This window comes from Pseudophryne corroboree, chromosome 6, assembly GCF_028390025.1.
Source record: "Pseudophryne corroboree isolate aPseCor3 chromosome 6, aPseCor3.hap2, whole genome shotgun sequence".
Lineage (NCBI taxonomy): Eukaryota > Metazoa > Chordata > Amphibia > Anura > Myobatrachidae > Pseudophryne > Pseudophryne corroboree.
In genome coordinates, this window is record NC_086449.1 from 788134396 (window position 1) to 788206484 (window position 72089).

The 72089-nt window shown below is 46.0% G+C and overlaps 1 protein-coding gene and 1 long non-coding RNA gene across 2 annotated transcripts; one reads left to right on the forward strand and one right to left on the reverse strand.

Annotated features, from left to right (window-relative positions):
- Positions 1–7134: 7134 nt before the first annotated feature.
- Positions 7135–19609, reverse strand: LOC134935734 (uncharacterized). The gene is made up of 5 exons (XM_063930587.1): positions 19489–19609; positions 15548–15784; positions 11677–11982; positions 10550–10891; positions 7135–7291 (listed from the first exon to the last, which is right to left on the reverse strand). Exons 1-5 carry the CDS (start codon positions 19574–19576, stop codon positions 7179–7181), a joined length of 1086 nt encoding a protein of 361 aa, XP_063786657.1. The 5' UTR covers positions 19577–19609; the 3' UTR covers positions 7135–7178.
- An 11798-nt stretch (positions 19610–31407) lies between these two features.
- LOC134935736 (uncharacterized) lies at positions 31408–35058 on the forward strand. Its single transcript, XR_010180377.1, has 3 exons — positions 31408–31737; positions 34731–34851; positions 34925–35058. It is a non-coding gene; the product is annotated as an uncharacterized LOC134935736 (long non-coding RNA).
- The last annotated feature ends 37031 nt before the right edge of the window (positions 35059–72089 follow it).

The following is a 72089-nucleotide window of genomic DNA, read 5'->3' on the forward strand; positions in this document are numbered from 1 at the left end:
GCTTGTTGGTAGGGCCGTGCTCCCAGTGCCACATATGCCCCCAGTGCCAGATATTCCCCCACAGTGCCAGGTACATGCCCCCAGTGCCAAATATACCCCCCCCCCCAGTGCCACATATGCCCGCAGTGCCAGATATTCCCCCACAGTGCCAGGTATATGCCCCCAGTGCCAGATATTCCCCCACAGTGCCACATATGCCCCCTCAGTGCCAGATATTCCCCCCCAGTGCCAGATATTCCCCCACAGTGCCAGGTATATGCCCCCAGTGCCAGATATTCCCCCACAGTGCCAGGTATATGCCCCCAGTGCCAGATATTCCCCCCCAGTGTCACATAAGCCCCCTCAGTGCCAGATATGCCCCACAGTGCCAGGTATATGCCCCCAGTGCTAGATATTCCTCCACACAGTGCCAGGTATATGCCCCCAGTGCCAGATATTCCCCCACAGTGCCGGCCAGGTACATGCCCTCAGTGCCAGATATTCCCCCACAGTGCCTACTCCCCTATTCCCCCCCCCGCCGCCGCTGCCGCCGCTCCTTTGTGTTGGAGGGACACGGAGCGCACAGCGCGCGCCTCACACGTTTCCTTCCTGGCTCTCCTACGGGTCTAATAAAGGAAGTGCCGGTTCGTGAGCCAATCAGAGCTCACGAACGGCACTTCCTTTATTACACCGGCCGGAGAGCCAGGGGGACACTGGAGAGGCGCGCGCGGTGCCCTCCGTGTCCGTCCAACACAGCAGCGGAGGGAAGGAGACCGCAGATTGACATGCGGACACTCGTCCGCATGTCAATCTGTTCTAAGTCAGTGGCGCACCCGCAGCCCCTCGCCCCCAAGCCACCGCGAGGACTGCGGGGGCAGTAGTTACGCCACTGGGACTGGGGCATGGAGGGACCACCGGGGAGATGCAGTGGTAGGGGCCCATGTTTAACCCCTTCAGTGGCAGGTTTTTAATTTTTTTACCTGCATGTTGCCAGGGGTTTCATGCGCGTTGCCAGGGGTTTCACGCATTGTGTCATGCTTTTTGCCAGGGGTTTTATGCTCTGGGATCCATGCTCATTGCCACGGGGAATGCTCGTTGCCTAGCGAATGCTCATTGCCTAGGGAATGCTCGTTGCCTAGGGGTAACTAGGGATGGCCATCGACCATTCAAAATCATCGATGGTCTATGACCGATGTTGAATACTTTACCATTGATGGGGGAGAACCAGATGGTTTCCCGCCATTGATGGTTCAGTGCTACCGAATTGTTTATTTTTTTTCCCTCAAAGTGTCAGGGCTTAGCTTCGCCTCCTGACACCCACTAAGCCATGCCCCTTGGTTCTAATTTGTACAGTAGTGCAGGGATGACCATAGATGGGTAAAACCATCGATGGATCCATTCCAGATGGTTTTACACCATAGAGGTTATCCACCAATGGCCATCCCCCGGGTAGCATTTGCTGGTGGGCACAAGCCCGCCAGCACTGAAATCCTCTCCCCCTCCTTCTCCCTTGTACTCCATTTAGCTCTCTGAGTTTTGCGGAATGACGCGATTGCGTCATGACGCGATCACGTCTGTGAGGATATTGGGTTCCAAATCACTCAGTCACGGTGGTAGATGAAAAACCAACAGTGGTTTATTAACAGAATAGGTTATAACACAGTTCAGCACACTTCTGTGATCCAATTCTACGCGACAATCCCTCCTGGAGCTCCTGACAGAACATTACTTCTTAGTCAGTCTCCTGCCACTCTCTCTCTTTCTGTCCAACCTCTAGTTCCCTGTCCTGCGCTCGTTGGTTATAGTACCGGCACTGTCTTTCCTGCGCGCCCAGGGTGTGGTCATGCACAAGCTGCATCAGCCTGTGCAGTTTCTCCTTCATTTGGACTACATATTCCAAGATGGGAACCTCAGGTTCCTGAAATGACCCTTCCCAGCTTTCCCTGACTAGGTCAAGTGGTCCCCTTACCCTTCGGGCATATAGTAACTCAAAAGGAGAGAATCCGGTTGAATCCTGCGGCACTTCGCGGTACGCGAATAATAGCTGTTGCAAGGACTTCTCCCAGTCTCCCCCCTCCGATTCAGCAAATGCCCGCAGCAACTGCTTTAGGGTCGAATTGAATCTCTCACAGAGACCATTAGTCTGGGGGTGATAAGGGGTGGTGCGTAAGGGATGGACCCCAAAGTTGTCCCATACTGTCTGCAGCAATTCCCCTTGAAATTGCGTACCCTGATCAGTAACTACTTCTTGGGGAAATCCTACGCGACTAAAAATATCCATAAGAGCCTGGGCGATATGTTCAGCATCTATGGATGCCAGTGCCACTGCCTCAGGGTATCTAGTCGCGTAATCAACTACAGTCAGTATGTATCTCTTTCCTGTTCGGCTCGGTTTCTTAAAAGGCCCCACAATGTCCATGGCCACTCTCTTAAATGGCTCACTTATGACAGGCATGGGTTGTAGGGGAACCCGGCGTGGGGGTCCCCCGAGGCGTTGGCAGACCTCACATGACTCTCTATACTGTTTTACCTCCTGGTTAACCCCAGACCAGAAGAAATGTCGCAGCAGCCGGGCACGGGTTTTCCGAACCCCTAAGTGGCCTGCTAAGGGAATGTCATGGGCAAGGGCCAGCAACCGGGCACGGTACTGCTGTGGAACAATCAACTGTTTTCTTAGGACCCCGGGCTCTAATGGGCCTGCTTTTGCTGGCACCCGGTACAGTCTCCCCTCCTCCCACATAATGCGATCCTCCTGAGGCCCCAAATCTGTTCGTCCCGCTGCCCTGCGGAGGCTAGCTAGGGAGGGGTCGGTCCGTTGGGCTTCCCTAAAGGCTATCCTATCTACTTCCCCCAGATTCTCATCACAGTCAGGCAAGTCCGGGGCAGGGTTACTTACCGCCAACGGTTCACGGTTTGTGGCTGTCACTTCCACAGGGACTCCTGGTGCTGGCATGAGAGGGTCCTCATGCACTGTCTCCAATGCCTGTGCTTGGCTTCGGGTGATAGCTCCCACAAAGTAACTAGCCAATCCAGCACTCAGATCGTTGCCCAGAATGACGTGAGTGGGTAATCCATCCAAAAGTCCCACATTTACCTCTCCAGAGTCCAGGCCCCAGTCCAGGTGTACCCTTGCCATAGGTATTACAGTGATCTGCCCTCCTGCCATGGAAATTTTAACTTTCCTTTTCTTCAGTATCTGGCAGGGGGGAATTAATTCTGGCCGTATAAGGGTGATAGAAGCTCCAGAGTCTCTCAACCCTTGCAGCTCCTTCCCATTAACTTTTACAGGTTGTAGGTGGGTCTTCATATTATCCGGGGTGGATTTCCCAATAGCTGCTACCACCTCTACTTGGTATGCTACTTCCTCCGCCTCTGGCGCATCAGGGAAGTAGTCCACCTCGCCCGTTCCAAATGATTCGTGGCACACAGCCACCCGCGACATGGCAGATTGGGTACCTGGGAATGGCCGTCTTACCCGTGTACAGTCACGAAGTAAATGCCCCACCTGGTCACAGTTGTAGCAGCGTCGGCTTGCAGGTGACGCTGGTCCCCGAGACCTTGAATTTCTGGCTAGGGAAGCTGGGGTATGTATTGGGGCCGGCCGGTGGGGGAGCAATGGTAGATCACGATCCTGCTGGGGCCGTCGGAGGGTTGTCCTCTCCTCTGTATTGGCACCTCTCCACCGAGGCCTGTTAGCTGTGAACTCATCTGCTAGGTGTGCTGCTTTTTCCGGAGTGGTAGGGTTCCGGTCTGCCACCCACTCCCTGATCTCTGGAGGCATCTTGTTTAGCAGCTGCTCCAAAATAAAAGCATTTTTAATGTCTGCTACAGTAAGGGCCTTCTTCACAGCCAGCCACTTATCACAGTTCCTCCGCAGCAAGTTATTGAACTCTATAAATGAGACATCTCCTTTCCGCGCCATAGACCGGAACTTTATGCGATACGATTCAGCGGTCACCGCATATCTGGCAAGCAGCACACTCCGTACCTCCTCATATACCAGGATCTGCTCTGGACTCAGGGCATGGAATGCCTCCAGTGCCCGCCCTCTCAGACTGGGTACCAAATATCGAGGCCACTCTGTTGCCTCAATTCCATGCATTATCATAACAGATTCAAACATCTGCAAATGAGTATCAATATCCGAACTGACCTCATCAAAAGGTCGGACCTCATTATACCTCAGCCGGGAGGTCGGCCTTACCGCCACTGCCGGGGTGGTTATACCGGTCTGCGCCCCCAATGCGGCTCCCAGTACTGATGCTCCTTGCCCTAGTGCTGCCAGCAACTCCCGCAACTGATCTGTACTTCCAACGACCAGTGCAGGGCCTGTTGTAGCGGTTCCAGTGGTTCCTTGACCCTCGGCCTGCTCTGGGATGCAGTCCTCATCATCCTCCTGCCCAGGGTGTTCTTGGTCCCATTCAGCTAGCTTTGCCATTAAGACTGCTCTGGTGTCCGATGCATTAAACTCAATCCGTCTTGTTCGACAGAGGTCCTGTAGTTGATCCTTCTTGCTGTATCGGTAGCATAGCGGGGCAGAATCCATTGCCTGCTGTGGTTTATACCTTTCTGCTGGTGTCTTGAGTGATCCCATCACTGCCACCAAATGTGAGGATATTGGGTTCAAAATCACTCAGTCACGGTGGTAGATGAAAAACCAACAGTGGTTTATTAACAGAATAGGTTATAACACAGTTCAGCACACTTCTGTGATCCAATTCTACACGACAATTCCCTCCTGGAGCTCCTGACAGAACATTACTTCTTAGTCAGTCTCCTGCCTCTCTCTCACACTCTGTCTCACGTCCCCTCTTTGCTATTATCAAACCTTTGTCTTTCCTACAATAAGGCGACACCCCCAGACAGTTTCAGAGCAAACCTAGTTTCACATGTACAGGCATGTCCCCTAGGCCACAATAGATGTTAATTAAAGTAACCTTGCTTAATCTGATTGTGTGGCCTGGAATCCATTGTGTGGGGAAGAATGAGGGGGGTGTATGGCCTGACATCTGAGACTGGCTGTATCTACACAACAGCAAACACACAGGTTATCTGCGCAGTCATATGGGGGGAAACATTATTTTACAAACTATAACACAATAACCAATACATTCATATATATACATCGAAAACATAACTGTACCCTTGTAACAATAACATCATACAATATAATACAATATTGCCTAATACATAGCCAAATACAGAACAACAATCAGTGTAGTCCATGGGTCAGACCAGGGCTAGGGAAGTAGCTGCGTGTCTTTTACCACTGTGCGACACAACGCGCCGGCTGTGTTGTCACAACGTCATTCTTCAAAGTTCACTGGCCGAGCGGAGTGTAAGGTGGAGGGAGGGGAGCAGTGGCATGCCCTGGAAAATTTCCGGGGTTGCCAGTCTCCACAGCGCAGCTGGCCCAGGAAATTTTTCGGGTATACCAGTGAAGCGGTTAAAGGGTGCTGTCAGTTACCATGCGGTGAGACCAGCTCCCACAGAGGCTCGCACAGCCATTAGAGAACATGTAACTGACCCTCTAATAGAGTAACACTGTTTAATTTGAGTGTACTGTCTGGAACCTGACATTAGAGGAAGGGGTGGGGCCCTTGGGCAGTAGGGGTCCCCGGGATTTCCCTCTGTGGCCCAGTTTGACCCTGCTCGTTGCCACCCTGAAACACCCAATTTCCCGAAAAACAGATCTGACTAAGTTCCAAAAACTTTACACTGGGTGCGGTAAAGAGTGTGTGCATTTAAAAAAGGGGTATGGCTTCCCAGACAGGGGGTGTGGCCTCGCACGACCCACACTGGAGTCAAGGACGGGGGCATGGCCATGAGGGCTGCCCATAGTTGCCGACTATCTGGATGCCCCCTCCAGTAGGGGGCAGCCAGGTGAGCACAGACATCGGAGATGTGGGGGGGAGTTACCTGGTATAGTGGGCAGGGCGGGGCGTGACATAACGGGCAGGCTGTTAATAGGGGCGTGACTTCACGATCGCGTCATTATAGCCAAGACCCCGCTATGCACTGCCGAGATTACTGGCATTGTACAGCAGGGGGCATGGCTACAATGATGCAACTCAACACAAATCACATCATCGGCCACCCGAGTGGGTGGCAGGGTACTTGTAAATCCTGGAGGCTTGCCTACTTCCCCGGGAAGGGAGGGGGGGCGGGAGTGTTACCTAATTTTCGGGAGCCTCCCGGCATTTCCGGAAGAGTAGGTAAGCATGGGGCTGCCCCTGATAACTTCTAGCACTTCCGGCTACTTCTCAGTGACAGGAGCCTAGTGCTGCAAGAGAATGTCACACTACCATACCTGGCTCCTGTCACTCCGGAGGAGTCTGCATTTTGGTGTCACCCCCTGAAAGGGTGACAGCCGGGTGCGTCCGACCCTAACCCCCCTTGTGACACCCCTGCCAAAGGAATACGTAGCACTGCTACTGGCAAGTGTGTACCCCTACAGCTGAAGCCATCTTGCCAGTGACATCTTCAGAAAGATGGCACCACAAGTTGAAAGCACGTTATGTAGGAAATGTACATGCAGGCACGCTGATTGTCACAAATATACTTTATACGTTATAATAATATAGTACTTACGTTACAGTATGTCCACAAATACTACCAGATAATTTATACTTTTATACCATGTACCTATGCACTTCTGACTCTGTTCACAATCACATATTATTATTATTATTATTATATTATTATTATTATTATTATTATTATTATTAGAATTATTATTATTATTAATTTCTTTTTTATTACATATATTTGCACTTGAAACAATTGAAACATTATATAGTTATATAATAAACAAAATAAACTTTATTTAAATATTTGTTTATACCATGTACCTATGCACTTCTGACTCTGTTCACAATTACATATTATTATTATTATTAGAATTATTATTATTATTATTATTATTATTATTATTAATTTCTTTTTTATTACATATATTTGCACTTGAAACAATTGAAACATTATATAGTTATATAATAAACAAAATAAACTTTATTTAAATATTTGTTTATACCATGTACCTATGCACTTCTGACTCTGTTCACAATCACATATTATTATTATTATTATTATTATTATTATTATTAGAATTATTATTATTATTAATTTCTTTTTTATTACATATTTTGCACTTGAAACAATTGAAACGTTATATAGTTATATAATAAACAAAATAAACTTTATTTAAATATTCTGTATATGATTAGAAGAGTTACAGCAAAGGCAGGAACCAAACAGATATTTCTAGCATAAAATACACTGTTCCGTAGGATATTCTCATTCTCAGCAGCACCTGTAACATGTAAGGAGAGAGTAATGTTATCAGGCAGTGATAAAAAATCATAATGTAGATTTAGCATGTTTGGTCATAATGGTCAAGCACAGAGCCGTAGAGTGCTGCAGGGACCTGGAACTGCATGGGGGCGTGGCCTAAAAAGGGGATGTGTCCAAGAAACAAATACAAATAAAAAATGTGATCCACAGGAGGGCGCTGTTCAGAAGTGGAGGACACCTGTGCGGGGGAGGCATCTTACCTTGCTTGATCTGGGATGCAAGCGAGTCCCTCCTCCTTGGCCAGCGCTTTTTGGGTAGATGGCACATGTGCACTAGAGAGCAGTGCCAGAGTCTTTGCTTTCACTGTGCACCGCCATCTTTCCGAAGTTGTCATTGGGAAGATGACACTGCAGAGGAGGAGGGACCTGTTTCCCAGATCAATCTAAGTACATTCAGGAGGAGGGAGCGGCGGACCTGGGTAATTAGTACCCGCCCCACTCACACACCCCCTCTTGGAGTCAGTGGTCAAGCATAAAATAAAATAATGACAGCACCAGTAATGTACATAACATTGCTAGGTGTATCATTACTTTTATTACTTTGTAAAAGACTTCTTGTGTTTTTATTGGGATTGAGCTGCATTTGGTACTATGTTACAGTAGAAGCTACATTTGTGAATGCAAAATCTCGGCATTATAATGATTAAACTTAGAGACATGCTGAAAGAGGTAGATAGACAGACAGACAGACAGACAGACAGATAGATAGATAGACAGACAGACAGACAGACAGACAGACAGTCAGACAGACAGTCAGACAGAGTTTCGGCTCCGGTCCTACACCCTGAGCGATATCCCACCCCAATATGTGTCTGTGGCGTGGTGTTATTTGCGTGCACTCCTGCAAAAGTGGGCCTGGCCTCACAACAAGGGCGTGCTCTTACAAAAAGAAGCGTGGCCTCAAACAGACTGCTGTATACGTATGACGGCGAGAGGGTGATGCCTTGGACAGGCAGAGGGTGACAGGAGAGAGGGTGATAGGGAGATAACTATGCAGGGGAGAGGCAGAGGGTGAGACAGGGGGTTGCCCCTTACACATTACACCCATGCAGTGTCCTTTACACATTACACCCACAAAGTAGTAGTGCCCCTTACACATTACACCCACAGTGCCCTTTACACATTACGCCCACTAGTAGTGCCCCTTACACATTACGCCCACACAGTAGTAGTGCCCCTTACACATTACACCCACATAGTGCCCCTTACACATTATGCCCACACAGTAGTAGTGCCCCCTACACATTACACAAACACACACATAGTGCACCTTACATATTACACCCACACAGCGCCCCTTACGCTATACACCCACACATAGTAGTAGCATCACTTACACATTACAACCACACAGTGCTCCTTACAAATTACACTCAAACAGTAATAGTGTCCCTTATACGTTACGCCCATACAGTAGTAGTGCTACTTACACGTTGCACGCACACAGTGCCCCTTACACATTACATCCACACAGTGGCCCTTATACTATACGCCCACACAGTAGCCCTTACACTATACGCCCAAACAGTAGTAATGCCTCTTACACATTGCACCCACACCGTGCCCCTTACACATTACACCCACACAGTGCCTGTTACACATTATGCCCACAAAGTAATAGCACCCTTCACACATTACGCTGCTCTCAGAGCAGGGCAATAATGGGAGGGTATGGTGGTATAGGGGGCATTTGTACACCAGGGTCTCAAGAAAGTGAAAATCTGCAATATAACATTTTTAAATCTAAAAAATAGCCTTGGAGTAATGGCAATACTTGGAAGCTGCATATATTGTAGCAGTGTGCAGAGCCGTAACTAGGGTGGTGCAGATGGTGTTTTTCACACCGCGCACTTTCTGTGCAGATGCACCATCCGCATCCACCCTGACTGACCGGCTGTGCCTGCATAGTGAACGGGAGCGCTGTCTGCTGTGTATAGTAGAGCGGGCAGTGCTTGGGAGATAGCATGTGATCCCCTGTGTGTTCCACCTGTTTCGTCCTCTTTGACTAGGAGTTCTGGGCACAGGGGCCCGCCAGAGGCTGTTGCAGCACTGTTGATGCGGAGATGGACTATAAGGTACAGGTGGTGAGCAGTGGTGTAACTCCCGATGGCAATGGAAGCATTTGCCTCCGGCACCAGCTGTCAGGGGGGCACAGAGAACTCATCTCCTCCATCCGTGCCCATTCTGTACTGTATCACCAGAGACAGAGCACTGGGGTGGGGTCGGAGACTGATGACTGCTCGAATCCAGTAATCCGAGGAGTATTTATATGTTATCCTTAGGTTCAATTGTGCACTGAGGGATAGGATGCACTTCTGTTAGTCCACATATTCTGTGATTGGCAGCCACTAGCATGTGTTTTGCCTATTACATTGACCATAACTAATCTGAATTGTTCCTGGACCACCAACCCCAAAGGTACCCCAGGATGCCATGGCACACATTATGAGAACCACTAGTATAAGGGAAGGAGACAAAGGGGGTAATTCAGACCTGACCGCAGCAGCAAATTTGTTAGCAGTTGGACAAAACTAATGTGCATTGCAGGTGGGGCAGATGTAACATGTGCAGAGAGAGTTAGATTGGGTGGGTTATTTTGTTTCTGTGCAGGGTAAATACTGGCTGCTTTATTTTTACACTGCAATTTAGATTTCAGTTTGAACACACCCCACCCAAATCTAACTCTCTCTGCACATGTTATATCTGCCCCCACCCCACCCCCCCTGCAGTGCACATGGTTTTGCCCAACTGCTAACAAATTTGCTGCTACGATCAGGTCTGAATTACCCCCCAAGTGCAGTAGTGGTATACAGCAGGCAGCAGTCTCCCACCCTTGATAAACTTTGGTGCGCTGATAAGCTCATCATTCTCCATCCCCAGCTCACAGGAAGATCACTCCTGCTCCATGCCACCCCCTTCAGCCGCTGTCCCGTCAAACACTCAGGGTCCTCCCCACGGCCCATTTTAAATGTAGTGCAGGCTCGAAAGCCAATGGAAGCTTGCAGTCCGGCAGCCAATCAGAATCCGCAGCTGTGGAGTCACATTTGAAATGCTGTGCCCTTATGGTGTGGTGCCCCGTTCAACTAGATAGATAGATAGATAGATAGATAGATAGATAGATAGATAGATAGATAGATAGATAGATAGATAGATAGATAGATAGATAGATATGCCCCAGTATGACACTGTGGAAAGCAGCAGTGGAGAAAGAGACCTACCTTTGATGATGCGGGTATAGGCTGCTGATGTCTGATATATGTTTGTAGCCAGCTCTGCCGGAGTACCTCTATATAGCAGTTGCAGTTGTATGAATGCTGCTAACTCACTGTGATGGAAAACAAGGCACGTCCAGTGTAAGTCTTCCTCACTGACATCCTTAATGAAAACAATGTTCTCTTTCATTGTAATATTTAGTATTTGAGTCTTTACAGGAACTAATCCTGTTTCAGTCATTTTTGCCCAGACTAGCGAATTATACTTCATGGGGCTGAGATGGGGGAGGGAGCAGGTCAGAGACACATTGCTTCCACGGACAACCTCAGAGGACGGAGAAGCTGACACTGCAAACCAGGAGGGGGGAGACAGGGGAGGATGTTACATTTATTCATGTGCAAGTTAAAGTAACTGTAATGGCAATGACATACACCTATACTGTATATACTGTATACTGCATGAAGGCACCTGATATAAAGTATCCAATAACAACCAGAAACCCTGCCAGGAGAGTTAGTCCTATGTGATGTTCCTCTGTCACATTACCTAGTCACGTTCACTCCTGTGTAGTCACAGACTATCCCCCTCGTTGTCTAACAAACCTCCATGTACTGTTACACAGTCCAAAATCCACTTTCTATATATTATAGATATATGTTTGTACTGTATGTCTGCAAATATACGAGGGTGGTTCATTACGTAAGGTAACAAGACCTCTCACGTGTGTAATGTTCTCTATGTCATTCTAGTTTCCCGCCAGGCCAGAGCTGGTAGACCGCTGCTTCCCCTCACACCCATCAGACTGCGCCTCATGTCAATCATAATGTCCCAGCATCAGGTGTAAGGTGGCAGGGCTGGCGGTGCATTTAGGTACATAGGTGATCGGAGCTCTGTGTCTGAAGGGCACATCAGCAGCGGGAATTAATAATCGCCAACTTGTTAGGGTACGGTGATAACGTCAAGTCACGGAAACAGGTTTGGGTTGGGTGCACTGTACCCAATGCATAGTACATCCCACCTCTTGTCTTCTTTAGAAGCTTTGATAAATCCCCCCTTATAATAACAATAATAGTAATACATACAGTATATTAACAACAGACCCCTAAACCTGCTGCACAAAAGGGAAACTTACATTGAATAGTAATGAGAGTATAAGACGTCCCAATTGTCTGGTCAGAAAAGAGACATTGGTATGTGCCCGCATCTCTGAAACGCACCGGTGAGAGTTTCATAGTCAGGTCAGAGGAAATCTCCAGACGACTCTCAAAGTTGTTGTCACTTATTATTTTCTCATTTTCCACGTTGATGCTCACTGTCCTGCCTGAGTCATATGGGATCCAGTCCCACTGTACGTGCGTGGCGCGGGTAAGTCTTCTACAGTGCATGAGCAGCTCATCTCCCACAGAGCGAAGCTTCACTATGTCTTCTGTCGCAGGTTCTGCAGTCAGGAGGAGAACGCAACCTCAATGATGCCATCACTATTGTGTGATACACCTCACTCTGTATAATTAACATAATACTCTTCTTAAGATAATAGCTACACTCAAAGAATAGGGAACTTGGGGGCTAATTCACACTCATTACTCGCTCCCACTCACGATTGCAGGACTTTCATCGGGCTGCACCCACTCTGTGGAATGCCCTACCACGTACAATAAGACTCTCCTCTAGTCTCCAAACCTTCAAGCGTTCCCTGAAAACTCACCTCTTCAGGCAAGCATATCAAATTCCTGAACTGCCCACATAACTTTCATAAACCTTCCTATCAAATTGCATCCACTCTGCAGTGTCCACACATATCCTCACATGTCTTCTCATTCTAAGCAATAGATAGCACCTTTCCTTATGTACACATGCCTATTTCCCTATAGATTGTAAGCTTGCGAGCAGGGCCCTCCTACCTCTGTGACTGTTATCACCCATTTTGTTATTGTTATTTCAAATTGTAAAGCGCAACGGAATTTGCTGCGCTATATAAGAAACTGTTAATAAATAAATAAATAAATAATTAATTCAGAAGGAGTTGTAGTTTTGCGAGAAACCTACAACTACTTTCTCTATCGTGCGGTGGGGGCGCCCAGCACAGGGCAAGGTCACCTTGCATGCTAAACAGCGATGTGCTTGTGTGTTAAGGGTATTATCCACACCCAAACCAGAAGCGTTGCTGAAGTCTTAGACAGCAAATGTGATTATAGAGATTATGGGGCCAATTCAGTAAGGATAGCGGATGCTGATAATCAGCAGAACTTGCTATCCTTTTGCACGCATGCTGACCGGCGCCTCCCCCCCTGCAACAATCAGAAATTGCAATTGCCTCGCAATTTCTGCTTGTCAGCAGAAACTAAAGTTGACTCCTGCCAGCGCAGCTTAGCTTCGGCTGCAGGAGTCCCGGCGCCATCTTACCTGTCGTGGCGGCTGCGTGTGACGTCAAGCAGACGATGCGACCGAGCCCCCGAAACGCCCCCGTTCGCGCCGCACTGCCCACCATTTGAGTTGCCCCGCCCCCGCAACGCTCTGTTTCCTCCCTGAAAACGGAGCGTTGCTTGCCCCCTTCCCGCCTTGTGTCCGCCTCTGCCTGAATGACAGGCAGAGGCGAACGCATTTTCTGCGCCCCCCCCCCTACAGAAAATGCGGATGCATGCACAGTACGGCCCGCTGTGCATGCACCCGCGACACCACTGCAAAAATTCCGTCCAGATCGCGAGTTGCGATCCGACCTGAATTAGCCCCCATATTTACAGACTTACCAAATCATGAGCCTCAGGTATACATTTTGGACAGTATACTACATACATTATGTATGTTGTAATAAAGCACCAACGTAAAATATCACTAGTGAGCAGTGTCAGCCATTTTCAATGTACAGCTTACTTTTTGCACATTAGTTTTGTAGCATATTGGGGGTCATTCCGAGTTGATCGTAGCTGTGCTAAATTTAGCACAGCTATGATCATGTTTCCAGCGGCAATGCTTATGTATTTGTGGAGTAACTCCCGGCCAGCGCAGCTCCTGTGCTGGCCGGGAGTTGAACGTCGCTGCCCCTGGTCGCAGCGGCTGCGTGTGACGTCACGCAGCCGCTGCGGCCCGCCCACCGCACAGTCCAGCCACACCTGCATTGGTCGGACCGCGCCCCCATAACGGCGGCCATACACTGCCGTGCCACCCCCTCCCGCCCAGCGACTGCCTCTGCCTGTCAATCAGGCAGAGGCGAACGCTGGGAAACGACGGCCTTCTGCCGTCCGGCATGCGCCGACGCACTGCGGCGCCGGCACATGCGCAGTTCCGACCCGATCGCTGTGCTGCGATAAACTGCAGCGACCAATCGGGATGGAATGTCCCCCATAGTGCGCCACATAATCATTTTTGCTGCTAGGGACTCATTTAAAACATCACATCAATTCAAGCAGTCACTTATAAAGGCATTTACTAGGTTATGGAGTGGAAAGTGCTGCTGTGCATACTGGGCCTGATACTGAAATCTAAATTGCAGTGTAAAAATAAAGCTGTCTAACATTTGTGGGCTATATGCAAAAGCAACCAGTATTTACCCTGCACAGAAAAAATATAAATGCATTTGCTCCCCTTGCATGGCAACATGGTTTGTTCCAGACACAAAGTTACTTGCTTCTTTTTTTTTTTTTTTGCTTTACTTACAAACATGAATCAGACCAATTGTTATGTATCCAATTGTATTGTTATAGTTTACACTTTCTGAACATACAGTATGTATTGTACTTATTAAAACTGTCGTTAAAATAAGAGATTTTAAATCATTCACATTTATCAAATTTGAACCCTTCAGATTTAGCTTATCCTGCAGTTGACCCCAGAGTTTTTAGCCCTGTATTTACTAAGCCTTGGATGGAGATAAAGTGGATGGAGATAAAGTACCAACCAATCAGCTCCTCCTGTGACATGACAGTTAAGAGCTGATTGGCTGGTACTTTATCTCCGGGCACTCTCCATCCAAGGCTTAGTAAATAGATCACTTAATCTCTTCTGTATGTATATATATATATATATATATATATACATACATACACACACACACACAATTTATTTTTTATTAATTTGTTTATTTTTTATATTAATTTTTAATGTGTTTGTTTTTGTCATAGGTACCATGTTCTTTAGCACGTTTTCGGTAAGCTTATTTAAGAAATGTTCCCACAGGAATGTTAGAATCCAACATTAAAGCTTATTTACTGTGTTATACTATTGCTTGCCAATTTTATAGGGCAATGTTGTATCACCTGACAGTATAATTCCTGCTTAATATTAGCTTCTGTTTGTAATTAAAAAAAATGCAAATATTTGTAAAAGCTTTCACAAATTGTATCTACATTATATGCTCAGGGTCCGAGTGGCCCACAGGGGAACAGGGGAAACCACCGGTGGGCCCCACTGCTTGTGGGCCCTCCTCCTCCTCTAGGGATCAGGTTCCAGATTCTATCTTAGTGCACTTGAATTATGCATTATACTTATGTTACATTATACTTCACAATAATATGGTTTATTATATATTTACCAAGGGGAACAGAACATGTACTCTGTAACGGTTAGCCAAACCTCTGTTGTGGCTGGCCACACCCCAGTGGAGCCTGGCCACACCTTTAAGCATGGGCCCCTACAACAGCATCCCCCGGTGGGCCCTTCATGTCCCAGTCCGACACTGTATATGCTTAAAACAATATGCAATTGTTATAAATCATTCGTCATATTTAAAAGTATTAAAAGCTCACATCAGTTCAATGTAATTACCCCAAATAACATTGTAGAAACTTCTCCGTACAAATATGTCTTTTTTTTAATCATTATTATTATTATTATTATTTTTATTATTATTATTATTACATTATATTTATAAGGCGCCACAAGTGTTTTGCAGTGCCGTACAAAGGACAGCACAGGGAGACAAAACTTAGCATTACAGTAAATAAATAACAAAAAGTTGTCTTTCTTGATTAGTGACAAGTGACATTATATATAAGGGTTATACTCACTCTCACTTAATTCCAGGGACGTCACAGATACAATGTTGTCACCAGAGATACAACGATATGTACCTCTATTATTTTGGGAGAAGTCACGAATCTGCATATATACAGCATCCAAATAGATAAACTCATGTGTATTCTTCCTTCTCACAAAAGATCCAGAGAATGACGGTTCTCCAGGTGTTGGAGACTTACATTCAATAGTTATGTCTGCCCCCAATGGTAAGTACTTCTTCTCATATACTATACAAGACAGACATAATAAGGAAGTATAAGATATAAGTATGTGATAGTATTATTATTATTATTATTATTATTATTATTATTGTTATTATTATTATTATTATCAGCTATTTTTATATAGTGCACACATAGGTGGTCATTCCGAGTTGTTCGCTCGTTGCCGATTTTCTCTATGCTGCGATTTGTTGCTAAAAGCGCATGCGCATGGTACGCAGAGCGCATGCGCTAAGTTATTTAACACAAAACTTAGTAGATTTGCTGGTGTTTGAGCGACGATTTTCAGTCGCACTGCTGCTCCCGGAAAAGTGGGTGTGGCCTCTGGAAAAGTGGGCGTGGCCTCGTAACTTCATATCATCAAACTATAAATATATTTTCACACAATTAGCAGCCTTACACATAGCCACAGTAGTGTTCCTTACACACAATGTCTCCAGTATAGTGCCAGATACACATAATGTGCAGTGCCAGATAGACATGACATGCCCCCCAGCAGTGCCAGCTACACATGACATGCCCCGCAGCAGTGCCAGCTACACATGACATGCCCCCCAGCAGTGCCAGCTACACATGATAGTGTTAACTTTTTAGGGCATGGTGCTGATCACAGGGAGGGCACATTTTTAAGTTAGGAGGGCAAAATGATGTACATACTGCTTGTTGTACCCATACCTATATGTCAAAGCATGGACAGTGCGCGCCGAAGGCGCGCAGCAAAAATTAAGGGGAGTTACTTCGTGGGGAAGGTACGTGGCCACATAATAGTGGCAATTTGCATTACACCACACAGTAGTGCAGCTAATACACACTGCACCAGGTAGAACCTCCTATACACTTTGCGCCAGGCACAGCACTGAGACACATTGCACCAGGGAGAGCACTGAGACACATTGCCTAGCCACAGACGCCTAGCGGGAACACTACATGACATGCCCCCCAGCAGTGCCAGCTACACGTGACATGCCCCCCAGCAGTGCAAGCTACACGTGACATGCTCCCCAGCAGTGCCAGCTACACGTGACATGCCCCCCAGCAGTGCCAGCTACACGTGACAAGCCCCCCCAGCAGTGCCAGCTACACGTGACATGCCCCCCCAGCAGTGCCAGCTACACGTGACATGCCCCCCAGCAGTGCCAGCTACATAAATGGCCACACAGTGCCAGTTATGCACCCACAGTTCAGATACATAAATGCCCCCAAAGTGCCAGATACATAAATGCCCCCACAGTGCAGATATGCCCCCACAGTGCCAGATACATAAATGCCCCCACAGTGCCAGATACATAAGTGCCCACACAGTGCCAGATACATAAGTGCCCCCACAGTGCCAGATATAAAAATGCCCACACAGTGCCAGATATGTCCCCACAGTGCCAGATATAAAAATGCCCCCACAGTGCCAGATATGCCCCCACAGGGCCAGATACATAAATGCCCCCAGTGCCAGATACATAAATGCCCACACATTGCCAGATGCATAAATGCCCCCAGTGCCAGATGCATAAGTGCCCACACAGTGCCAGATACATTATTGCCCACCACAGTGTCAGATACATTAATGCCCCCAGTGCCAGATATGCCCCCACAGTGCCAGATACCTTAATGCCCCCAGTGCCAGATATGCCCCCACAGTGAGAGATACCTTAATGCCCCCAGTGCCAGATATGGCCCCACTGTGCCAGATACATTAAATGCCCCCAGTGCCAGATATGCCCCCACAGTGCCAGATAAATAAATGCCCCCCACAGTGCCAGATAAATAAATGCCCCCCACAGTGCCAGATAAATAAATGCCCCTCACAGTGCCAGATAAATAAATGCCCCCACAGTGCCAGATAAATAAGTGCCCCCACAGTGCAGATATACCCCCACAGTGCCAGATACATAAATGCCCCCACAGTGCCGATATGCCCCCACAGTGCCAGATACAGAAATGCCCCCACAGTGCCAGATACAGAAATGCCCCCACAGTGCAGATACATAAATGCCCCCACAGCGCAGATATGCCCCCAGTGCCAGAAATGCCCCCACAGTGCCAGATACATTAATGCCCCCTCACAGTGCACAGATAAATGTGTCCCCCCCCCGCAGTGCCAGATAAATGAATGCCCCCCACAGTGCCAGATAAATGAATGCCCCCCACAGTGCCAGATAAATGCCCCCCACAGTGCCACATATGCCCCCAGTACCTGCTGTGCCGAGGAAGGGGGAGTGCTGCTGGGAGTGCTGCTGGGAGTGCTGCTGTGCGCGCCTCTGCGGCCGCTGTCTGTGCTGTCTGCCGCTGTCTGTGCGTGCTGTGCGGCGCCGGTGTCTGACATCAGACGCCGGCGCCGCATAGCGCACACAGCGGCGGCGCACACAGCGGGAGCCGGGAGGACAGCAGGGGAGATCAGGGCCGGCTCCAGGCTCCGACATGGCGGCGCCAGCGCGCGGCGCCCTTTAAGGGTGGCGCCCTGCGCGGCCGCTCGAGTCGAACATGCCTCGAGCCGGCCCTGGGGACAATATTTACTTCTGCTTGTCCACATATTTTATGACTGGCAGCCACCAGCACTGGTTTTGCCTATTACATTGACCACAAATAATCTGACTTGATCCTGGACCACCAATCCAAGGCACCCCTGCAAGTGTCCCAAGACACCCCAGGGTGCCACAGCACAGAGTTTGAGAATCACTGGTCTAAACTGAATCCATACTCAATCTGTAATTGTTGGTTAGATACGTTCTCTAGTACAGTGTAGCTAAAAAAAATTAAAAATCATATACCAAATTCCACTTGTGCAAAATGAATGGTTATTTCGTCCTGCTAATGTCAAACTGCTGTCGTTAGACTTGGTAACCAACAATTTCATATAGCGTACAGGTCCCTTTAAGAAATAGGCCATTGAGTCTATGAATTACAGTATCACTGGAACCATAAAACGGTAGTATTTGAGAAGTCCAATTATATTCATCAATATTTCATTTATAGACCAACTTGTTTATTTAAAAAGCTCTTCACACTCTAATCACAATAAGAAAATACAGTGGCTCATATTATGTTTAAAACAATATTATTAAAGATGCTTTAGCACAGATTTGTGACAGTGTAATCTGACATAATACAGCATCAATTTTCAAATATTGTTGTAAAACATAGTAGTCATTTACATCATGTACTATAGAGATGTAATAGAATTTAACATCATGTAAAAAAAAGAATAAATATATTTAACATATTAATATGACTACAGAGCGTTTATACTGCTGATATAAGCCATATAATGTGTTTGGAATTATCGCAGTGTAGGTTATCTGGGTTCAAACCCCAACTCCTTATAGATTCCAGTAGAAAATTGTTTCGAGACTTCTTAGAAGTTGCAGCCACTAAATCTACTGCATCGAAACCGAGGTAACTGTACCGTCTTTTGCCTCTTTTTCTAAACATATTACCCACGTATTGGCTATGCATACATATTATCTGTATAATAGGGAGTGTCTTAGAATACAGAAGCTAAGTTGTTAATTAAAGGTGATCTAAGTCTCAGCTAACAACTGTAACAATTTTCTAGTACAACAAAGTAATTTTTTACATTTATAGATTAATATTGTGTTGTTTTTTTATACATAGCCATGCATTGACCATCTACTATATTGTACCTGCTAGCAAATATTTGTAAGCACTATAAATATTATCATCATAAATAATAGAATCATTTTGAAGCTACTTACCAATACAGGTAGAGTCTAGAATTAGAAATACCAATATAAAGAATGTGAAATATGAATCAAACGACCAGATATTTGGCTTAATTCGCATGATGGAAACTCTGATTACAGCTGCAGTCAACAAAACATGTTCACAACTTTGCAGGTAGTCAAAACTTCCCCACTGGCTCTAATTAGAAGAACTTAGAAACCACTTCCTGCCCGAGCGTGCAATAACTGACCACAGGTATAGAGGGTAACAAATATAATGTTACTTTTTACCAATGACAACAGCTGCCAATTATATGTCTTCTCTTGCAGTCACTAAATAAATTAGACAGTACGTACATAAATACTAGGATCATATTTTAACGGTGGTGTACACAGGGGTAACGGGGGTTGTACGCTGAATATGTGCAAATACACTTCATTTTTTCTCCACTTTTCAAGCCCCGCATAGAATAAAATGGAAATCACAAAAATGAAATCACAAAAATGATGTACAGAAGGGTTGGGTGTGCGTCGGTCAGCATACCGACACCGGTATCCCACCAGCGAAATGCCGGGGGGGGCGAGTGGAACAAGGCTCGCTATGCTTGCAACAGGTTCTGTTCCCACTCTGTGGGTGTTGTGGCATGTGGTGCCAACCATCAGGATTCTGAGCGGGTGGGATTTAGAGGCTGGTATTGTGACTATGGGTCCCCTGACCACCGGTCACATAACTGCAACCCGTGCAGGATAACTCCCACAAAAACTAAAAAACTTTGTTTTGTATGGAGTTAGTTGAGGTACATAAAAGAAGTCTTATGCCTGTAAGAGCTTAAGGGGGAGTATTTATCATAGCGTGGAGAGACATACAATTGTGAGAGATACCAACCAATCACCAGTCATTTTCAAGCACAGATGTATTAACCTGGAGAAGGGATAAAGCAGTGATAAGTGGAAGGTGATAATGCACCAGCCAATCATTACGGATTTGAAAAAAGAGTTAGGAGTTGACTGGCTGGTGCGTTATCACCTTGTGCTGCTTATCACTGCTTTATCACTTCTTTATCTCTTCTCCAGGCTTCATACATCTGTCCCACTGCCTGTAACATGTAAGACAGGAGCTTATTGACTGGTTCTGTCTCACAATTTTATCTCTCTGAGCTTTGATAAATACCCCTCTTAACCACAAGGCTGGACCAGGATGTTCATTTCAACATTTGACATTTAAAGAGTGTTTTGGGTTTCTGGCAGATTTTCTAGTGGGTGTTTAGTTTGTCGTTGAGTGTGAATTAAGACATATCTGTGTGTGATCAGTGCCGTAACTAGACATTTTAGCGCTGTGTGCAAGAAATGGCATCAATGCCCCCCCCCCCCCATTATGTAATATAGGGGACGTGCACGCCGTAGGTGCGCATCAAAAACATAGGGGCGTGGCTTCATGGGGATGAGGTGTGGCCACAAAATAATACCAATTCATATTACGGTGCATAGTAGTCTCCATTATTCAAACTACGCTGCACAGTAGTGCCACTACACCAGGTGGAGACCCTTTTACACCTTACGGCGGACAGATTCCCCTTTTTACACATTACGGTAGACAGCGTCTCCTTTTTATACATTACGTCAGAGTCCACCTTTTACACATTACGGCGGACATATTCTTCTTTTTACACATTACAGTAGACAGCGTCTCCTTTTTACACATTACGTCAGAGTCCACCTTTTACACATTACGGCAGACAGCATCCCCTTTTTACACATTACGGCAGACAGCGTCCCCTTTTTACACATTACGGCAGACAGTCCCCCATTTTTACACATTACAACAGACAGCGTCCCCTTTTTACACATTACGGCAGACAGCGTCCCCTTTTTACACATTACGGCAGACAGCGTCCCCTTTTTACACATTACGGCAGAGAGCATCCCCTTTTTACACATTAAGCGTCCCCTTTTTACACATTACGGCAGACAGTCCCCCTTTTCACACATTACAACAGACAGAGTCCCCTTTTTACACATTACGGCAGACAGCGTCCCCTTTTTACAAATTACGGCAGACAGCGTCCCCTTTTTACACATTACAGCAGACAGCGTCCCCTTTTTACACATTACGACAGCCAGTGTCCCCTTTTTACACATTACGGCAGACAGTCCCCCTTTTTACACATTACAACAGACAGCGTCCCCCTTTTTACACATTACGGCAGACAGCATCCACTTTTTACACATTACGGCAGACAGCGTCCCCTTTTTACACAATACGGCAGACAGCGCCCCTTTTTTACACATTATGGCAGCCAGCGTCCCCTTTTTACACATTACGGCAGAGTCCACCTTTTACACATTATGGCAGACAGACAACACCTTTTACACATTAAAAAATAGATAAATAGACACATTCCACCCCCGGGATCCCGATCGCCAGAATGTCATTGTCAATGGAGCCACTTGCACCACGCAGTGGGCTCGGTGGCATGCTACGCTCGCCAAGTTTCTATTCCCACTCGATGGGTGTCATGGACACCCAAGAGTGGAAATAGTCCATGTAAGTTGGCATGCCGACTGTTGGCATTGTCAGCGGTTGGGATTCCGGCGTCGGTATCCTGACCGCTAGCAAATCAACTGCATCCCATACCAAGCACATCCTACATTAATCAACAGCAGCAACAGCCTGGTTTAAAGAAAATCACCATAAAACATGTGACAGAAACACATAATCTGTGACTATGCAGTTATCCCCATATACTGCTCCAGCCCCCCCCCTTAGATAATATTGTTCTGCCACCTGCGCCCCCTTATATATTAATTTAACTTATGCCTCTATATCATCTCAATTAATATATTAATGTGTGCTTGTATTAATTTACTGTATGCCACATGCCCCCTTACATATTTATGCCGTCACCTCCCCCAATTATATATATATATATATATATATATATATATATATATGCTGTTTCCCTATGTCCCCTTTTATTTTAAAGTTGTGCCTCCTGACCCCTGCACACTAGCCTGCCTTATATATTAATATAACTGGAGCTTCCTACCTCATGGTTGTACTGTCCTGTTTATCATGTGCTGGCCGACTGCTCCAGAATACACACCACATAGTAATGAAGAGGCTTATGTGCTGCTATTGCCACATCAGATGCTAGGGGCGGAGCTTCGTGTGGTATGGGGGCGGAGCCATTGACGGGTCAGGGGGCGGAGCCTCTGCCATAATCAGGGGCTGGGGGAAGATTTTCGGAGAGGGCATGGGCTGGACGGAACTTTGGTAGGCTGCTTCGGAGTTGACAGGGCAGCTGGCAGGTGAGGGAGCTGAGACACACACACACACACACACACACACACACGTACGTCAGGGGCGTGGCCTAATCACGGACCTCCGTGACCGCGCTCCTTTCATAAAAAACCCCCGAATAGCATGCAGCAGGGGCACTTGGGCTGGAGGCGGAGCTGTCCCGGGAGAGGAGGAGGAGGTGGCACTGGAGTCAGGATCTGCTGACCAGCACCAGCGGCAGAAGTCAGGTGCCTTCAGCAGTTACTCCCACAGTGCCGAATAGCTCTGCATCTGCTAGGGCGGCCAATCGGGAGCACACAGCACAAATGCGCTCCCTCTGCAAGTGCACTGTGTGCCAGGCACACTAAGCACACACCTAGTTACGGCCCTGTGTGTGATGATAACGTTTCTACCTTTCTTTCCATTGGAAATTGATCAGGCAAGTCCTCTTGTCTTTAATACTGCGGCCCTAGTTTCCTGATATTATTTTTAGTTTGCTGTTCTTGTCTGGTTTGGTTCTCTTTTCTTTCTCCCTTTATTCCTGCTCTTTTTTGTCCTTTTCTTTGAGATCTTTCCTTCCTTCTGTAAGGTGTTCCTGTTAGCTATTGATATTATCACTAGTCAATGTGTTGAATGACTATTCCTCAATGACCACACTAATATTAGTCAGTTAGAGAAACATTATCACATAATAATATATATATTCACATACTCAAACACATAAAGATAGTATTTTTATTTTACAGCAGCCGCTGATTCCAGCAAATCTCCGTCTTGAGCTGTGTCAAACTGAATTCAGGATTATTGTTATCGCATACCATAAATGCATACAGTTTCTGTTACAAAGCATAAAGAATATCATACTTGACACACGTTCGTATAATGCATTACTATATAAGTTCTAGCAACTCTATTAATCTTAAATACTTCTCAGTAGTGTCTACACTGCGCAGTGATTAGTGGCCAGAGCGTTGGTGCACATGAAGTCTTTTAAAGGTTAAGCTGAAGTACATTTTAAGATAAACTTTTGTAGATCCCTGATGTTAACTGTGATACGCTCCGATTCAGTGACTCTCAATATGGATCAAGTCTGTTTAAGCAGAAATGGAGTTGAGATTTTACTAGCGGTACTGTATCTTTAGGTTTATTCGCATATGCTGGCCTTTAGTCATCTGTAACACCTTCTGTGTCACTGCACTGAGTTAACATTTAGTTAAGGTGACTAAGAGTGAAATATTAATTTGCCTTCTCTCTTCTTCTATTACTGTAGCTTCCGGAAGAAGTGTCTATGTCTGAGGTAAGTATCCTTCCAGAAGCAATTAAGATAGTAACTTGTAACTATTTCTTATTAACTTTTTACTTCTTGTCAGGAATTAACTGTTGGATGCTGCTTTAAGTAACAAAACTTTCCCAGTGTCACTTATGGAAAGGACAAAATACTATATTATAACTGAGTATAATCCTTCCTTTTCTTATAATCAGCTACAAATGGACAGTCTGAGGTAATGCTGCGCTTTTTCCCTTCAGTGTGGGTACTATGTGACAGTTAAACAGTTTCTGCTGTGGCACTGGGGCTATTTTCCCTTCAGTGTGAGGCTGTCCTGTGTCATGAATTACTTAGGCCCACCTTTACCCTTATAAGGGAGAACCAGATCCGCCTCCTCCACTCCCCGACGGTGTCACTCACTGTTCCGGCCACAGCCCAGCTCTGAGCGGGTTGGATGGGACAGGCTTTGCTACCTCCCGCTGGGCGTCACTCAGCCACGCTTGTCCGCCTCCGCCTCCGGCAGCCACTCTCGTTCACTGCCGCCGTCTGCACTCCCACAGTCACTGCTGCCCGACAGGGACACACCGGAGCCGCCAACAAGGTACTGTTACCGCCTTCTCCGTTGTCCGGTCTTTGCAGCGAATCCGTTGCTCTTGCAGCGCAGCTCTGGTCCTGCTCTCTGCCTCCTCAGACTTCCACCAACGGCTCTCCTCCAGTCCCCTTTTATCTCTTTTCTCCTCGGGACCCGGATCAGTCCCGCCAAAGGTTCCCTGCACGAGCTGGTTACTCCGTTAAGGAGCCTCGTGCCAGCCACCCCCCCCACACCTTGATGTGCAGTGGGGCAGTCGACTATACCCGACCTAGGGTGACAGCATCACCTGCTCTCTGGCAGGGGCGTTTGTTCACACTTGCCTCTTTCCATCAGAGTATTGACAATAAATATACCAATATCCTTCTGTTATCCCTATCTACATTGAACATATGTCTTAACATTATACATTATGCTTTCACAACTCATTGCCCACACAGAGGATTAAGCAAAGGGCTACATTCAGGTCTTATCAGGTTATTACATACATCCCCGCTTAAATTATGCATGTCCTCATGCATTTCTTTACATTTACTGTAACAATTTCAACAAATACTTAAAGGAACAAACTTTAACTTAAACAGATAAAATCTCAATGTATCTTTTTGCCCTTACTAAGTACCCAAGCTTTATAATAAACCATTAACATTGGTATCTAATAGGTAAAATTCCCTTGTTGCTTCTTTTTGATCTTCTTAATTCTACTGGAGACCTGACCACCGTGTGATCGTATTTCGCTAGTGTATCTGGTAGTATCGAGGGAAAATCTGCAGCAATGTCATTCTTTTCCTCCGTAATTTCAGATAGTACTGTTTTCGGGCCAGGAAGATCTCTTTCCACAGCAGGCATTCCTATGCTGGGCAATACTGGCCAACACCAACTTAACATGCCCATCGGGTCACTGATTTCAGTATCGGTGAATGGACTAGAGATCTCGGCTTTATCTTGCTGTTTCTCACCATCATATGGGGACAAGTTTAAACAGCGTTTTAATTGATTCCTATGGATTACTAAAGAAGACTGGCCTTTATCTTTGGAGATCCGGTACGTTTCTACGTTGGAGTGTGGGATTTCAATAATTAAATAAGGCACTGCCTCCCAGTGACTATCAAGTTTACTGATACGCTGATTTTTTCTTCGCCATACCATGTCACCCACTTTCAACGGCTCTGCATGGGCTGTCTAGTTATAGTGTTCAGCTTGATACTGTCGTACATCCCCCATTCTTTGATCTACAATGTTCTGCGCGGTCTTCAATCTCTGCCTATGTTCCTTCACCCAATTACTCTGTGGAATCACTTCCTGAACGATGGCGGGAGGCAGATCCAATTTTACATCTACGGGTAACCTTCCTTCTCGCCCAAAGAGTAAGTAGTAGGGGGTAAATCCAGTGGAACTATGTTCTGCGTTGTTATAGAGGAATGTAAGCTCTGGTAGCAGGGTAGGCCACTCTTGACGTTCTGGTGACGGAATAGCCCTCAACATATTAATTAAGGTTTGATTCATTCTCTCACATAACCCGTTACCCTGAGGGTGATAAGCAGTTGTCCGTAACTTTTTACATCCGTACAAGTCACACAGTTCCTTAAACAATTTGGACTCAAATGCAGGACCTTGATCCGTCAAGATGTTTTCCGGGTACCCGTAGGGCCGTACAAATGCTCTCCACAAGAGTTCCGCTGTCGTTTTCGCTGTCAAATCCCTTACCGGTAGAGCTACAGCGAACTTGGTGTAATGGTCAATCATGGTGATAGCGTATTGGTATCCTGTTCGACTAGTTTCCAATTTCACATGGTCAATGGCCAGTATTTCCAACGGATAATGACTAATGATAGGATGGAGGGGTGCTCTTTGAGTAGAAGAAGTTTGCTTTCGCATAACGCAATTTTTACAGTTCATACACCACTCCTCAACGTCTTGTCTCATATTAGGCCAAAAGAAACGTTTTCTCAAATGCGCCTCTACTTTCTGAGTGCTGAAATGTCCAGATTGGTCATGGTACTCGTGTAGGAGGAAATGCTTTCTTGCCGATGGTATCACAATTTGAGTAATGGGACGGTGTGTTTTTGGGTGAACACTACTGCGGATGATGAGCCCTTTCCGAATTCTAAAATGTTCTCTCTGTCTCCAGAGCTTGAGAAGTTCTGGTGCAGCATTCATTCTCTCTTCCCTGGTCATTGTCTTTCCTTCAAGCAAAAGAGTTTTCAATTGCTCCAGCACAGGGCTCTCCTTTTGTATTTGCCTCCATTTTTCTTCCGGTTCATTTTCCAACACAACTTGCTTTTTGAACTTAGATGTACTGGTAGTTCTGGTAGATAAAACTGGTTGGCATGTTAACATAGCATGAAAAGCTGGCATTTCTACTTCTTCCCATCCTTCTTCATGAAATCCATGGTCTGTTTCTTTGGGTACTCTCGACAAGGCATCAGCATTCACATTACTTTTACCGCTTCGATATTTGATGGTAAATTGGAAATTGGCCAACCGAGAAGCCCAACGTTGCTCTAATGCTCCCAATTGAGCTGTTGATAAGTGAGCTAACGGATTGTTGTCAGTGAAGGCTATAAAGGGAGTAGCAGCCAAGTAATTTTTAAATTTTTCTGTGACTGCCCAGACTAGCGCCAAAAATTCTAATTTAAAGGCGCTATAGTTGGCGTCATTACGCTCAGTTTTCTTTAAGCTTCGACTAGCGTACGCAATGACTCGTTCTTTCCCATCTTGATTCTGAGATAGTACTGCTCCAAGGCCTTGATTACTGGCATCCGTGTAAAGATGGAAAGGCTGACTATAATCAGGGTATGCCAGTATAGGCGTCTGGGTCAATAGGTTTTTCAATTTTTCAAATGCGACTTGTTGAGTCTGGGTCCAGTTTATTCTCATGTTCCTCCCACGGGGGTTCTTAGACATTCCTCTAAGTAATTCATGCAAAGGGGCCGCCACATGAGCAAACTTCTCAACAAATCTTCTGTAGTATCCGACAAATCCAAGAAATTGTCGTACTTCTTTGATGGTACTTGGAATAGGCCAATCCTGTACAGCAACAATTTTCTCTGGATCAGGAATATTACCCTCGGCACTCACAATATGTCCCAGGTATTGTACACTTGTTTTTAGTAAATGACACTTGGATGGCTTTACCTTGAGGCCATACTCAGCAAGTCGCTGAAAGACATACTGAAGGTGTTGCAAATGTTCTTCATAGGTCTTGGAGTAAATGATAATATCATCTAGATATAACAGTACCATTTCAAAGTTTTTATGACCAAGGCAATGTTCCATGACTCTTTGAAAGGTCCCTGGGGCATTGCAAAGTCCAAACGGCATGCGCTCAAATTCATATAATCCCATAGGCGTGGTGAAAGCTGTCTTCTCTCGATCGCCCGGAGCCATCTGAACTTGCCAATACCCGCTGGTTAAGTCAAGAGTTGAGAAAAAGGTGGCTGATTTTAGAGCTGCTAATGACTCTTCAATACGTGGTAGCGGGTAGGCATCCTTATGAGTTACTTGATTCAATTTTCTATAGTCCACACAAAAGCGGAGAGTGCCATCTTTCTTTCGGACCAAGACGATCGGGGCTGCCCATGGACTATAACTCTCACAAATTACCCCAGAAGCTTCCATCTCCTCTAGCATCTTGCGCACAGGTTGATATAAAGCCGGAGCAAGTGGACGGTACCGTTCTTTAATAGGTGGGGTATTTCCGGTTGGAATATAATGGCAAATACGATCTACCTTCCCGAAATCCGATGCACTCTTGCTGAAAGTGGCAGTATTCTCTTGCACCACACGCAAAACTCCAGATCTTAATTCCTCTGGAGTGCTTTCATCTCCAATCTGGAGCTCCTGCCACCAGTTAGATTGATCTTTGCTCTTCTCAATTTCTTGGAAACAGGGGTTTACTTGAGCCTGCAGAGAGGGTACTTCTATCACATCTTGAAATGTGACCAAAGATAACTTGGCTATAACTTGATGACGATACACCTTAATAGAATGGTCATGGGGATTAAGGATCCTCACTGGCGTTCTTCCTCCTTCTACAGTTACTAAGGTCCGTGCAACGACTATATCATTCCGGGTGGAAACAGGGCAAGGTTCCACAATCGCATTATAATTGCATCCTTGTGGCCCACACTTGGCTTTTCCCCAAACTATAGTTTCTGAATTGGGTTGTAAAATAATAGGTCTGCGATCTATAGTCTTTACTTTGCCCACCTCACCACTGAGACTAACAAATTGTTGTTGCCCCTGTATGATTTTGATGGTCCGATGCAGAGCCCTTTGGCAAGCAGATGGCGCATGAGTTAGCTCCCTCTGGAGGGCTGCAATTAGCTCAGTCGGACATAGTTGCAATATGTTCATCCCTACAATAATGGGAGGTACTGTAGGATCTTTTACATCCGTGATGAGACATCCCTGCCCTACTAGTTGGGCCTGCCCAATCTGAAAGTCCAGTTCACAGTATCCCTGACAGGAGATACTTAACCCGTTACTGGCAACCAGCCGCAGCCAAGTTGGGGGTGGTGGTAACAGCTCCAATCTTCCCCAATACTGATGGAAAACATCTTCTTGGATGGTTGTTACTTGAGAACCAGTGTCTAAAGTGGCTGGTACTTGGACCCCATTGATCCAGATGTTAAGAACGGGGAGCTGCCCTATGTATCTAGGGCACCATTCTTCGGGTGTAGGACCTATTCCGCTTGATCTCCCCGAGGGTTGGTCTCTGGCCTCGGGGCATTGGCGTTTAAAGACTCCTCTTGAGAGCATACTCTTTCCACATGGCCACTTCTATTACATCTTCGACAGATGGGACGGCCTTGTGAGTCAAATCTGTCGGTTGGTCTACGGCCTCTTCTCTCAGGCGGTTCCCACCAATCTTCTCCTGTTCCTCTACGGTCTCGGCGCCAGGTTGATCCGGTTCGGCCTGATGGAACGTGTTTGGCGAGCCTCTGCAGCTCTCGGTTCATATTAGCCATCCCCACCGTCAACTCTTCCATTTGTCCTTTTAATATAAGAACCGTGTCAGCATTTGGGGTTTGCATACCCTGCATGGGATTTTTCTGTAGGTTTGTTACTTCTGGAGATGTACGACTAGAAGCACCCGTTTCACCGAATCGCTCTTGATAACCGGGTAACTCAGGAAAAGTCACTACCTTGGATTGTGTTGGGCCTATTACTTTAATAGCCGCTTCTTTAAAATCCAAAAAGGAGGCTGTAGCTTTCTGCATTCTCAGGAGTTTCAATTGAGTTCGAACGTTCTCACAATTCGCCCCATCGATAAATTGATTTACTAAAGTCTCATCCACCTCCCTTATTTCTGCATTATCTATTTCTTGTATATCTCGTAATGCTTCCTGCAGACTCAATGCGAAGTCTCGCAATGACTCCCAAGGTTGCTGCTTGCGGGAATAGAAACGGGATTTTAATTCTGAAAGGGTACTGATATCAAAAATAGTTGCCAGCCGTTGAAATACTTGCTCCACTGTCTTTCGTTCATCCAAAGGCCAAGACAAGACTTCCCGTAAGGCTGACCCTTTCAATTGACCGACTAAAATCTCCACCTGTTGAAGATTGGTTAATGTGTAAAGTCTGAAGATAGCTTGTAATTTTCTTTTAAATTCAATGAATGTACTTGAATCTTTCCCACTTGTATCCCCCGATCCCGCATACGCGGGTAACCACGGAGCCCCAAAATAATAAGGGAGGGTAATGGGGTTTATGTTGGTCATGGTTGCTGAGGTGCTTGTTGTGCTAGATGTACTTGTCGTGTCTGCACTTGTCGCACTTGTTGTCGCTATACTGGGTGTTTGCTCGTTGTCTGACATTTTCTTTGTTCGCAATCCTGTTCGTGGGACGCCAAATTTTGTAAGGTGTTCCTGTTAGCTATTGATATTATCACTAGTCAATGTGTTGAATGACTATTCCTCAATGACCACACTAATATTAGTCAGTTAGAGAAACATTATCACATAATAATATATATATTCACATACTCAAACACATAAAGATAGTATTTTTATTTTACAGCAGCCGCTGATTCCAGCAAATCTCCGTCTTGAGCTGTGTCAAACTGAATTCAGGATTATTGTTATCGCATACCATAAATGCATACAGTTTCTGTTACAAAGCATAAAGAATATCATACTTGACACACGTTCGTATAATGCATTACTATATAAGTTCTAGCAACTCTATTAATCTTAAATACTTCTCAGTAGTGTCTACACTGCGCAGTGATTAGTGGCCAGAGCGTTGGTGCACATGAAGTCTTTTAAAGGTTAAGCTGAAGTACATTTTAAGATAAACTTTTGTAGATCCCTGATGTTAACTGTGATACGCTCCGATTCAGTGACTCTCAATATGGATCAAGTCTGTTTAAGCAGAAATGGAGTTGAGATTTTACTAGCGGTACTGTATCTTTAGGTTTATTCGCATATGCTGGCCTTTAGTCATCTGTAACACCTTCTGTGTCACTGCACTGAGTTAACATTTAGTTAAGGTGACTAAGAGTGAAATATTAATTTGCCTTCTCTCTTCTTCTATTACTGTAGCTTCCGGAAGAAGTGTCTATGTCTGAGGTAAGTATCTTTCCAGAAGCAATTAAGATAGTAACTTGTAACTATTTCTTATTAACTTTTTACTTCTTGTCAGGAATTAACTGTTGGATGCTGCTTTAAGTAACAAAACTTTCCCAGTGTCACTTATGGAAAGGACAAAATACTATATTATAACTGAGTATAATCCTTCCTTTTCTTATAATCAGCTACAAATGGACAGTCTGAGGTAATGCTGCGCTTTTTCCCTTCAGTGTGGGTACTATGTGACAGTTAAACAGTTTCTGCTGTGGCACTGGGGCTATTTTCCCTTCAGTGTTAGGCTGTCCTGTGTCATGAATTACTTAGGCCCACCTTTACCCTTATAAGGGAGAACCAGATCCGCCTCCTCCACTCCCCGACGGTGTCACTCACTGTTCCGGCCACAGCCCAGCTCTGAGCGGGTTGGATGGGACAGGCTTTGCTACCTCCCGCTGGGCGTCACTCAGCCGCGCTTGTCTGCCTCCGCCTCCGGCAGCCACTCTCGTTCACTGCCGCCGTCTGCACTCCCACAGTCACTGCTGCCCGACAGGGACACACCGGAGCCGCCAACAAGGTACTGTTACCGCCTTCTCCGTTGTCCGGTCTTTGCAGCGAATCCGTTGCTCTTGCAGCGCAGCTCTGGTCCTGCTCTCTGCCTCCTCAGACTTCCACCAACGGCTCTCCTCCAGTCCCCTTTTATCTCTTTTCTCCTCGGGACCCGGATCAGTCCCGCCAAAGGTTCCCTGCACGAGCTGGTTACTCCGTTAAGGAGCCTCGTGCCAGCCACCCCCCCCACACCTTGATGTGCAGTGGGGCAGTCGACTATACCCGACCTAGGGTGACAGCATCACCTGCTCTCTGGCAGGGGCGTTTGTTCACACTTGCCTCTTTCCATCAGAGTATTGACAATAAATATACCAATATCCTTCTGTTATCCCTATCTACATTGAACATATGTCTTAACATTATACATTATGCTTTCACAACTCATTGCCCACACAGAGGATTAAGCAAAGGGCTACATTCAGGTCTTATCAGGTTATTACACTTCTGTCCCTATTTCTCTTTACTCCTGCTTTCCTTTATTTGCCATCTTACTTTAATGTATAACTATACACGCCCCGTCCCAGCCATTCCCACCGCTTGCCAGCACATTTGATGGAGTATGTGGAGACCACTGCTGGGACAAGTGTGGACCTGGAATTGCCATCCAATCAGGGGTGTGCTAAGAAAGGGCTCTTGTGATCAGCTGAATGGTGGCCCTCTCCCCAGGTCCTGCTTGCCGGCAGTGTTCTCATGATGGACCTTGATCTTCAGCTGCTGGTGCGATTAGCGTTCCTGGGCCTGGGATGCGTGCTCCCAGTGGTCTCACACACTCTCATCACTTGTCCCCTCGCCCTCAGCGTGCTGCAGAAGGCCTCATCACTTCCAATGGTGCTGTCCGTGGTACCTGTCCATCAGGTACCACCGATGTGGTTGACACCTATGGATCATACCCTCTATCTGATCCCCTTACATGTAGGGACGTGTGCAGTAGTATAAACAGAGGTGCATGACATCACAGAAGAAAGAATAACATAATTTGCTGAAATTATTTTCCTGGCTCTTAAATTACCTTGTTCAGTGCTCTGCAAAACATATTTTATTGTTTTATAACATAACTAATGTATTCCGCAAAAAGACGTTCTAATTAATACAACTTGTAAACACCATTAAATCATTTGTGCATTTTTCATCTCCCAAAATCTGTTGACTGTGGGTAGATGGCCTTGACAATTATTCCTAGTTTAATGCTTTTATAATAGAGCAGACATAATTAACAGCATGCTTGGAATTAAAAACAAATGGTTATTTGAAGTAAACAACATCAAGGCTGACTATACTAAAGCATATATATATATATATATATATATACAGCGAGTAAAATAAGTATTGAACACGTCAACATTTTTCTCCGTAAATATATTTGTAACGGGGCTATTGTAATTACATTTTCACCAAATGTCAGCAACAATCAACACACATAAAGAAATCGAACCAACAATGTCCATATAAATGAAGTTATGTGTAATAATGTGAAATGACACAGGGAAAAAGTACTGAACACGCTTACTGAAATGTATTTAATACTTTGTACAACAGCAATTGCTGGTAATGACAGCTTCAAGACACCTCCTGTATGGAGAAACTAGTTGCATGCCTTGCTCAGGTGTGATTTTGGCCCATTCTTCCACACAGTCTTTAAATCTTGAAGGTTCCGTAGGCCTCTTCTATGAACTCTGATCTTTAGTTCTTTCCATAGATTTTCAATTGGATTCAAGTCAGGTGATTGGCTGGGCCATTCTAGCAGCTTTATTTCCTTTCTCTGAAACCAATTGGGAGCGTCCTTGGCTGTATTTTTGGGATCATAGGGCCTAATTCAGACCTGATCACTCGCTAGGGTTTTTTTTTGCACTGCTGCGATCAGATAGTCGCCGCCCATAGGGGAGTGTATTTTCGCTTTGCAAGTGTGCGAACGCATGTGTAGCAGAGCTGTACAAACAGATCTTGTGCAGTCTCTGCGCAGCCCAGGACTTACTCAGCCGCTGCGATCACTTTAGCCTGTCCGGGACCAGAATTGACATCAGGAACCCTCCCTGCAAACGCTTGGACTCGTCTGCGTTTTTCCAACCACGCCCAGAAAATGGTCAGTTGCCACCCACAAACGCCCTCTTCCTGTCAGTCTTCTTGCAATCGCCTGTGCGTATAAATTCTTCGTACAAACCCATCGCTGAGCGGCGATCCGCTTTGTACCTGTGCGGTTGCGCCTGCGCAATGCGGTGCATATGCATGCGCAGTTCTGACCTGATTGCAGCGCTGCAAAAAATGCTAGCTAGCTATCAGGTCTGAATTACCCCCATTGTCTTGCTGAAATATCCACATTCAGGTATTATTAAGAGGAGGTAATAGGTCTAAATTATTACTAAAGTGAGAGAGTTGTTGGATCTTCATACTCAACACATTGGCACCCAGAGGGTGAAACCCCAGGATTGCAAAGTTATTTGTAAAAAAAAAAACAACAACCTTATTTTTCCTTATATTCCATGTCAGGTGTGTATATGTACATTTTTTACATATTTTTTATGAATATGAGTCAATATAATTATGGTTTCAGTAACTGGTGTAGTACTATTTATATACTGATATAATGTCTCCATAACTGGTATTAATATGTAGCAGTGTAAAATAATAATGTACAGATGGAGCCCTCCTCATCTATCCCTTTAATAGGAATAAATTAGCCAGGACAGTCGGACTTAATCCCCTGCTGTAATGACTTAGTCCCCTGCTGTATTGTTCTCTCTGTATTGTATTGGAGCTGAGAACAATAGATGAAAGGTTTATGCTAATAAGCCTTGGTGCACCTAGGTGCAGCAGAGAAGCCTAGATGAACGAGGCTCCGTCTGTAACATAGCCCCAGATATATGTAACAATTCTGAAGATAGAGGGAAACTCAGTGATTTAATAAGGAAGTTGTAGAATGGGCATATAATACCCAATTTTTAATTCACTTGTACACTTTTTTAGGTGTTGCTTAGCAACTGATTGTTGGTGGACTAGTGCTGAATGGCACAGCTTGATGACGTTGGGAAACCGCGTCGTCAGTTCCCGGCGCGTGGACCTGACTGCACCGAGTGGCGTCGGACAGGTGAGATCACTTAGATGCTAACAATATATGTTGGTTAAGGTATATATGTAATGCATTTGTCATTGTTTGTTAGACTGTCCCTGATGACAGGCGCAAGCCCGAAACGTGGAAAAATAAAGGACCTATTTTAAATCTCTAACAAAGTCTGTTGAGTGCGACCCGTTATCTGAACTGCATGTAGGTATAATAAAAATAATTTCACTGAAATATGCCAAAATCTTGATTAAAAGTTACGTAACAGATAAATTCATTTCACATGTAAGAGGCATAAACTCATATCAAAGCAGACTTTGTTAGCAGTGGCGTCACTAGGATTGTTGTCACCCAGTGCGGAAACTCATGATGTCACCCCCCCCCCCCATTGACCCCCTCTCGTATGAAACTATATAGAAGCGGATATGTATTAAACCTTGGAGAGAGATAAAGTCAATAGAGATAAAGTTCCAGCCAATCAGCTCCTTAGCTGTCATGTTACTGGCAAGCTGATTGTTGGTAGTTTACCTCTCTCCACTTTATCACGCTCCAAGACATAGGCGTTTCTAGAAGGGGTCCAGAGGGGCCTAGACCACACACATATATTATACATACGCCTCCAGAGTCCCATGATGGCAGCCTTACTGTACGGGCACAAATCACTCGGAAAATGGCCGCTGCGGCCATCTCCGAGTGATTTACGCATACGCACTGGAGGTGTCCCCGGAAACAAGGCACAGGCGCCATGTTCCTGGAGACTTGCGCATGCGCAGTAGACTCTGCCATTATGCCAGAGTCTACTGCTGCCGGAGAGGAGGGGGCCCGCGACGGGGGTTGCACACAGGTCCTTTCTTCTCTTAAAACGCCCCTGCTCCAACGCTTATTACATCGGTCTCAGAACCCTTAGGAATGTTTTTTTTCTACTAATGTTACTCATACTGTAAATTCCCATATGTCACTGAACGTAAAGGCAATACTAGTGACATAAATAACTAGCAGGATGAAATTGATATGTTTAAATGACAGTATCATGCGCACGGCCTAAATGTATTTACATTTGCACAGTTTCATATGGTTAAAGTTAAAATTCGGTAAGAATCTTGTACCAACAAGTAGTAAGAAGACCAACACTCCTCTACCGATGTGTTTCTGTGCCTGTGCGACACTTTTATCAAAGGGGGCCAACTTTGAAAGAAAGTGCATTGGAATATGTTAGCGCTATATAAATGTTAATAAATAAATGAATATATAGATGTTACAGCCAAAAATGATAAAACTTCTTGGTGTCACCGGGCCTTTCAGACAGTGGAAATTTGAAACAAATTGTAATTCCAAAAGCTTTATACTTTAAAAAAAATATTTTCCTGTAGGGGTCAATTTTTGATTGTTTTCTGTGGGGGGGCAATGTGTGTGTTGGCATCTCGCATGCATGCACCGCAACAGTGTTCATACAGTGCTCAAGGACAATGGAATATGCTGCGCTATATAAGAAACTGTGTGGTTACAGGGGGTTGGCTAATCAGACACAGATGCAACATAGTATGGGTGTGTTGCTGAAAGTGGTTACATGTAGAGACATTGAATTGCTCACATTGGAGGCCATACTCAGACGGATGGTCTGCACCTAGCATGGGGCTGGTGAAAGTTACAATGGCACGACCAATGGTGGCATCTAAAGAAAAAGCATGATTGCTGGGTCTGTAGACACTGACAGTGGGTATCTCAGTCCTTGCATATTTGGATGCACGGATGTACAGTACCCTAGGGAAGGGCATTGTAGCTACATTAACATAAAGTCACAGATGCAGCTGCAGCAAAAGACGCAAAGAAGGCTGCTGCATCCAACTCAGAATCAAAACCAAATGAGGAGGAATCCCTACCCTTCAACAGACCCCGCCCCCATTATGCTTCCTTAAATTTCCCAGGCTGGTTTTCTATCCCAGGGTCTAATTCAGACCTCATCGCTCGCTAGGGTTTTTTTGCACTGCTGCGAGCAGATAGTCGCCGCCCATAGGGGAGTGTATTTTCGCTTTGCAAGTAGGCGATCGCATGTGCAGCCGGGCGGTACAAAAAAGTTTTGTGCAGTTTCTGAGTTGCCCAGAACTTACTCAGCCGCTGCGATCACTTCAGCCTGTTCAGGTCCGGACTTGACGTCAGACACCCGTCCTGCAAACGCTTGGACACGCCTGCGTTTTTCCAACCACTCACAGAAAACGGTCACTTGCCACCCACAAACGCCTTCTTCCTGTCAATCTCCTTGCGAACACTCGTGCAAATGGATTCTTCATACAATCCATCGCTGGGCAACGATCCACTTTGTACTCGTGTGATGCGCCTGCGCATTGTGGTGCATACGCATGCGCAGTTCTGACCTGATCGCAGTGCAGCGGAAAAAACCCTAGCGTGCGATCAGGTCTGATTGACTCCCCCAATCCGTCCCTGGGAGTAGCAGTATCAGCAAAGAGAAAACCACACAAACAATATATAATGAAGCATAAAAACACTGTACTCCAGGGCTGGCCAAACCGGTTCTCGAGATCTGCCAACAGTTCATGTTTTCCAGGCCTCCTGGAGATCTGTAGAATTGTCAGTTAGGAATGAATGCAGCACATCTTAATTAGTAATGACTACACCTGCGCACTACCTAGGTGGTCTGGAAAATGTGGCACTGTTGGTAGTTCTCGAGGACCGGTTTGGCTAGCCCTGCTGTACACTGTAGTGTCAATAAATGTAAAAGATACACATACTAACGTTGGGGGGGGGAAAGACAGCACAAAATTGTGCAATTTTATAAGGTTCTTCTTTTTATTATTACAAATATACTGTTTGTGGGTGAAATGCGTAAACCAAAAAGCACCCTGGTTTTATCACAACCAAATACAACAAAACCATAACCAAAACACAAGGGGGTCGATTCAGTTCACCGACAGTTAAGTTGGCCGGGAATTAGCTCCCGGCGCTATTCAATACAGCGCCAAGTGACAGTCAATTGTCGGGAATTCTTCTCTCACCCCCTGGGGATGAGAGAGGAAATACGACAAAAGTGCTGCCGCGCGGCCGGCGCAAGGCTGATTCTGTCGGGAATCAGCATCGCCGCGGGGAGTTAAGTCGGAGAATGCCCGTCCTCCCAACAAATCAACCTGTTAAGTCCGGGAGAACGGGCATTCGCTGACTTAACTTGAGCTGAATTGAATAGCGCCGGGAGCTAATTCCCGGCGCTATTCAACTGTCGGTGAATTGAATCGGCCCCAAGGTGGTTCGTGAAGCTATAAAAAGGTCGGTATTCCGATACATGCCTCACCTAGAGTAAACCACTGGCCCTTCTGAAAATGTGCAGTTGTGAAGCACAAATCCATTCACAGACAAAAACCCACATGCAACCTGCTTGTTCCCAAACAACTTACTTTTTCTTGTCAAATAATAAAGCCATTACAAGAACACTTATTCCTCTCAGATAGAATGCTTTGTGGTGTGCGGTGTGGCTGAACATCTGGTGACTTCACAGAGCTCGTGAATTGGTGTCTGACCTCTCTCTTCCCACACAAGCATTTATGTCATTCTGATAGTCTCTATAAAATATATGTCATATAGAGCCTGATTTGCAGTTGAATGTAAATGCATGTGATCCTTATAATGATGTGCATACCCCTATTTATTGTTGTATGCTGTACAGGGTATCACTATCCGGACTCCAGGTCGACAGCACAAAGGTCGACACACCTTAGGTCGACGCCAATTGGTCGACACACCTTAGGTCGACATGGACAAAAGGTCGACATGGACAAAAGGTCGACAGGAACAAGGTCGACATGGAAAAAGGTCGACATGAGTTTTTCACAATTTTTTTCTTTTTTTGAACCTTTTCATACTTAACGATCCACGTGGACTACGATTGGAACGGTAAAGTGTGTCGAGCGAAGCGCAGGCACCATGCCCGAAGCATGGCGAGCGAAGCGAGCCATGCGAGGGGACGCGGTGCACTAATTGGGGTTCCCGGTCACTCTACGAAGAAAACTACACCAAAAAAAACATAAAAAACTCATGTTGACCTTTTTCCATGTCGACCTTGTTCCTGTCGACCTTTTGTCCATGTCGACCTTTTGCCCATGTCGACCTAAGGTGTGTCGACCATGTCGATCCTCAGTCCCAGACCCGCTGTACAGTCTGCTGGTCATGTTTAAATGGCAAAAAATACGTATTGCAATTGCAATAAACGTTTTCATCTGCTTTTGATGTTTAGATGTTTGGATGAGTGTAACCAGCATGTATGGCTGGCACAGGGATATGTCATGCAGAGGAGCCATCCCTTCTCAGAGGGAATAATACACATGGGGCCGATCAGGTCTGAACTGCGCGTGCGCCGCAGTGCGCCGGCACATGCCAGACAGCCGACGGCTGTCTCAGCCCTGCGATCGCCTCTGCATTATTGACAGGCAGAGGCAGTCGCTGGGCGGAAGGGGGTCGGGCCGGAGGCGTTTGGCCGAGTTTAGCCGCCATTTAGGGGGCACGGTCCAGGCAACACAGGCGTGCCCGGACCGTTTGTGACGTCACACGCAGCCACTGCGACCCTCACAGCGATGAGTAGCTCCTAAATTTAGCACATATACGATCAGGTCTGAATTAGGCCCTTGGTCTAATCCATGTTAGGAAAAAACATACAGCGTGGGTCTTGCTTTTTTATCTTAGTGGACTAATGCAGCGTACACACGGTGTGACCCGTGCGGCGGCCGATACTGTCTATATTTTCAGTATCGGCCCTGCCTGCAGCCATTATATTTTCTTGCGATGCCGATCCCGGGGGGCCGCACATCGGCATCCCATGTTGCATACACAAGGTGCGATATGCACTATGTTTTCTTTCAATACGGACTATATAGTCCATATCAGAAGAAATATCGCGCCGTGTGCAGGCCCCTTTAGGGGCTAATTCAGCTTCATTTGCAGATATCCGAAAATAACAAACAGGCGATTTTTGGACATCTGCACATGCGCTGCAGTTGCACAGCACGTGCGCGGACTTTCAGGTTGTGACTGCACCCCGGAAGGATGTGATCACAACTTGATCGACAGGGGCGGACGTCCGGGGAAAGGGGAAAGGGGAAGGGGGGGTGACGTAGCGTTAGGGGGAGTGGTCCAGACAACGCAGTCATACCCGGACCGCTTTAGGGGTGGTCACATGATGTCACACGCAACAGCCACTGCGGGAGAGTATATGGCGACATTGCGCAGGCATACGCAGCCTGACTGCATATGCAGGGGCTTCAGCAAAGGCTGGATTCCTGCGATCGTATCGCTGGGCGACACTTAGCATGCTGGACGGCCTGTGCTGGACAACGCCCCCAGCATGTGATCATAAGTACATGCTGCAACTGGAGCTGAATGAGACCCTTAACTCATCATTGCCCATTCCCCTGGAATTTGGAGAGTTGTCCCAGCTTATAGGATAGTGGATAACTTTGCTGTATCCCACCAGCTTCTCCTGTAAAGTGGATGATTAGGGGAGCGTGATGACGTGATTCACTATAACACAGCATTCTACTGCAGAAGCGGGCCACAATGAAGTAGATCTGGTTCTCCGGCATGCTGGAATACTGTATGTCTGATGTACTGTATTACATAACCTGCGCTTTCTTTGGGGCAGATGCTAGTTTGATACATGGCAACAGCCCCAAATGTTGCAGGACCAATGGCACAGATCTTGCAATTTTTCGCTAATTTTGCATTCAGGAATGTTTGGAGCAGAAAAGATCAAAGATGGGGATATAAATGGAAATTGAACATCACGCAGAACAAACCATTCCATTGAATCCTGGTAATGTGATCTCCCAGTTCCATTTTTGCTTCACCATTCCCCCGAATACCTTTCCTCATTGGGGGCCTGAATCTGAGTGATATGCAAGTGCACAACCAGACGTACTGTAACTTGTGATCAGAAACAGCAATCAAATGCACTGTAAGTCGTATATTCTGCTATTGAACACTTTAAAAATGAGTTGTGCAGTTGGTCATGACCTTTGATACAGTGATTGATAGAGATGAGCGGGTTCGGTTCCTCTGAATCCGAACCCGCCCGAACTTCAGGTTTTTTTACATGGGTCCGAGCAGGCTCGGATCTTCCCGCCTTGCTCGGCTAACCCGAGCGCGCCCGAACGTCATCATCACGCTGTCGGATTCTCGCGAGGCTCGGATTCTATCGCGAGACTCGGATTCTATATAAGGAGCCGCGCGTCGCCGCCATTTTCACACGTGCATTGAGAGTCATAGGGAGAGGACGTGGCTGGCGTCCTCTCCGTTTAGAGAAGAGAGAGACACAGTATTTTGGGGAGCATTATTAGGAGGAGTACTACTATACTGTATACTACTATACTACTTGCTGAAGTGATATTTATAGATTAGATAGTGTGACTGTAAGTGTATTATCTGACTTGTGGGGGAGACACTGACAGTGGGGAGCAGTTAGAGTCTGAGAGCAGGACTCAGGAGTACATATAACGTACAGTGCACACTTTTGCTGCCAGAGTCAGTGCCACACTGCCATTGTTGTGACCACACTGACCACCAGTATAATAATATATTTTGTGATTGTCTGCTTAGGCCTCGGAGTACTAGTTGCAAGTTGCAACGTGACCTGAAGTGACCACCAGTTTAATAATCAATCACCACCAGTTTAATATATATATATATATATATATATATATATATATATAATTGTATATAATATATATATATATATATATATAATATTGTATACCACCTACCCGTGGTTTTTTTTTTTTTTTTTCATTCTTCTTTATACATACTACTATAGTAGCTTACTGTAGCAGTCTGCGGTGCTGTGCTGACCTGACAGTGTCCAGCAGGTCCGTCATCAGTCATTACATAATAAATATATATAGTACCTGTCCGGCTGCAGTACTAGTGATATTATATTGATTTCATCTCATTATCAATAATTTATCATCCAGTCTAGACTCTATATTAGCAGCAGACACAGTACGTTAGTCCACGGCTGTAGCTACCTCTGTGTCGGCACTCGGCAGTCCATCCATAATTGTATACCACCTACCCGTGGTTTTTTTTTTTTCTTTCTTCTTTGTACATACTACTATAGTATAGTAGCTTACTGTAGCAGTCTGCGGTGCTGCTGAGCTGACAGTGTCCAGCAGGTCCGTCATCAGTCATCATTACCTAATAAATATATTATCTACCTGTCCGGCTGCAGTACTAGTGATATTATATATACATACATATATATATTGATTTCATCTCATTATCAATCATCCAGTCTATATTAGCAGCAGACACAGTACGTTAGTCCACGGCTGTAGCTACCTCTGTGTCGGCACTCGGCAGTCCATCCATAATTGTATACCACCTACCCGTGGTTTTTTTTTTCTTTCTTCTTTGTACATACTACTATAGTATAGTAGCTTACTGTAGCAGTCTGCGGTGCTGCTGAGCTGACAGTGTCCAGCAGGTCCGTCATCAGTCATCATTACCTAATAAATATATTATCTACCTGTCCGGCTGCAGTACTAGTGATATTATATATACATACATATATATATTGATTTCATCTCATTATCAATCATCCAGTCTATATTAGCAGCAGACACAGTACGTTAGTCCACGGCTGTAGCTACCTCTGTGTCGGCACTCGGCAGTCCATCCATAATTGTATACCACCTACCCGTGGGTTTTTTTTTTCTTTCTTCTTTGTACATACTACTATAGTATAGTAGCTTACTGAAGCAGTCTGCGGTGCTGCTGAGCTGACAGTGTCCAGCAGGTCCGTCATCAGTCATCATTACCTAATAAATATATTATCTACCTGTCCGGCTGCAGTACTAGTGATATTATATATACATACATATATATATATTGATTTCATCTCATTATCATCCAGTCTATATTAGCAGCAGACACAGTACGGTAGTCCACGGCTGTAGCTACCCCTGTGTCGGCACTCGGCAGTCCATCCATAATTGTATACCACCTACCCGTGGTTTTTTTTTTTCTTTCTTCTTTGTACATACTACTATAGTATAGTAGCTTACTGTAGCAGTCTGCGGTGCTGCTGAGCTGACAGTGTCCAGCAGGTCCGTCATCAGTCATCATTACCTAATAAATATATTATCTACCTGTCCGGCTGCAGTACTAGTGATATTATATATACATACATATATATATATTGATTTCATCTCATTATCATCCAGTCTATATTAGCAGCAGACACAGTACGGTAGTCCACGGCTGTAGCTACCTCTGTGTCGGCACTCGGCAGTCCATCCATAATTGTATACCACCTACCCGTGGTTTTATTTTTTTCTTTCTTCTTTGTACATACTACTATAGTATAGTAGCTTACTGTAGCAGTCTGCGGTGCTGCTGAGCTGACAGTGTCCAGCAGGTCCGTCATCAGTCATCATTACCTAATAAATATATTATCTACCTGTCCGGCTGCAGTACTAGTGATATTATATATACATACATATATATATTGATTTCATCTCATTATCAATCATCCAGTCTATATTAGCAGCAGACACAGTACGTTAGTCCACGGCTGTAGCTACCTCTGTGTCGGCACTCGGCAGTCCATCCATAATTGTATACCACCTACCCGTGGTTTTTTTTTTCTTTCTTCTTTGTACATACTACTATAGTATAGTAGCTTACTGTAGCAGTCTGCGGTGCTGCTGAGCTGACGGTGTCCAGCAGGTCCGTCATCAGTCATCATTACCTAATAAATATATTATCTACCTGTCCGGCTGCAGTACTAGTGATATTATATATACATACATATATATATATATTGATTTCATCTCATTATCATCCAGTCTATATTAGCAGCAGACACAGTACGGTAGTCCACGGCTGTAGCTACCTCTGTGTCGGCACTCGGCAGTCCATCCATAAGTATACTAGTATCCATCCATCTCCATTGTTTACCTGAGGTGCCTTTTAGTTGTGCCTATTAAAATATGGAGAACAAAAATGTTGAGGTTCCAAAATTAGGGAAAGATCAAGATCCACTTCCACCTCGTGCTGAAGCTGCTGCCACTAGTCATGGCCGAGACGATGAAATGCCAGCAACGTCGTCTGCCAAGGCCGATGCCCAATGTCATAGTACAGAGCATGTCAAATCCAAAACACCAAATATCAGTAAAAAAAGGACTCCAAAACCTAAAATAAAATTGTCGGAGGAGAAGCGTAAACTTGCCAATATGCCATTTACCACACGGAGTGGCAAGGAACGGCTGAGGCCCTGGCCTATGTTCATGGCTAGTGGTTCAGCTTCACATGAGGATGGAAGCACTCAGCCTCTCGCTATAAAACTGAAAAGACTCAAGCTGGCAAAAGCACCGCAAAGAACTGTGCGTTCTTCGAAATCCCAAATCCACAAGGAGAGTCCAATTGTGTCGGTTGCGATGCCTGACCTTCCCAACACTGGACGTGAAGAGCATGCGCCTTCCACCATTTGCACGCCCCCTGCAAGTGCTGGAAGGAGCACCCGCAGTCCAGTTCCTGATAGTCAGATTGAAGATGTCAGTGTTGAAGTACACCAGGATGAGGAGGATATGGGTGTTGCTGGCGCTGGGGAGGAAATTGACCAGGAGGATTCTGATGGTGAGGTGGTTTGTTTAAGTCAGGCACCCGGGGAGACACCTGTTGTCCGTGGGAGGAATATGGCCGTTGACATGCCTGGTGAAAATACCAAAAAAATCAGCTCTTCAGTGTGGAGGTATTTCAACAGAAAAGCGGACAACAGGTGTCAAGCCGTGTGTTGCCTTTGTCAAGCTGTAATAAGTAGGGGTAAGGGCGTTAACCACCTCGGAACATCCTCCCTTATACGTCACCTGCAGCGCATTCATAATAAGTCAGTGACAAGTTCAAAAACTTTGGGTGACAGCGGAAGCAGTCCACTGACCAGTAAATCCCTTCCTCTTGTAACCAAGCTCACGCAAACCACCCCACCAACTCCCTCAGTGTCAATTTCCTCCTTCCCCAGGAATGCCAATAGTCCTGCAGGCCATGTCACTGGCAATTCTGACGATTCCTCTCCTGCCTGGGATTCCTCCGATGCATCCTTGCGTGTAACGCCTACTGCTGCTGGCGCTGCTGTTGTTGCTGCTGGGAGTCGATGGTCATCGCAGAGGGGAAGTCGGAAGACCACTTGTACTACTTCCAGTAAGCAATTGACTGTCCAACAGTCCTTTGCGAGGAAGATGAAATATCACAGCAGTCATCCTGCTGCAAAGCGGATAACTGAGGCCTTGACAACTATGTTGGTGTTAGACGTGCGTCCGGTATCCGCCGTTAGTTCACAGGGAACTACACAATTTCTTGAGGTAGTGTGCCCCCGTTACCAAATACCATCTAGGTTCCACTTCTCTAGGCAGGCGATACCGAAAATGTACACAGACCTCAGAAAAAGACTCACCAGTGTCCTAAAAAATGCAGCTGTACCCAATGTCCACTTAACCACGGACATGTGGACAAGTGGAGCAGGGCAGGGTCAGGACTATATGACTGTGACAGCCCACTGGGTAGATGTATGGACTCCCGCCGCAAGAACAGCAGCGGCGGCACCAGTAGCAGCATCTCGCAAACGCCAACTCTTTCCTAGGCAGGCTACGCTTTGTATCACCGCTTTCCAGAATACGCACACAGCTGAAAACCTCTTACGGCAACTGAGGAAGATCATCGCGGAATGGCTTACCCCAATTGGACTCTCCTGTGGATTTGTGGCATCGGACAACGCCAGCAATATTGTGTGTGCATTAAATATGGGCAAATTCCAGCACGTCCCATGTTTTGCACATACCTTGAATTTGGTGGTGCAGAATTTTTTAAAAAATGACAGGGGCGTGCAAGAGATGCTGTCGGTGGCCAGAAGAATTGCGGGACACTTTCGGCGTACAGGCACCACGTACAGAAGACTGGAGCACCACCAAAAACTACAGAACCTGCCCTGCCATCATCTGAAGCAAGAAGTGGTAACGAGGTGGAATTCAACCCTCTATATGCTTCAGAGGTTGGAGGAGCAGCAAAAGGCCATTCAAGCCTATACAATTGAGCACGATATAGGAGGTGGAATGCACCTGTCTCAAGCGCAGTGGAGAATGATTTCAACGTTGTGCAAGGTTCTGATGCCCTTTGAACTTGCCACACGTGAAGTCAGTTCAGACACTGCCAGCCTGAGTCAGGTCATTCCCCTCATCAGGCTTTTGCAGAAGAAGCTGGAGACATTGAAGGAGGAGCTAACACGGAGCGATTCCGCTAGGCATGTGGGACTTGTGGATGGAGCCCTTAATTCGCTTAACAAGGATTCACGGGTGGTCAATCTGTTGAAATCAGAGCACTACATTTTGGCCACCGTGCTCGATCCTAGATTTAAAGCCTACCTTGGATCTCTCTTTCCGGCAGACACAAGTCTGCTGGGGTTGAAAGACCTGCTGGTGAGAAAATTGTCAAGTCAAGCGGAACCTGTCAACATCTCCTCCTTCACATTCTCCCGCAACTGGGGGTGCGAGGAAATTCCGAGCCCACCCACTGGCGGTGATGCAGGGCAGTCTGGAGCGACTGCTGATGCTGACATCTGGTCCGGACTGAAGGACCTGACAACGATTACGGACATGTCGTCTACTGTCACTGCATATGATTCTCTCACCATTGAAAGAATGGTGGAGGATTATATGAGTGACCGCATCCAAGTAGGCACGTCACACAGTCCGTACTTATACTGGCAGGAAAAAGAGGCAATTTGGAGGCCCTTGCACAAACTGGCTTAATTCTACCTAAGTTGCCCTCCCACAAGTGTGTACTCCGAAAGAGTGTTTAGTGCCGCCGCTCACCTTGTCAGCAATCGGCGTACGAGGTTACATCCAGAAAATGTGGAGAAGATGATGTTCATTAAAATGAATTATAATCAATTCCTCCGTGGGGACATTGACCAGCAGCAATTGCCTCCACAAAGTACACAGGGAGCTGAGATGGTGGATTCCAGTGGGGACGAATTGATAATCTGTGAGGAGGGGGATGTACACGGTGATATATCGGAGGATGATGATGAGGTGGACATCTTGCCTCTGTAGAGCCAGTTTGTGCAAGGAGAGATTAATTGCTTCTTTTTTGGTGGGGGTCCAAACCAACCCGTCATTTCAGTCACAGTCGTGTGGCAGACCCTGTCACTGAAATGATGGGTTGGTTAAAGTGTGCATGTCCTGTTTATACAACATAAGGGTGGGTGGGAGGGCCCAAGGACAATTCCATCTTGCACCTCTTTTTTCTTTAATTTTTCTTTGCGTCATGTGCTGTTTGTGGAATGTTTTTTGGAAGGGCCATCCTGCGTGACACTGCAGTGCCACTCCTAGATGGGCCCGGTGTTTGTGTCGGCCACTAGGGTCGCTTATCTTACTCACACAGCTACCTCATTGTGCCTCTTTTTTTCTTTGCGTCATGTGCTGTTTGGGGAGGGTTTTTTGGAAGGGCCATCCTGCGTGACACTGCAGTGCCACTCCTAGATGGGCCCGGTGTTTGTGTCGGCCACTAGGGTCGCTTATCTTACTCACACAGCTACCTCATTGCGCCTCTTTTTTTCTTTGCGTCATGTGCTGTTTGGGGAGGGTTTTTTGGAAGGGCCATCCTGCGTGACACTGCAGTGACACTCCTAGATGGGCACGGTGTTTGTGTCGGCCACTAGGGTCGCTTATCTTACTCACACAGCTACCTCATTGCACCTCTTTTTTTCTTTGCGTCATGTGCTGTTTGGGGAGGGTTTTTTGGAAGGGCCATCCTGCGTGACACTGCAGTGCCACTCCTAGATGGGCACGGTGTTTGTGTCGGCCACTAGGGTCGCTTATCTTACTCACACAGCTACCTCATTGCGCCTCTTTTTTTCTTTGCGTCATGTGCTGTTTGGGGAGGGTTTTTTGGAAGGGCCATCCTGCGTGACACTGCAGTGCCACTCCTAGATGGGCCTGGTGTTTGTGTCGGCCACTAGGGTCGCTTATCTTACTCACACAGCTACCTCATTGCGCCTCTTTTTTTCTTTGCGTCATGTGCTGTTTGGGGAGGGTTTTTTGGAAGGGCCATCCTGCGTGACACTGCAGTGCCACTCCTAGATGGGCCCGGTGTTTGTGTCGGCCACTAGGGTCGCTTATCTTACTCACACAGCTACCTCATTGCGCCTCTTTTTTTCTTTGCGTCATGTGCTGTTTGGGGAGGGTTTTTTGGAAGGGCCATCCTGCGTGACACTGCAGTGCCACTCCTAGATGGGCACGGTGTTTGTGTCGGCCACTAGGGTCGCTTAGCTTAGTCATCCAGCGACCTAGGTGCAAATTTTAGGACTAAAAATAATATTGTGAGGTGTGAGGTATTCAGAATAGACTGAAAATGAGTGGAAATTATGGTTTTTGAGGTTAATAATACTTTGGGATCAAAATGACCCCCAAATTCTATGATTTAAGCTGTTTTTTAGTGTTTTTTTAAAAAAAACACCCGAATCCAAAACACACCCGAATCCGACAAAAAAAATTCGGTGAGGTTTTGCCAAAACGCGGTCGAACCCAAAACACGGCCGCGGAACCGAACCCAAAATCAAAACACAAAACCCGAAAAATTTCAAGTGCACATCTCTAGTGATTGAGTGCAATGGAGATTCTTGTCTTCAGCAAAGGACTTCCTGTAATACATGATTTTGCGCAGGTGAATCATCTTTATCAGGGGCATATTAAGAGAGGAGGGTACGTACCCATGTGCAGTCTCTGGGGGTCATTCCGACCTGATCCACGCTAGCTATATTTTGCAGCACTGCGATCAGGTCAAAACTCTGCAAAACTGCGCATGCGTATGCACCACAATGCGCAGGCACGTCGTACGGGTACAAAGCGAATTGTTGCTGGGCGATGGATTTAACAAAGAATCCATTCGCACAGCCAATCGCAAGAAGATTGACAGGAAGAGGGCGTTTATGGGTTCCAACTGAGGTTTTTTCAGGGAGTGGTTGGAAAAACACAGGCGTGCCCAAGCGTCTGACGTCAATTCCGGGACCAGATAGGGTGAAGAGATCGCAGCGGCTGAGTAAGTTCAGACCTACTCATAAACTGCACAAAACTTTTTTGTACCGCTCGGCTGCACAAGCATTCGCACACTTGCAAAGCAAAAATACACTCCCCCCAGTGGCGCACACAGTGGGGGGTTTCCGAGTACCTGGAAACCCCCCCAAGGTGGTGCAAGAAAGTAGACTCTGGCACTGTGCCAGAGTCTACTGTGCTTACGCAGTTCTCCAGGCAAATGGCACGGCGGCCATTTTCCCGGTGATTTTTCCACTGTGCATGCACAGATTGCCGGAAAAATGGCCGCTGCCCATTTTCTGGGTGATTTGTTCAGCACTGCAGGAGATGTAATTATTGAAGGACATGGATGCAGTGTGTGTGTGTAGTGAGCCCACTTGGTCTTTATCCACAAATTAATGTTTGCTCTGAAATGACGTTGGAGAAAAAACTAATTTTAGCTTCCTGTTGCAGCTGATACATTTCACTAATGTCTGTTAATGTGGGTCACTTTAAATGACTCACTTTGATTGCTGCGATTTAGGATTGATTACAGTGACGGCCGGGACGTCTACATTTAACTTGTCAAGCCCGTACCATTTCTGCGCTATCATCGGCTCCTTTTGTTGCAGCGTCACAGAAATAGAACGCAGCTTGATGAGAACATGGCTCACCCCGCAGCAGCTGAATGGAATTAAATAAGGAAAAACACAAGTTTCAGCAAGTTTCATCATAGGCTCCAATCAAGTCCTGCGTGCATTAATTTGGACAAAGCAGGCAATCTGCCCTCTATTGATTCCTGCATCAAACTCTTGTTAGTCACATCGATGGTTCTAGCAAATGTCTGCAGACATCCTGGGCTTAAGCAACATGGAAGAGAGAAAAATGTGAGCGCTGCAGAAAAATCTGTTTGGCCCGTTTATTTACAATTGCGAGTTAGAATTATAAAGCTCTTAAAGCACAGTTGCCGGGAACAGAGGCAAGATAGAAATACAGGAAGCTTCATTTACTGACCTTGATATAGGTTTCTTTTTTAAGTTTGCTCTATTATTTTTGTCCAGTGATTATCTAAACAGCCTTTAAATAGTGCAGACTTATTAAATCGGATTCTGTGCTGGATCTTGTGATTTTCTGCAGGTCACACATGCACAGCAAACGGCAAATCTGGTCTGCACATGCATCGTGTGAAGCGTCCACAGTGGCAAGGAGCTCCGCAGGTGTTGAATCTCTGAAACGGACATAGCCTTCTGTGAAATGGGCGCGTGGAACATATGCATCACATGGGAGCGTCATTCATATTGGAAATGATGTGTGTGCAGGTGTTGATATCGTAGAGCTATATAGGCACACATCAGCGGATGACTCAAACTGTGAACAGTCCAGTTACTCAATCAGTGCTGTTGGTTTATTGACAGATAGCAGGTACAGCCGTACTCACTGTTACATGTACACTGGGGATGGAGCGGATTGGGATTTCATACAGCTCAATAGCTAGTGAGTGTAAGCAGCAAACAGGTAGTGGTGCAGGGATGCTGGAACAGCTTTATAGCAGGTAATAACCAGGTTTCTCATACATAGGAGCTAAGCAGGAGACTTGTCTCCCACCATTACACTGTATACAGTTTCACACTGTCTCAAGATGGTTCCCATATATGCTTGGTAGAGAGCTTGATGGCCATCTTGGAATATAGCATGAAGCCTCCCTGGAGAAAAAGAAGACTGGAGTCTGTGCAGTAGCACATCCCTCTTCTAACAATGAAAGTGTTGTGGGCACATGGCCTGACTTAGGTGCTTGTTTAAGGCATGCAGCATGCAGGTAAAAATGGAATGCCTGTTTTAGATGGATATTTTGCACTCAACAGGGGTGATTCCGAGTTGTTCGCTCGCTAGCAGATTTTAGCAGCATTGCACACGCCAGGCCGCCGCCCTCTGGGAGTGTATCTTAGCTTAGCAGAATTGCGAACGAAAGATTAGCAGAATTGCGAATAGAAATTTCTTAGCAGTTTCTGAGTAGCTCCAGACTTACTTAGCCATTGCGACCAGCTCAGTCCTTTTCGTTCCTGGTTTGACGTCACAAACACACCCAGCGTTTGCCCAACCACTCACCCGTTTCTCCAGCCACTCCTGCATTTTGGAACTCGAACGCCTGCGTTTTTCCGCACACTCCCATAAAACGTCCAGTTTCCGCCCAGAAACACCCACTTCCTGTCAATCACACTACGATCACCACAAAGATGAAAAAGCTTTGTTATGCCGTGAGTAAAATACCTAACTTTTGTGTAAAATAACTAAGCGCATGCGCTCTGCGAACATGCGCATGCGCAGTTAGCGGATAATCGCAGTATAGCGAAAATCGGCAACGAGCAAACAACTCGGAATGACCTCCAACATTGGGTGGGTGCGCGTGATGACACTAATGTGGGAGGCTGCGGCTGGAATAACAGTGAGCGGTGCAAACGTATGCATGATGCAGGGCCGGTTCTTGGGCGCTGTGCGCCCCGTGCGACATTAGGGGTGTGGCTACGTACAGGGGGCGTGGTCATTTACGCCCCCTGTACAGACTGAAATGATGTGCGGTGCGCGATGACGTCATTGCGCATCGCACAGTAAAGGGCCTCTCCATGAAGGGAAACTAGACGCGTACGCGTCTAGTTTCTCTTCACAGCGGCAGCGGGGGGCAACGGGCAGCAGGGGGCACAGCAGCAGCGGATCTTGCCCTGGAGCGGCGCCCTCCGGAAGGCGGCGCCCCGGGCAAAAGTCCTGCTTGCCCATGGCAAGATCCGCTACTGGCATGATGCTTGCATAAATGGGCAGATAGGTAGTAAACCTGTCTGCCATAGAATTCTGCTTCTGATACAGAATCAGGCCCATTGCCCGTAATTACTCAAGGGTTGTGTCGCATTTTCACATTTGATGTATAAAAGAATTGCCTCTAGAGAAAATATTATGCTACTGTAACATGATCCACAAATGCTTTGCAGTTGATGGGAAGTGTTTTTGTCATTTAAATAAGTCTCAAAGATTTGCTTAACACATTTAACATTACTTACTATGTAAATTAAGGGTTTACTAATTTTTTTAATTAATTTTTTTGGTCTCTGGGGTAATTCAGACCTGATCATAGCAGCAAATGTGTTAGCAGTTGGGCAAAACCATGTGCACTGCGGGGGGGGGGGGCAGATGTAACATGTGCAGAGAGAGTTAGATTTGGGTGGGCAGACGGGATCCCGGCGGTCAGGGTGCCAACACCAGAATCCCGACCACTGACAATGCCGTCAGCCAGAATCCCGGCTAACAGGGGCTATTCCATAACACCCGTAGAGTGAAAATAGAACATGTGGCGAGTGCAGCGAACACTGAGCCCACAAGGGGCTTTGTTGCGCTCGCCACCCCTACCGGCAATCTGGTGGCCGGGATCCTGGCGTCGGTATGCTGACCGGGGGGATCCCAGACACCCGGCATCCTATACCCAACGCACTGCAATAGTCAAAAGATATGTTCTTCTGACTCATGACTTCTGCTAAAGGTCAAGGAGATCGGGACCAAGGGACCTCACCTCCAGTATAACACAACAGAAGCATGGATGACGTTGCGTTATATGGTAGGTTACACCTGATTGCTTAACCACGCTTTCAGTTGCCACCTTGTTTATATGATTACAATTAAAGCTGTGACCACTTTCACCATGCTCAGTTGTCTGTGTGAGTTATTATAGTATAAGATGGTGCTCTATATTAAAGGCTTACATCATGCTCCACATGAAATGTATCTATGTACAAAAGCGGAAGTCTTTGTATGCCCATGAGTAATGCAGAACATATTTTACACAAATAAAGACACATATACCCAATTGTATTCTAGGCCCTGCGTTTTTCTGCTACAATTTGTGGGATCGGTATGAAATACCTCCAATCAAAATCCTGACAGCAATTGACCGAAGGTCAAAAACCCGACATGGACAAAATACCGACATTTAAAATACCGACAATGTCAACATACCGACATGTAAAATGCCGACAGGTCAAAATACTGACATGCGTTTTCTTTTCTTTTTTGTATGTCGACATAGGTCGACATGGACACCATATAAGTGTACCGCGTCCCCTCGCATTGCAAGCGCACGGTGCCTCGCTGCGCTCGGCACACTATTTTATTCCCCCTCCAGGTCCACTGGGATGGTAAACTATGAACAAGTCGGTTTCAATGAAAAAATCATGAAAAAATCATGTCGGCATTTTGACCTGCCGGCATTTTACATGTCAGTATTTTGACCTTGTCGGTATTTTAAATGTCGGTATTTTGTCCATGTCGGGATTTTGACCGTCGGTCAATTGCTGTCGGGATTTCGACCGTCGGGATTTTGGTTGGAGGTAAATTGACTGCATCCCTAATTTGTTCCAGGAATGTATTTGTGAGAAACTCACTTTCTTTATCCTTGAAGGGAGCCTAACACACTCTTATATATGAAATGTGCAGTATATACGTTCACGGTTTGGAATTTGTCCAGCACGTCGGAGCCTTTACTCCTGTTTACTATGCTCATTATACATTTACACTTGTTTACTAACACTTTGCTTAACTGTTTCTCCACAACATAAGATAAGGCAATGCTATTCTGTCTATACAGATATATTTGACTTTGGAAATCAGGAGATAATGACAGTTAAACAACTTAGCTCATAACATTGGACTTAATTTCTAATTTTATGTCTATAATTTTCTCTATTAGAACTAATTCACCATCTGTCAGTTCCAGGAGGCTCCTGCTCATTATCCCATCTGCGTTCTGATCAGAAGGCTGGTAAAACTCTTTTTACAACTTCTTCTAAGACTCTACTAACCCATAGCCAGTAGTCAAATTGTTCTATCTTCTACATATTAAAAGTTGGCAACTTTTGACCACACTCTGCAAGCTCTTGGTATCACACAGCTGTGGTTTTTGTATAAAACTGTTGCGAAGTGCCCGGTCTTATCAACAGGCTTGGCCATGCCAATGACACCAATGTGAACATCTTGGGGGCACTAGCTGAGAGAGTAAAGCGCTTAATTCCAGCTATTGGGTATCCCATGGGTACTTAAGCATGTAAACACGCATGTTTAACACATTGCTGGGATGGCATTTGGAGGGTGAAAGTCTTAAGAATTCTGACAGTGGAAGAAGCTGCAATTAAACTAAATGCAGGGAGTAGGATGAAATTCCCTGCCACATCAAGTCCACTGCAGAGGTGGAACACTGGAAGTTACTGAGAGGCTAATAGGGCCTCCAAGAGATCTATTGGGCTGGCAAACCTCTCTCTGGGCCTACGGAGGTCATCCCGGGAAGAGACACGCATGATGTGAGTGTGAGTGCCTCCATGTAACAAGAGATAAAAGACCCATAAGATATGATACCACTTACTTATAAACTCTTAATTGCTTGCAACTCCTTAGTCCTGACCAAATAAAAAATAGTGAGAGGAGCTACAGTAGATATAAAGGAAGAGCTCTACAGGGATTGCTCAGTGACACATGTAGAACGCGTGCAAAGTGTGGGCCTGTATCCATATGCGGCGGTTGGGCTCTTTTCCTTGCTTGATGATTTGGTTGCTTGATGATCCAGTGACAGCTGTCCATCACCTATTTTTTCCCACTAACATTGCTAGCAAGTTTCATACTTATACATTATAACTTGTTATATAATCTCAACATTTTGGAATGCCACTTCCATAATATATGGAAAATGTTTTTGGGAATGGCTGTGTAACCAACAGAAGGGAGCGATTTCATCTTGACATTGAATTCTATTTGGTCCTTGTAGAGCTCCTTATAATTTTGGAAAGTATATTGGTGCATTTACTACACATGCTTATTGATTTGAATTGTTTTCATTTAATCACAGATCAAACTTGTAGAACATACTTATATTATGTGATCTTTTACTTCTAGGTTATTTTATCTCCTAATTTGTTATAAATATTGTAGAACATTGATAAGTGTGATCGGAACCAGCATACTGTAAGTAGCAGCCTTTCAGTCAGTGCCTTGTGTTTTGTGAAATGAGTCTTAAATCTGCAAACTTATGCCCTTATTTATCAATAAATAGTGATAAGTGATAAATTTCACCAGTTAATCCGCTCCTGTCATTTTTCAAACACAGTCTGTAACATGGCAGTTAGGAGCTGATTGGCTGGTGCAATTTATCACTCACAGTGAAATGTATCACTCATTGATAAATAAGGGCATTATTTCTTTAATGTTCAGTAGCTTATCAGTACGTTAACGGTTCCAGCCAACACGGACAACAGGACCAAGCTCTTATGGAATCACCACTTGAACAGGACTCCCCACGTGATCAGAAAGAGAATGGGAGTGGCCCACACAGCCAGCAACTGTGTTTTGCTCCAGAACGTCTGTTTACATTGGACTGAGGGCCTGATTCCGATTTTGTATGTAATGCTGATGTTCATGCAACTGAGCACATAATCGTACTGAGCATGCACCTTTGTGATGACGCTGGCAGTGAGGATTTAATCGCAGAGTGATTGACAGGAAGGTGCCATTTGCGGGAGGTAACTGGGAGTGGCTTAAAAAATGCCTGGGTACCACGGCCCTTTTCGGGGCATTACTGCCTTCAGCTGCGATCATGTACATGTGGAAACATGGGGCCAGTGATGCTTCTACCGCGGCCAGTCTGCATGACCATAGACTCACAGGGGGAGTGGATGTTCCTCGTTTCTGCATCGATGCTGCGTATGTGTAGACAGTTGCTGAGGATTTTGCAATGGCCCAAGCAGGCGTCTCTAACCTTGTCTGGGTGGCAGCTTCACTTGTCCATGCAGAGCAAGTCCATAACCCAGTGATTTTCAACCTTTTTTAACTCGTGGCACACCAGACAATATTTTAAAATTGCCAAGGCGCACCATCAGTTTTCCACAGAAAAAAACAAAAAAAACACACATTGGCCTTCACAGTTAAAAGAACAACACACATTGGCCTACACAGAAAAAACAATCACATTGCTCCCCACATAAATCCATGTAGCTCACACATAAATCAATCACATTTCTCCCCACATAAATCCTATTGCTCCCCGCATGAATTATTCACATTCTTCCCCTAATAAATCCATAAATGATTATTCTCCCCACATAAATCCTATTGTTCCCCACAGGAGAAATAAAATAACAAATATTAGCCTCTACCGGTCGGTCAGCTGTTCTCCACCCTGTCTCTCAGTGGCGGGGGTTGTTCATAGTGGAGTCCTGCGAATACTGAGCAGCGGGCAGTCGGGCAGGTGTGGATGTGGGTGGGCAAGGAAAGCTGTGTATGCAGGCAGGAACTGGAAGATGTGTTTGCAGGCGGGTGGGTTGGCTGGGTAGTGAGACGCAGCGTCCGTGACCTATGATATCACACCACCGCATCTTCAAGGCATAGGTCACGGTCGGAACACGACTGACCCTCTAAGAAGAGCCCAAGCCAACAGTTCACTCTGAAGGTGCAGGAAGTTGCTCTGGCTCCGCGGCACACCTTGCAACTGGTCGCGGCACACTAGTGTGCCACGGCACACTGGTTGAAAAAGCCTGCCATAACCTATAAGATCGCAGCTGCGTAGGCTTCTGTGTACAGATCGGAATCATGCCCTTAGCACCATACATGGCTACAGGGCAGCCATCGGGGGGGACTGTGGGGACTGGGGTCCTGGGCCCTCCTACCGCCAATACCTGTAGAGTTGCACCCGTCTATGAATCAACAGCAGTCTGATGTGCAAGGAAGACTTCTTAAAACAAGCCTTCCCTGTGCATCAGCTCTCTGTAATCTGTTCCTGTAGGTCCGCAACACTCCACCAACATGTAATCTCGCAATGTATGACATCACATAGGGGTGGAGCAGTGCGGCAGAATATTATTTTTTGGGGGGAGGGGTCCCGTCTATTTTGACAGTCCCGGGCCCCATAATTTCTGATGACAGCCTTGCATGGCTGTGCACACTAGGGTGGTCATTCCGAGTTGATCGCTAGCTGCATTTGTTCGCAGCGCAGCGATCAGGCTAAAAAATGGCAGTTCTGCACATGCGTATTCGGCGCAATGCGCACGCACTACGTACGGGCACAACTAATGATGTCGTTTTGCACAGGGTCTAGCGATGCATTTCAGTCGCATGGTGGCTGCACAATGATTGACATGAAGTGGGCATTTCTGGGTGGCAACTGACCGTTTTTTCAGGGAGTGTGCGGAAAAATGCAGGCGTGCCAGGGAAAACGCAGGCGTGGCTGGGCGAACGCTGGGCCGGTGTATGACATCAAATCCGGAACTGAATAGTCTGAAGTGATCGCAAGCGCTGAGTAGGTTTTGAGCTACTCTGAAGCTACACAAAAAAATTTTGCAGGCGCTCTGCGATACAAGCGTTCGCACTTCTGCTAAGCTAAAATACACTCCCAGTGGGCGGCGGCATAGCGTTTGCACGGCTGCTAAAACTAGCTAGCGAGCGATCAACTCGGAAATGACCCCCTAGGTTCGCTACTAGACTTGGCTCTGCATCCACATTAGTCTTGGCATCAAATTGGCTTTGCCCACTAATCTTGGTCTATGCCTTTACAGGGTAAGCATCTACAGTATACTATTATCTGCCATACGTTTCCACTATAGCTCCATTCCACAAGCAGGAATTAGTTTGCTAGCACTACGCAAAAATTGCACTCATAAGTTAAAATATGACATTTTACCAACAAGAGTAAAGAAAGGGAAAAGTTGAGTTTGCCTAGGGTTACAGAGCATAATGCTACCATTCATTTGTAAAATTATTCCACTTAGTTATGTTACATTACCCTTTCAGGTATATAATTAACTTGCATAATGGAACAGAAATGATATTAATCATAACTGTGCAGAAAGTTGTGATATAATTATTCATATACTGCAGGCAAAGTACAAACACATCAACTTAACTGTGTGCTGGCTTAGTCTAGCTGCAGTGCATGCACTCGTTACTGTACATTTACTATACAGTGCTTATATGAGAGCAGGCATGGACTGGCCCACAGGGGTACAGGGGAAACCACCGGTGGACCCTACTGGCCGGGGGCCCACCTCCTACTCTAAGGATCAGGTTCCAGACTGTGCACTTGAATTATACATTATACATATGTTACCTTATACTGGACTATGGTGTATTTTCTACAGTGCATTGCTGTTATTAATCTGGTTCATTTTCATGCATGCAGCAGCTGAATTTACTGTATATATAGGGGCCCAAAAAGTTGCACTCTCTAATGGTTAGTCAAACCAATGAGGTAGCAGGCCACACCCCCTCTGCAGACTGGCCACAACCCCTAACATGGGACTCTACCACTGCATCCCCCCGGTGGGCCCTACATGCCCCAGTCCGACACTGTATGAGAGGCATAGTGGTTACCAAGGATCCTTTCAGTCCTTAACTTTTTGGTTTATTGATTTATATTGTGTTTCTATTTATGCCTTTTTTTAAAATTTAGGTCCGTATCCTATTAGCTGCTGTGAGTTCCCGCAGCTATAGGATTCTCCTGGGGCTATCCAATTAGCGGAGTAAACTGGCATTTATCGGGGATTATGCTCTGCCTGCCACAGGCGGTAACAAATGGTCCGCGATATCATCATGGATCCCATGTGTTATCGGCCGCTAAGGGGTGATTTACCCTCATAGTATAAATGGAGTGTAATTAGATAGCCCGATAGAATTATCGGGCTAAAGAGCTCGGTATTACCGAGCGGTAATTCACCGCTTCTAATAGGATACCTCCCTTAGGGGTCTATTCATGAAGCAGTAAAAAGTGTGGAGAGGTAAGCCAGTGGAGAAGTTGCCCATGGCAGCCAATCAGGGCTTACATAACATTTAGAAAGTGCTTCTATAAAAGTTTACGGAGCAGCTGATTGGTTGCCATGGGCTCACTTCTCCACACGTTTCACTGCTTAATGAATAGACCCCTTAATGTTTTTTTTTATCTTGATGCTACATTTGGGGGCTGCAAATAATTTCTGAGCTCTTTTGGGCATATTGTATTTGGGCACTGTACTGTATGGCGGAACATACTGTATGTAGGAAAAGAAAAGCAAATACACAGGAGGAAGTTCATATAACATAGGGGCCATTGACATTTCATTTGCTATGAGGCCAATTTATGGGGCCTGGCTCCCCTGCAGCCAGCTCACATGAATTAACCCTGATGAAAGGGATCAATGAATTTGGGTTAAGGGGTAAGAGGCACGTGCCATGGGCACCCCAGTCTTAGGGACCCCACAGGATCAGGTTTTCTTCAGTATGGTGCATTGTTTCCAAAACTCTGCAATTACAGTCCAGATTATGAAGATATCCATGCTTAATCTGTAGCTCAGTCAATTTGATTTAACCACCTGGACTCAAGCATGAATATCCTCAGAACCTGGACTGTAGTGGCGTATGCTACTGTATTTGTTTACTAATAGGCGGTGAGCACGCCATGCGGTGACCTCATCAGTGCCGTCTCAACAGCATTGTAGTCCCTGGCCAAAGTAATGCACTGGAGCCCCTACACACCTATTCATGGTAATAAAAAAATTAAAAAATCATAGCATGCCCCTCCTGCGGTCCTGCACCGTCTCTCCACGTGCTCCCATACATTGAATATCTTTCAGCACTCCACACATCCACCAATCAGCATATTGGCAGCCATTTGCAGGCTGGGAGGCAGGGACTGAATGCTGCCTGGCCGCTCTGATTGCGTGTAATTCACAATCAGAGCAGCCGGCAGCATTCGTTATCTGCCTCCCACCAGCCTGCCCCTGCTTTAACTTAAGACCCCTAGATTCGTAAGGCCCTGGGCAGCTGCCCAGTAAGCCCATAAGATGTCCCTGGACCTCATCCCTGCACACTGTGCTCCCAGCCTATCAGTGATTCGGTGCCACTGCATCATGTGGTCAGTGATGTAGTACGTGGCTCTTGTTTTTCCACTGTTTTCTGAATCCCACTGTCTCGCCACTGTATGCACAAAGTGGCCTAACGCCAGACAGCACATCTATAGCACCTACTACTAAGTCATTGAAAGGGGGAAGGGTTTAACAGGGTTGGGGAGCAGACATAAGGATCTATTCATGAAGCAGTGATAAGAGTGGAGAGGTGAGCCAGTGGAGAAGTTGCCTATGGCAACCAATCAGCATTAAAGCAACATTTATAATTTGCATACTATACAATTGTACAGAGCAGCTGTTTGGTTGCCATGGGCAATTTCTCCACTGGTTCACTACTACACTCTTTTCACTGCTTCATAAATAGACCCCATAATAACTACAGTACAAAAAATGGGGACAGGAGGGTAAACATATAGGGTATAATTATGCTATATTTTAAAATGCTGTGTGTGTGTGTGTGTGTGTGTGTGTGTGTGTGTGTGTGTGTGTGTGTGTGTGTGTGTGTGTGTGTGTGTGTGTGTGTGTGTGTGTGTGTGTGTGTGTGTGTGTGTGTGTGTGTGAAGATCATACTGTACCTGTAATCTGATCGGTTGCTATTGGCAACATCCTATCTTAAATAGAACTCCCATCTTAGTACATTTACTCCATAGTGTCTGCTTTTTTACATGGGAGCGTTGGCAGCTGATAACTGATAATACTGCTCTATAGTTGTATTATTATTTGAGATAATAACACACAACATTCTCGTTATTGCAAGAAACACATTTAGCGGCATTTCTTTTTTCTTTTGTACATTTGTTTATATACTGTATTTGAGTGGTCATTCCGAGTTGATTGCTAGCTGCATTTGTTTGCAGCGCAGCGATCAGGCTAAAAATCGGTAGTTATGCGTATGCGGCGCAATGCGCACGCGCAACGTACGGGCACAATGAGCGATGTAGTTTTGCACAGGGTCTAGCGATGCATTTCAGTCGAACTGCTTGCCGCAGAGTGATTGACAGGAAGAGGGCGTTTCTGGGTGGCAACTGACCGTTTTCAGGGAGTGTGTGGAAAAACGCAGGCGTGCCAGGAAAAACGTAGGCGTGGTTGGGCGAACGCAGGGCGTGTTTGTGACGTCAAATCCGGAACTGAATAGTCTGAAGTGATCGCAAGCGCTGAGTAGGTTTTGAGCTACTCTGAAACTACACAAAAAATTTTTGCAGGCACTCTGCGAAACAACTGTTCGCACTTCTGCTAAGCTAAAATACACTCCCAGAGGGCGGCGGCATAGCGTTTGCATGGCTGCTAAAACTAGTTAGCGAGCGATCAACTCGGAATGACCCCCCTGGATCATTGTCAGTATAACATTTGTTTATGTACTGTATTTGGGTCGTTGTCAGTATAAGATTTGTTTACATACTGTATTTAGGTCGTTGTCAGTACCATTTGTTTATATACTGTATTTGGGTCGTTGTCAGTACCATTTGTTTATATACTGTATTTGGGTCGTTGTCAGTATAACATTTGTTTATATACTGTATTTGGGTCGTTGTCAGTATAATATTTGTTTATATACTGTATTTGGGCCGTTGTCAGTATAATATTTGTTTATATACTGTATTTGGGCCGTTGTCAGTATAATGTTTGTTTATATACTGTATTTGGGCCGTTGTCAGTATAACATTTGTTTATATACTGTATTTGGGTCGTTGTCAGTATAACATTTGTTTATATACTGTATTTGGGTCGTTGTCAGTATAATATTTGTATATATACTGTTTCTCTGACGTCCTAGTGGATGCTGGGAACTCCGTAAGGACCATGGGGAATAACGGCTCCGCAGGAGACTGGGCACAAAAAGAAAGTTTTAGGACTACCTGGTGTGCACTGGCTCCTCCCCCTATGACCCTCCTCCAAGCCTCAGTTAGATTTTTGTGCCCGACCGAGCAGGGTGCAATCTAGGGGGCTCTCCTGAGCTTCTTAGAAAAAAGTTAGTTTTAGGTTTTTTATTTTCAGTGAGACCTGCTGGCAACAGGCTCACTGCATCGAGGGACTAAGGGGAGAAGAAGCGAACCTGCCTGCTTGCAGCCAGCTTGGGCTTCTTAGGCTACTGGACACCATTAGCTCCAGAGGGATCGAACACAGGCCCAGCCTCGGAGTCCGGTCCCAGAGCCGCGCCGCCGGCCCCCTTACAGAGCCAGAAGCAAGAAGAGGTCCGGAAAATCGGCGGCAGAAGACATCAGTCTTCATCAAGGTAGCGCACAGCACTGCAGCTGTGCGCCATTGCTCCTCATGCACACCTCACACTGCGGTCACTGATGGGTGCAGGGCGCTGGGGGAGGGCGCCCTGAGCAGCAATATTAACACCTTGGCTGGCAAAAATACATCACATATAACCCCCAGGGCTATATGGATGTACATTAACCCCTGCCAGATTGTCATAAAAAGCGGGAGAAAAGTCAGCCGAAAAGGGGGCGGAGTTATTCTCCTCAGCACACTGGCGCCATTTTCCCTCACAGCTCCGCTGGAAGGACGTCTCCCTGACTCTCCCCTGCAGTCCTGCACTACAGAAAAGGGTAACAAAGAGAGGGGGGGCACTAATTAGGCGCAGTATTACAGATAACAGCAGCTATAAGGGAAAACACTCTATATAGTGATATCCCTGTGTATATATAGCGCTCTGGTGTGTGCTGGCATACTCTCCCTCTGTCTCCCCAAAGGGCTAGTGGGGTCCTGTCCTCTTTCAGAGCATTCCCGGTGTGTGTGCTGTGTGTCGGTACGGCTGTGTCGACATGTATGAAGAGGAAAATGATGTGGAGGCGGAGCAATTGCCTGTAGTGGAGATGTCACCCCCTAGGGGGTCGACACCTGAGTGGATGGGCTTATGGAAGGAATTACGTGAAAGTGTCAACTCTTTACATAAGAAGTTTGATGACATGGGACAGCCGGCTTCTCAGCTTGTGCCTGTCCAGGCGTCTCAAAGGCCATCAGGGGCTCTAAAACACCCGCTACCTCAGATGGCAGATACAGACGTCGACACAGATACTGACTCCAGTGTCGACGACGAGGAGACAAATGTAACTTCCAGTAGGGCCACACGTTACATGATTGAGGCAATGAAAAATGTTTTACACATTTCTGATAATACCACAGGTACCACTAAAAAGGGTATTATGTTTGGTGAGAAAAAACTACCTGTAGTTTTTCCTGCATCTGAGGAATTAAATGAAGTGTGTGATGAAGCGTGGGTTTCTCCCGATAAAAAACAAATAATTCCTAGGAAGTTATTGGCAATGTACCCTTTCCCGCCAGAGGATAGGGCACGTTGGGAAACATCCCCTAGGGTGGATAAAGCGCTCACACGCTTGTCCAAACAGGTGGCACAACCGTCTCCGGCCGCCCTTAAGGATCCTGCTGATAGAAAGCAGGAGACTATCCTGAAGTGTATATACACACACACTGGTGTTATACTGCGACCAGCAATCGCCTCAGCCTGGATGTGCGGTGCTGGGGTGGCTTGGTCAGACTCCCTGACAGACAATATTGATACCCTGGATAGGGACAGTATATTACTGACTGTAGAGCATTTAAAAGATGCATTTTTATACATGCGTGATGCACAGAGGGATATTTGCCGACTGGCATCACGAGTAAGTGCTATGTCCATTTCCGCCAGAAGGGGGTTATGGACTCGGCAGTGGTCAGGTGATGCCGATTCTAAAAGGCATATGGAAGTATTGCCTTATAAAGGGGAGGAGTTATTTGGGGTAGGTCTGTCGGACCTGGTTTCCACGGCAACGGCTTGGAAATCCACGTTTTTACCCCAGGTCGCCTCTCAGCAAAAGAAGACATCGTATTATCATGCGCAGTCCTTTCGGCCCCATAAGGGCAAGCGGGTAAAAGGCTCCTCCTTTCTGCCCCGTGGCAGAGGGAGAGGAAAAAGGCTGCAGCAATCAGCCAGTTCCCAGGAACAGAAGCCCTCCCCCGCTTCCGCTAAGTCCTCAGCATGACGCTGGGGCTCTACAGGCGGACTCAGGGACGGTGGGGGCCCGTCTCAAGAATTTCAGCGCACAGTGGGCTCGCTCACAAGTAGATCCCTGGATCCTTCAGGTAGTATCTCAGGGGTACAAATTGGAGTTCGAGACGTCTCCCCCTCGCCGTTTCCTAAAGTCTGCCTTACCGACGACTCCTTCCGACAGGGAGGCGGTCTTAGAAGCTATTCACAAGCTGTATTCCCAGCAGGTGATAATCAAGGTACCCCTCCTGCAACAAGGAAAAGGGTATTATTCCACAATGTTTGTGGTACCGAAGCCGGACGGCTCGGTGAGACCCATTTTAAATCTAAAGTCATTGAACACTTACATAAAGAAGTTCAAATTCAAGATGGAGTCACTCAGAGCGGTTATCTCGAGCCTGGAGGAAGGGGATTATATGGTGTCTCTGGACATCAAGGATGCTTACCTGCATGTCCCAATTTACCCTTCTTACCAAGGGTACCTCAGGTTTGTGGTACAGAACTGCCACTATCAGTTCCAAACGCTGCCGTTTGGATTGTCCACGGCACCGCGGGTCTTTACCAAGGTAATGGCCGAAATGATGATACTCCTTCGAAGGAAGGGAGTTTTAATTATCCCGTACTTGGACGATCTCCTGATAAGGGCGAGATCCAGGGAACAGTTGGTAGTCGGGGTAGCACTATCTCAAGAAGTGCTACGACAGCACGGTTGGATTCTCAATATTCCAAAATCGCAGCTGATCCCGACGACACGTCTTCTGTTCCTAGGGATGATTCTGGACACAGTCCAGAAAAAGGTATTTCTCCCGGAGGAGAAAGCCAGGGAGTTATCCGATCTAGTCAGGAACCTCCTAAAACCAGGTCAAGTATCGGTGCATCAATGCACAAGGGTCCTGGGAAAAATGGTGGCTTCTTACGAAGCAATTCCATTCGGCAGATTCCACGCAAGAACTTTCCAGTGGGACCTGCTGGACAAATGGTCCGGATCGCATCTTCAGATGCATCAGAGGATAACCCTGTCACCAAGGACAAGGGTGTCTCTCCTGTGGTGGTTGCAGAGTGCTCATCTTTTAGAGGGCCGCAGATTCGGCATTCAGGACTGGGTCCTGGTGACCACGGATGCCAGCCTTCGAGGCTGGGGAGCAGTCACACAGGGAAGAAATTTCCAGGGAGTGTGGTCAAACCTGGAGACCTCACTTCACATAAATATCCTGGAGCTAAGGGCCATTTACAATGCCCTAAGCCAAGCGAGACCTCTGCTTCAGGACCAGCCGGTGTTGATCCAGTCGGACAACATCACGGCGGTCGCCCACGTAAACAGGCAGGGCGGCACAAGAAGCAGGAGGGCAATGGCAGAAGCTGCAAGGATTCTCCGATGGGCGGAAAATCATGTGATAGCACTGTCAGCAGTGTTTATTCCGGGTGTGGACAACTGGGAAGCAGACTTCCTCAGCAGACACGACCTCCACCCGGGGGAGTGGGGACTTCACCCGGAGGTTTTCCACATGATTGTAAGCCGTTGGGAAAAACCAAAGGTGGACATGATGGCGTCCCGCCTTAACAAAAAACTAAAAAGTTATTGCGCCAGGTCAAGGGACCCTCAGGCGATAGCTGTGGACGCCCTGGTAACGCCGTGGGTGTACCAGTCGGTTTATGTGTTCCCTCCTCTGCCGCTCATACCCAAGGTATTATAAGACGGAGAGGAGTAAGAACTATACTCGTGGCTCCGGATTGGCCAAGAAGAACTTGGTACCCGGAACTTCAAGAGATGCTCACAGAGGACCCGTGGCCTCTACCTCTAAGAAGGGACCTGCTCCAGCAGGGACCCTGTCTGTTTCAAGACTTACCGCGGCTGCGTTTGACGGCATGGCGGTTGAACGCCGGATCCTGAAGGAAAAAGGCATTCCAGAAGAAGTCATCCCTACTTTGATAAAAGCCAGAAAGGATGTAACCGCAAAGCATTATCATCGCATTTGGCGGAAATATGTTGCGTGGTGCGAGGCCAGGAAGGCCCCGACGGAGGAATTTCAACTGGGTCGATTCCTGCATTTCCTGCAAACAGGAGTGTCTATGGGCCTCAAATTGGGATCCATTAAGGTTCAGATTTCGGCCCTGTCGATTTTCTTCCAGAAAGAACTGGCTTCAGTTCCTGAAGTTCAGACATTTGTCAAGGGGGTGCTGCATATACAGCCTCCTTTTGTGCCTCCAGTGGCACCTTGGGATCTCAATGTAGTTTTGGGGTTCCTAAAATCACATTGGTTTGAACCACTTAAATCTGTGGATTTGAAATATCTCACGTGGAAAGTGGTCATGCTGTTGGCCCTGGCTTCGGCCAGGCGCGTGTCGGAATTGGCGGCTTTATTCTGTAAAAGCCCTTATCTGATTTTCCATTCGGACAGGGCGGAATTGAGGACTCGTCCTCAGTTTCTCCCTAAGGTGGTGTCAGCGTTTCACCTGAACCAGCCTATTGTGGTGCCTGCGGCTACTAGGGACTTGGAGGACTCCAAGTTGCTAGACGTTGTCAGGGCCCTGAAAATTTATATCTCCAGGACGGCTGGAGTCAGAAAATCTGACTCGCTGTTTATCCTGTACGCACCCAACAAGCTGGGTGCTCCTGCTTCTAAGCAGACTATTGCTCGCTGGATTTGTAATACAATTCAGCTTGCGCATTCTGTGGCAGGCCTGCCACAGCCAAAATCTGTAAAAGCCCACTCCACAAGGAAGGTGGGCTCATCCTGGGCGGCTGCCAAAAGGGGTCTCGGCTTTACAACTTTGCCGAGCTGCTACTTTGTCAGGGTCAAATACCTTTGTAAAATTTTACAAGTTTGACACTCTGGCTGAGGAGGACCTTGAGTTTTCTCATTCGGTGCTGCAGAGTCATCCGCACTCTCCCGCCCGTTTGGGAGCTTTGGTATAATCCCCATGGTCCTTACGGAGTTCCCAGCATCCACTAGGACGTCAGAGAAAATAAGAATTTACTTACCGATAATTCTATTTCTCGTAGTCCGTAGTGGATGCTGGGCGCCCATCCCAAGTGCGGATTGTCTGCAATAATTGTACATAGTTATTGTTAACTAATCGGGTTCTTGTTGTGAGACATCTATTCAGAGGCTCCTCTGTTATCATGCTGTTAACTGGGTTTCATATCACAAGTTGTACGGTGTGATTGGTGTGGCTGGTATGAGTCTTACCCGGGATTCAAAATCCTTCCTTATTGTGTACGCTCGTCCGGGCACAGTATCCTAACTGAGGCTTGGAGGAGGGTCATAGGGGGAGGAGCCAGTGCACACCAGGTAGTCCTAAAGCTTTCTTTTTGTGCCCAGTCTCCTGCGGAGCCGCTATTCCCCATGGTCCTTACGGAGTTCCCAGCATCCACTACGGACTACGAGAAATAGAATTATCGGTAAGTAAATTCTTATTATTTGGGCCGTTGTCAGTATAATATTTGTTTATATACTGTATTTGGGCCATGTAGTTTTGCACAGGGTCTAGCGATGCATTTCAGTCGAACTGCTTGCCGCAGAGTGATTGACAGGAAGAGGGCGTTTCTGGGTGGCAACTGACCGTTTTCAGGGAGTGTGTGGAAAAACGCAGGCGTGCCAGGAAAAACGTAGGCGTGGTTGGGCGAACGCAGGGCGTGTTTGTGACGTCAAATCCGGAACTGAATAGTCTGAAGTGATCGCAAGCGCTGAGTAGGTTTTGAGCTACTCTGAAACTACACAAAAATTTTTTGCAGGCACTCTGCGAAACAACTGTTCGCACTTCTGCTAAGCTAAAATACACTCCCAGAGGGCGGCGGCATAGCGTTTGCATGGCTGCTAAAACTAGTTAGCGAGCGATCAACTCGGAATGACCCCCCTGGATCATTGTCAGTATAACATTTGTTTATGTACTGCATTTGGGTCGTTGTCAGTACCATTTGTTTATATACTGTATTTGGGCCGTTGTCAGTATAACATTTGTTTATGTACTGTATTTGGGTCGTTGTCAGTACCATTTGTTTATATACTGTATTTGGGCCGTTGTCAGTATAACATTTGTTTATATACTGTATTTGGGTCGTTGTCAGTACCATTTGTTTATATACTGTATTTGGGTCGTTGTCAGTATAACATTTGTTTATGTACTGTATTTGGGCCGTTGTCAGTATAACATTTGTTTATGTACTGTATTTGGGCCGTTGTCAGTATAACATTTGTTTATATACTGTATTTGGGTCGTTGTCAGTATAACATTTGTTTATATACTGTATTTGGGCCGTTGTCAGTATAACATTTGTTTATATACTGTATTTGGGTCGTTGTCAGTACCATTTGTTTATATACTGTATTTGGGTCGTTGTCAGTATAACATTTGTTTATGTACTGTATTTGGGTCGTTGTCAGTATAACATTTGTTTATGTACTGTATTTGGGTCGTTGTCAGTATAACATTTGTTTATGTACTGTATTTGGGTCGTTGTCAGTATAACATTTGTTTATGTACTGTATTTGGGCCGTTGTCAGTATAACATTTGTTTATATACTGTATTTGGGTCGTTGTCACTACCATTCGTTTATATACTGTATTTGGGTCGTTGTCACTCCCATTTGTAACATTTATTTTTATTCGTTAGACTTTGGAAAGTTTCTTAGCTGCAATTTGGCGGAAAGCACTAAAGGACAACAATCCCATTGATTTCAATTTTATGTTCTCTCCTTGTTTTCGGCAGGGAGACTTTGATAAATGCATCCCTGGGAGAATATACTTTTCACGACAATAATGAAGCAAATGATTAGATTACTGGAACTGGCGTCGTTTTCTGATTTGCATTCGTCCTTTTTTCTCTATTAGACATATCATTAGATCACTAAAGTAAATTATAAGCCTTGTACTAACGCTATTTACATGCGCTGCATCACTTTGATGTATGTTGCGGGGGAAAAGATCAGGTTAATTATGTTAATTATCTCACTATTAGATAAAGTCAAAACAGGAAGATGCAGTTTTTCCTCAGTAGCCAGAGATATATATTCTGCTGCATGACGTGTAATTGGTGAGCATTATGTTCCTCCTATGGAGCCGGCCAGTCCTGATTTTGCAGCTGCTACGCTATGCAAGGCCGAGTTACAGTACCATTGGGGCAGATGGAGCAACAGCATCAGGGGGTGAGGTATGATTTGTCGACAGTCATCAGGTTGACATGAGAATACCAACATGGCTGAACTGATGACATTCATCATGTGTACCCAGATGATGTCAGCATGATCAACTGTCGATTACAGGTAGTCTAGTGGTCTATTCTCTTCTCTCAACGGTTACAGCGTGGCTTCCAAGTCCCAGTGGTCATGTAACCGTCACTTCCGAGTCAGACCTCTGAGGGACTGGCAGTTTTTGTAAATATTTCCCTACTATCCCTAATCCCTACCCCTAACCCTTCATCTTAATCCTAGCCCTCCCCCATGGTGCCTAACCCTAACGAAAGGTGATTGTTAGATAGACACTTAAAAGGTCAACAGTCAATAGGTCAGTACCATAGGGTCGAAGGCCATAAGGTTGACAGGGTCAAAAGGCCGACATATTAAAGGTCAACAGTAGGGGCATTTCAAGAGAGGAGGCCTCTGTTGCAGGCCCCCTCTTCTCCGGCAGTTTGTAAACTCTGGCATAAAGCCAGCGTCCACTACGCATGCGCAGTTCTTTGGGAACATGGTGTCCACGCCTTGTTCCCAGGGACATCTCCAGTGCACATGCGCAAATCATTCGGAATTGGATGCGGCAGCCATTTTCCAAGTGATTTGTGCCCGCATTGCAGAGACGCCACCGCGGGACTCTGGAGGGGTAAGTGTACAATATGGCTGCAGTGTGCGGTGTGGGCCCCTGCGGACCCAGGGGCCCGCGTGCACTGCACCCATTATAGAAACGCCTGTGATTGAAAGGGTCAAAAGGTCGACATATATGTTTGACACATTATTTTTTAGGATTTTTACAACTTTTGCTGCATTTACTATCCGTGCCGCAAACTATTACCTTTAGTTACCTTGTGGTGAATGAAGTAGATGATTCACCACACCACAAAGCGTGGCGAGCAAAGCGAGTGAAATATGAAATATGTTTAAAACACAAAATTATACAAAAAGTCAACTTTTTTGTGTTGACCGTTTTCATGTCGACCTTTTATATGTCGACCTTTTGACCTTGTTGACCTTTTGACCCTGTCAACCTTTTGACTGCCTACCCTATGGTGTCTCCCTATTGAATGTCGACTTTTAAACTGTCTAACTATCCACACCCGCCCTAAACGTCAGTATCCTCAGAATGCGGATATTTCACATGGCGAAATGGTAACCGTTAACCATGTGACCATGTTGACATTCCAGTGTTGACATTGTGGTGTTGACATTTTGAGTGTTAATATGGCTACTCTCGACCATGTGACTGGATACCGCTCCAGGCTTAAGCATACAAATAGGCCGTTCATCATGGCAGCATGATGGCGACCAGCCGCTCAGCTGGCCATAAATCATTAAAACTGAATTTTTCACACAATTCTAAAAATGTTCTAATTTTTTTGTATTCAGGGAGAGAGTGGGGCTGATAGTGTGGGGGGTGTATATACCCATGGGGCTCTGACCACACTCACGCAGTGCCGGTCACATCTATGGTTAGAACCTTGGTTCTGACAAAATATAGGATGGGTGGGGGCGTGACCAAAACCTCCCAAAAAATAAAAACAAATAAAGAGGGTGTTCCCCGTGCAAAGAGGAACATTTGTCCCCTTCAAAAGCGCTGAAAAGAGGATTCTTTGCCCCACCTTGAGGTTAAAATTACAGCCGCCTCATGATTTTTTTTTTTTAAATGTTAAACTTGGTGGATATCTGACATTTCAGCCTTCCTAAATACCTGTAAATATATTATGGTTAAAGTAAATTTTTTTTGAATCTCAGGTTTGTATAATAGTGCAACCATTTTCCCTTTGTGTGCGTCTTGCTGAAATACACTAGGTGAATTCATAATAGAGTGCATGAGTTCTAGTGTGGGAACTAGGGATGTGCACTTGAAATTTTTCAGGTTTTGTGTTTTGGTTTTGGGTTCGGTTCCGCGGCCGTGTTTTGGGTTCGACCGCGTTTTTGCAAAACCTCACCGAATTTTTTTTGTCGGATTCGGGTGTGTTTTGGATTCGGGTGTTTTTTTCAAAAAACCCTAAAAAAACAGCTTAAATCATAGAATTTGGGGGTCATTTTGATCCCAAAGTATTATTAACCTCAAAAACCATAATTTCCACTCATTTTCAGTCTATTCTGAATACCTCACACCTCACAATATTATTTTTAGTCCTAAAATTTGCACCGAGGTCGCTGGATGACTAAGCTAAGCGACCCTAGTGGCCGACACAAACACCTGGCCCATCTAGGAGTGGCACTGCAGTGTCACGCAGGATGGCCCTTCCAAAAAACACTCCCCAAACAGCACATGACGCAAAGAAGAAAAAAAGAGGCGCAATGAGGTAGCTGTGTGAGTAAGATAAGCGACCCTAGTGGCCGACACAAACACCTGGCCCATCTAGGAGTGGCACTGCAGTGTCACGCAGGATGGCCCTTCCAAAAAACACTCCCCAAACAGCACATGACGCAAAGAAGAAAAAAAGAGGCGCAATGAGGTAGCTGTGTGAGTAAGCTAAGCGACCCTAGTGGCCGACACAAACACCTGGCCCATCTAGGAGTGGCACTGCAGTGTCACGCAGGATGGCCCTCCCAAAAAACACTCCCCAAACAGCACATGACGCAAAGAAGAAAAAAAGAGGCGCAATGAGGTAGCTGTGTGAGTAAGATAAGCGACCCTAGTGGCCGACACAAACACCTGGCCCATCTAGGAGTGGCACTGCAGTGTCACGCAGGATGGCCCTTCCAAAAAACACTCCCCAAACAGCACATGACGCAAAGAAGAAAAAAAGAGGCGCAATGAGGTAGCTGTGTGAGTAAGATAAGCGACCCTAGTGGCCGACACAAACACCTGGCCCATCTAGGAGTGGCACTGCAGTGTCACGCAGGATGGCCCTTCCAAAAAACACTCCCCAAACAGCACATGACGCAAAGAAAAATGAAAGAAAAAAGAGGTGCAAGATGGAATTGTCCTTGGGCCCTCCCACCCACCCTTATGTTGTATAAACAGGACATGCACACTTTAACCAACCCATCATTTCAGTGACAGGGTCTGCCACACGACTGTGACTGAAATGACGGGTTGGTTTGGACCCCCACCGAAAAAGAAGCAATTAATCTCTCCTTGCACAAACTGGCTCTACAGAGGCAAGATGTCCACCTCATCATCATCCTCCGA

What these genes read in the sequence shown, in the direction of transcription:
- LOC134935734 (XM_063930587.1), bottom strand. Translation starts at nt 19,576, where the DNA reads ATGCGAATTAAGCCAAATATCTGGTCGTTTGATTCATATTTCACATTC. An exon ending in TCTAGACTCTACCTGTATTG is followed by an intron (nt 15,785 to 19,488) that starts GTAAGTAGCTTC and finishes TGTCTTGTATAG; the next exon opens with TATATGAGAAGAAGTACTTA. An exon ending in GTCCCTGGAATTAAGTGAGA is followed by an intron (nt 11,983 to 15,547) that starts GTGAGTATAACC and finishes TCCTGACTGCAG; the next exon opens with AACCTGCGACAGAAGACATA.